Consider the following 55,985-nt stretch of genomic DNA (forward strand, 5'->3'; position numbering starts at 1 on the left):
TCACTTTTTCCTTCTTTTCAGGGCTTTCCACTCTCCCTCCTGGGTTGCCAGACTGCCAAAAAGTTCCTTCACCTTCCTCTTCCTCTCTGCATCCCTGTAACAGACAAGACAACCTTGACATCACTGTCATCACAGCAAATTTTGATAAATGCTTCAGACAAAAAAAGGACCTAAAACATAAGACAAATCCAAACAATTCAGTAAAATGAGAGCAAGTCAGGCATTCCTATGGAGGAAAAAGCCATCCAAAAAGAGGGTTAAACCACCACTGACCATTACCACCCATGACTACTAGACAGAGAAATCATTTTCATCAAGACACTTGCACTGAAGAATGATAGAACTGTAGGTATTCTCACCTCTCCATAACCTCGGTGAGCTTCTCTGTGGCCAAGAACTTTGTGTCCTTGCGAATCTCTCGCAAAGCGCCCTTAAACTCCCTCTTGTACTTGTGCTTCAGCCTCTCCCTCTCCCGCTCCTGCTTAGAGCTGCCTCGCTTCTTCCCGTAGTCCAGTCTGAAGTAACACGCAGACACCACAGAGGAGGAAAAATCACTGATGAGCCACACATTCTAATTACATCATCTAGTAATACATGATTTATCACCTTTTTAGTATTATTAGAAATTTTATCATTAATGTAGTGTTATGTTTGGCAACCAAAGAGACAGTGATCCACGCCAATGAAACCTGTACACAAGTTTAAAAGCACAAAAACCAAAGCTAAAATAATGCTACGTGTGTATAGTGTGAACGATCCGTACTTACACTTCAACAATTTTGGGTGTGAACAATTTTAAAGGTATGGGTTTCCTCTTGGAAAATACCAGTGGAGGCTGAAGGACTGAAGGCACTGACACAGCTTCCAGCACTTCTCTGTGGAGGTCCTTTGGGCAGAATAAAACATTGTTGCATTTCAGTGATATCAGTGGCCACTGGGGGTAAAGGGGTCGTGGCTGCTCATTACACAAAATGACCCCCTACTATGGGACAAGCATCTCACTTCTATGTGTTAACTGTTTAATGAAGGTCCTCCATCAATCCTATAGAGGCCGCTCGATTATATCATGGCAAATTTCTTTGGACTGCTGGTCCTTGTAGAGGTCACACACTAGATGCTAGTGGCAGGTGACATTTATCTGAAGGCATGAGAGGGGGAAGAAGGAGAAGAGAGAGAGAGAGGAGAGGAGAAAAAAAAAAAAAAAAAAAAACCACTTGGTACACCCAAGTGAATAGTAGAATCATGATGCTGAAAGGCCTGGCCTTTATACGCCTCATGTCTACAGAATAACCATGGCCACACCCCAAATGACTGTTTCAGAATGTTTTTGTCTCTACTGCATATCTGTCAAAATAACTGCAGGGGCTGTATGGATATGTGCTCCACTGTTTCTGAATTACAGTTATTTTATATATTGGAAAATAAATGAAAACATACACCTATTACAGCAGCAGTAATCATTTCTAGGGCAGATTTAAAAGGTGGCTGCTTTTACTTATTTTTTTTTTTAACCCTTTCTTAACTCTTCTGGTGTTTCTTTGGCTCTTTCCTGCATTACATTTACATTTCTTAATTTAGTTGACCCTTTGTTAAGCATTGCTCCACTTGATGATTCACACTGTTCCACTGATGTATGGATGAGTGACCCATTGTAAGTAGTATCTAGCAGTGTAAGTCATCTTGGTGAATAAGGTGTGTGGGCTGATAACACTACATACAGTTCACTGGAAGTTGCTTTGGAAAAAAGCATCTGCTAAATAAATAAATAAATAATGTAAATGTAATTGCTATGCATATTAACCATGCAGATGACAACATTCTCTGAAGTACTTACACATTGTATATGAACTTAAAATACAAATAAAACAGCTACAAAAATAAAGAACAGAAAAGGTACAAACAGTCATTCGACAATATATCTTCATATATTTGGCCATCTAATGTTTAATTATGTTTTAGGTAAACCTTTGCTTTCAGCAGGGTGAGGATAAGTCCTTCAAGAGCAGACAGGGACTTTGAGGACACAAAACTTTTAGCTGAGGACAATATTCATCCGAGTCATCACCCAGGACTGAAAGGAATCCATGACAAAATTAACTTCTTTCAAATTAAAGGTTTATAAACTCTTCCTACAGATATTAAAAATAACATTTCAAAAATTTTTCTACACATTGGTTAGTTTCCTTTATCACAACCAGACTCAGGATTATAAAAGCTTGCAAACCTCAATGTCAAGTTTTAAGTGATATTTCCATACTTACAAGTGAAAAGCCACATGCTTCAAATTGAGTATGTGTGAATTAAACATATAATTTTCTACCGAGAAATAATGAAAAAGCACACGAGAGACCAATTTCTGCAACACAAATAATATTTTAAAAGCCATCATGGTTAAGGACAGTAATCTTGGCTCTTTTCCATTTGAAAAACCAGCTGAACTGTTAAAGGACAATAATGAAGAGGCCTGGAATTACAGGGTGATTATGCTACTCAACAAAAGCGGCCCAAACAGGGCAAGTAGAGCAACGTCAGACACTGAAGAACCTGTTCCCCTGTAGGAGGAGGACTCAGCAGGTGAAAATGTCTTAGGCTTGAAAGGTATCAAGAGTGAGTTTAGGATTTATGGACCAAAAAAAATAAAAAAAAATAATAAAAAAACACATTCATAAAGGACTTGTTCTGTTTTTAAAAAATAGTCTTAACAAAGCACTTTATGTCCCTTTACCCAGAGACGTCTCTCAAGACTCCTCTGGCCCTGGGAGTAGTTAGGATTTTTTTATTTTAAACACAATGATTAGAGAGATAAACAACTAATTTACTTTGAAAAATTAATACAAGTCTATTTAAGTGAAATTAATGCAATTATTTTTTTCCTTCTAAAAAGAAAGTAAGGGTAATCAGTCACCTGTATGAATCTGGGATGGCCTTCTATGGGAAGATGTTTAGCGAGCAGAATTCTAATTGACTGGAAGATATGACTAAAAGAAGGCAGGGATTTATACAGCAAAGTGCACCTCTTGACCAGGTCCAGACAGGTAGTCAGTGATGACAGCCTGAGAAACAGAAAAGAATCCATGAGCGTGACACAATGGCCAACATTAATTACAGACCATCTTTGTTTCTGCATGGTAAATGGACACACTAACCCGAAGACACGCATGAAGCCCTTCAAGTACCTTTACTTTTACAGATGAGTGCCAACACCTTGGCCTGTGTTCCTCATTGGAGAAGACCCCATACACAGCCATTATTGAAAAGCTACTACACATTCTCTCAGGACCTACACATCTGTGGCAATTAACAGTGCCTAAAGACTCTTCACACACACACGCTCCCCAGCATTCATCTTTGTTAGCCTAGGAAAAATCTACACAATTACAAGCATGCTGTGCACTCCCTTGTGAAAACTATAGTTCACTTTCCACCATTGTGCTCATACAGAATGTGACTCATCACAGTGTTTCTAAATTCTAATCTTGGTAAACTACAGTTGCAGGCCAGTTCTCTTTCCAATGACATTCTCTGATAATTATGTTTAATTAAACCACCAAATGAACACTAGACTGCACTGAATGCCTTCAATCACAACTTCTTCATAAAAGACTCATTGCGGATAACTGTGAAGATGTGCCAAATCAAGACATGTATTCCATTAACAGCGCAGTATGGACTATTTTATTCATAGTCCAGCTGGAATAAAACCAATCCTACAAGGAGCCAGAAGTGAAACACCCATGCCTTTTGGATGGGTTTCAGAGCATCCCATCATCAGTAAGAGAATTTTTCAATCTCAGTACAGGATAATTAACACAAACTGTTCTGTTTCAACCCAACATTCCACCCTGGATTCAGAACCGCTAAGTCACACAGTCAAAGTACATTTTCAAAAAGGAAAAAACAAGTACAGATTTTTACCACTGACAAGAATTAATAGTAGGTGGACTACTGTTCAACGGTAGATGCTTCATAATGGGCCATCAGTCTTTTACCCATAACTTTTATGTCTGGAAACCCCTTTGGGGAAGTATTTTAAGGGTCTGACAAGAGCCTGATGGCCCAGCCCAGCAGGGATCTGCCAGTCATAAGCAAAACGCTGTGAACTACAAAACATGAACTTATCTTTTCATTCAAAAAGAAAGACTGTAACAAAAAAACAGTTACATCACAGACTGCCTTCTACCTTCAGGGCCCACTGATGCCCCGTACCTGTAGTGGTCTTTTTCCAGCTCATCCTTCAGCTTCAGGCCCTGGACTCCAGACAGAGGCAGTCTCTTCCTGCTCCATGACTCTGTGTGTGCCATATTTTGGACTACCAGCAGATTACAGTTCTTACCAGACAGCCTGAAGGGAGGAACCAGGCAGTAACCTGAAACATAAGTGGCATGGCACAGCACTTGTAAGGACCAGAGCCTTCAAAGGCAGCAGGGACCCAAACCTGAGCCAGGACTCCACTGCTCAGCATTACAGAATTCCAGTTAAATGAAAGGGGAGTAAGTCCAACTTAGGGAGGTATTAAAATAAAAATGAAAAAATTACTGTTCTGCTCATGTCACAAAATAGCTTCAAAGAATATCTTTTATGTAAGTAGCCAGTCCAAAAATAATGGCTACCCATGTTATTAAACGAGCACTTGCAGATCATAATGCTGAATAATCCTGATAAGCAAGAATATGCAAGAGGAGTTCCTCCAAGGTTTCTGCCTCTGCTGAAACTACATTCTGCACACTGTAGAGTGGCAGCATACTGAAAGCATTTCCCAAGCCCCTGCTACTGCTCCATTTCAGTTTTTACACTCACTGTATACTGGCAGCACTGGGAGCAATGACACTAGCAGCACATGCTGTTGGCTATTAATTGGTTTTCATTATAACTACTGCTGCTCAGAATGAAGTTTTATTATTGAACAACATCAGAATGATTGAAAAGCCAGATATCACCACTATTAAACAACTCAGACACTCATTTTTCCTTATTCCACAGCGGTTTCATAAATGAGGTGTCTGGAAGTTATATCTGTGTGCCATAAAAAGTTCAGTATATGTGAGAAATGCAAACATAGCTTTTGAGTGCCAATAAATAGAGCATTACATTGTTTGTATAATTAAAACATTTTCCTGCACAGCTGACATTTTTATCCAAAGTGACTTATTATTAACCGCACAAATTTCTCTTGAAATTGTAGACTTTATGCCCATAGCCATAACCACAACACTGTCCATTGTCATAATGGCTCAGAACAGTCATGTGGACTGAAAAATTGGATGGAAAACTCATGGTAAAGTACCTATCGATCGCTTGTTCGGAACAGCCAGGTGAAGGATGCCCAGGAGGAAGTTGATGAGCTCGGGCACGAATCGTTGCGAGAGGGTCACATATTCCACGGTCAGGCAGCACAGAGCTAATCCTGAGGTCACTTCCTCCAAGGAACTCACATGAGACTGGGGTAAACAATCAAAAGCCTCCCATCACTATAAATTCAAACGCTTAAACATTATTAGTGTTTAACCTTTGGTTTTTAAGGGGGGGGATTTTTACTTTTGCTTAGATTAGGGGTAATGGACATTCACACCTGCACACTGAAGTGAAGGCATCCTTTTCTTTCAGCTTTCGTCACAAAAGCACAACCATTTCATAAAATATTGCCTGTTTCAGTAACAAAAGAAAGTCAAACATTTCTGACATCTACTTTTCACATTGGCACAACTGAAACTACCATTTCATGAGGATACAGATTCATACTCTGTGGCCCAAAAGAATACCACAGTCTAGAGACTTTTGAACATTTTTGCTTTTGGGTGATTCTGTCATATATTCATAAATCCTAATTATTACTGTTAGTCATGCAATAACATGCCTAAACAACTTCAGGTGGTTTCTTAGTTACAACTTACTAGACTGTTGCCATTGTAGGTGTTATATAAATTTACTATCGTTTCTTTTCAGTTCTCTCTGACAACAGAATATATGGGGGGGGAAAAAATATTGCCAGCCTGTTTTTTTTTTTCTTTTCTTTTCTTTTCTTTTTTTTTTTTAAAGCTTGTTGCGACATCAACCGAGAGTTGTGCAAGTCTTGGAGTTGTGCCAAAACCTCAGACATGGTAAAAACCCGAAAGCTTTAAAAGTAAAATCTGCCCCTCCCTAGCCGAAACCTAATCTAACACCCCCAGATACTCTTTTTTATCCTGAGTTGAAACCCTGGAAGGAATTCAGAGTTGGCGGAGCTCATAGTCACTGTCAGGATGCAAGGCAATTAAATCCCATGGAAACTCAACAAAGCTAAGCAAGCTTTAAGCCTCTGGTAGAAGCCCGAACCAAGCCCTTTCCTGCAGAAGTAAACTGTTTCCACTGCAAAAAGTGATATTTTTCCAGTCACAGGAAACACTTTATGGTGCAATATCTTCAGAACATGGAGCAAACACTGACCTTTGTGAGCAACTGACTGATGTACACCATGGCTGGGGTGGTGACAGGGTGCCGGAAATCCGAAGTGGGAAACAACAGAGCCGTGATCTTCAAGTAAATGAGCTGTAAGACAGGACAAGACAAGACATACAACTTTGATCATCAAGTGGTTTGCCTTCAAAAGAGAGAAGATGGCTGTGACTGGCTTTGATTTTATGACCATATGCAACATTAATCCCCCTTACAGTGTCACAGAACACAGTGGGAGGACCACAAAAAAAGAACCTCACCATATCAAGGCCTGGGAGTGCTGTTCGACCCTTGACCTCTAGAGTTTCTGCCATATCATGGGCACTGTCACTCAGCAAGGTCTGCATGGCTTTACATGCAGCATTTGGGAACAGCTGGCAGAGGGCATATAACTGCCTGAGAAATAGGAAACAGGTGGTAACCAATGGCAATGCAGGAAACCATCTGTTGAAATAGTACTGTACACTACTTTACATAACAAATGCTAATTTTCCCTTTTTTCCCCAAGATCTATTTTACACCTATGTACCAAAGGTAAATCCTGTACTTCTTGCACTTTGTAATATTCCAGATTATGCGCAAAAAAAAAAAAAAAAAAAAAAATCCAAGACATCAAAATTTAGTTATACAGCCAAAAATTATTACAAACTTAATTCAACAACATAAGTCATAATATAACAACAGTGCAAGAGGTAGTTACCTAATCATTGTGAGAAATATATAACTCTGAGCTATGTGTTTGTTATAGGTTACAACAATAATAATATTTATATAGCTGATACTTTTGTCTAAGGCAAAATAAAGTGTTAGATAACACAGCAAACAAATTTTTACTTTTTTTGTTCCTGGGTAGTAAGTGTTATTTCCTTATTGCTTATGCCTAAAAAGTATAGAAAATGCCTATTATTCCCTTCGAACTTTGCTTTTGTGACCAGGAACTGATACTTTGAAATTTACCTATTTAAATGGGAAAATGGGAGAACTTGCACATTTTCATTCACATAAAGTCAGAGAAAACATGTAAATCAAAATTAACATATATTTATACTAAAGATATACAAAAATGACCACAAAAGATTTAGAAGTTAGCAGTTTTTTGAGATTTACGATTATACTGTAAATCACTTTCATGAATCAGCCCCCAAATACAGTCTTCCATCATGTTCTCATTATATGGTCCGTGGTAGTGGCCTTCAAAGTCCACTACATCCTGGTGGAAACGCCTTGCTCCTCCAAATACGCTCCAATGTTCTCCTTGAATTTATCAAGATGAGTATCAAGGATATGGACTTTGAGGGACATTTGCAGACCATTTTGCCTTAGTTCTTCACCAAAGTCTCAATCTGCTCCGTATAGTTTTCAGCCTTTTTGTATAATATTTTTCTATAGCTTCAGTATAAATACATGTTAATTTTGATTCATGTTGTTTTTTTCTGACTTGGTGTGAATGAAAATGTGCAAATTTTTTCTCCCATTGGAAATAGTTACATTTCAAAATATCAATGTCCTGGTCAAAACAGCAAAATCTGAAGGGTATAATAGCCAATTTCTATACTTTTAGGCATAAGCAATTAGAAAATAACATTTACCACAAAGGAACAAAAACTGTCTTATAGTGTAATCAACTTCACAATCATTTACCCATTTATACAGCATGATACTCTTTTTCAATATTAATTCAGGGTAAGTACTTTGATCAATGTAACTACTGCAGGAGTGGGATTTAAACCAGGGACCTTCAGATAATAAACACTGTGCTACCCATCACCCCTCAAATAATTCAAAAATTAAATTTCAGATTAAAAAAAATCTTTTCTGGGTTTAAACCATGTCATCTTGGGTTTAACAACAACTTTCATTGAATTTTTCCCATTAAGAATCCCACTGTGAGTATCTTAAAAACAGGAAAAAACATATTTTAAAGCATCTTAGACAACTTAATATTGCATGGCTTTAATTATCCTGTTTAATTTTTTAGTGCAATCAATGAGGCTGTTTTAGAAATTCAGAAAATACAAAGGATACAACGCCACAGATCATTTCTCTTTAATAAAAGGTAGCAAAACCTTTGGGACAGCTGGTAGCGTAGTGGTTAGAGCCGTTACCTTTGGACCCAAAGGTTGCAGGTTCGATCCTCGCCTCTAGCTGTAGTACCCTTGAGCAAAGTACTTACCCTAAATTGCTCCAGTAAAATAACCCAGCTGTACAAATGGGTAAATAATTGAAGATAGACTAGCATTGTAAGTCACTGTGAGGAAAACAGCATCAGCTAAATGTAAAACACTGCTTCTGTAACTGATATAAGTAATTAACAATGCCTGGTTCAAATGACACCTCAGCCCATGTGTTTTGCAGACAGATACTGGTGTGCTGGCAGAAATCACACTGCAGAGGCACGGAGACAGACGGGATACTCACGGCACCAATTTGTTTACTGTGCTGAGTTCTGGAGGACATCTAGTGGCCAGCTCTCCCACATACTCCAGAAGAAAGTCAAAGAGTTTCTGAAGAATAAAAGACATCAAGCTGATGGCCCAACAAAAGGAAGGACAGCTACAAGGTGTTCAGTCCTTCACAGAAGGAAACTACAGAGGACAAACCTGCAGTTTGAGCTTGTTGCCCATGCCTAGACTAGGGTGGTTACACTTCTGAATCCTATCCACAATTAGGCACTGCTCCTCAGTAGTATGTCCATGGAGAAGGGACTTCAACTCACTGTAGCTCTCGGGTGCTGAAAGAATAACGAAATAAAAAATACTACTTTTTTTTATTTAAATCTATATAACTGAGTGGGCTGCAAAAATGCATGCATTTTTTTCTAGTAAAAAAGTATGTAAATGGAAATTACAGTAGCTCCCCCGTGCATGATATGGAAAAAACAGACTCCGCTTATGAACACAAATGGAATTCGATGGCTATATGAAATGTATTTTGTTAGTTTTACCACTAAGTCACAAAGAACAGGCAAAGATACAGGCAAAAAAATTTTAAAAATGCTCCAAAACCTTTCATCATTTTTTTTCTATTTAAGTTTGAGATACATTAAAATTAAAACTAATATTTTTAAAAAAAGAAAACGAGCTGTAAAAACTGGGGAAGCAAGCTGAACTAAGGCAGTCCCATGTTCTTACTCTGAGTAAATATTTCTAACACTTTGCAGCTCACCATATGAATATGGGTCACATTCATTCTGCTAAAGACAGACATTTTAAAAAGCAAACAAGTGAAGAACACAAAACTGAAAAATGCTTTAACTGGTAAAACCATAAAAAAAAAAAATCTTCAAAAATTTGTAACTAGACCATTTGCATCTTCAGAAGTCTGTTTTGATTTAATGGCATCAGTACAAAAATGTCATTTTAGGAGTACATGACAACTCATCTATTACGCTTACTGAGCTGTGATGTCTGCTGCACTCCGCACCTCTTAACATTTACACAAAGCCAAATACTCTGTCTGAAAATTATTTATATATTTACTTACACACCTGAAAATCATCACCATTTCAAACAAGTAGTAGTTCCACAAATACAAGTGAAAGAACTAAACACGAGTGCTGCCTGAAACAATTTGCCCAAGGCATCCGTATAGCTTTCATTTGTTGGGCGGGAAGGAAGTCACTAAGGGCTTCTGGGTGCTCCCCTACCACACACAGGTATTTATGCCAAAAAAAGACCAAATGTCCAATGTATGATCAGAGCTTATTAGCCAATCAAGTTCAGGACAGAAACAAACGGTCCAATAACGTGCATACAGAAGCACACTCTGCTTATGCCATTCATAAATTCCCTACATAAATAAAGAAAACTTAAAACACTAAAGACACGGTAATGTTCCACCCCAGGTACTAAAACAAGGAGGTACACAGTAGGAGACAGGGGAGTCAGGGATAGGGTGTTCTGGCCTGGGTGCCAGAAAGATAAGGAAGCTACCAGACTAACCCAGACAGAGCTTTTACTACAGAGGAACTTTCCAGAGTTTCCCTGCACCTACCAACAAAGGTGTATGGGAGCTCTGCTCTGGCAGCCTCCTGCAGCGCTAGCTTCTCCTCCTCACTCAAGGAGCTGCAGGGTTTTGTGGGGGCCTCCTCTCCTGCTGGCCCCTCCTCATCTCCTCCCTCTTGCTCGCTGTCCTTATCCGATTCGAGGTCAGAGTGACCAGACTCTCCATCAATGTCCTCCTCCTCTTCCGCCTCCTCCCCACTGTTGTCATCACCATCATCATCCTCTTCTTCTTTGTCATCACCCTCATCATCTCCTTCTGCATCTTCCTCTTCTTTCTCCACCTCATCTTCCAAATTCCACTTTCCATCCTAAGGTAAAAGGCAGGGGGGTATCCACACAGTGATAACGCTTGTTACGGAACATCCTACGTGGCAAGTTTAATATTCAACAAAGGATCATAGGGATATGGATCATGCCCATTGACTCACATGATAGGAAAGCATCCGTTGGTCATCTTTGTTCAGAAGGAAGCCATCATTCAGGTCGTCAGCCGAAAGGTAGGTTTGTTTTGTGGTACTATCCTCCTCAGTATCACCCTGCATTCTGCGCTGTCTATCAGCCTTGCGAACAACAAACATCACTAGATATTAACACATGGAATGCTGAGGCTTTCACATACACTGTCACAGTGACATTACTTTTCACTGTATAATGTAATATAATGCTTAATACACACAAATTTCAGGTTTCTTAATATAAACTACATTGTAAACTGAGCAACAAAAGCCATTTCTCCTAAATTTATAACATTAAATCCTCATGAATATTCCCCAGACTTTTACATGTTTTGCCTAAGTGAATTCTACTTCTCTTTTCACACAGGCTAGGCTATAAAAACATGGGACACACAATACTGTGTGTCTGCTTTGAGGGTCTCAGTATGTATATGCAAAGGGAAACTGATGAGCAGTAATATGTTACATGTCTGTCTGAAATTCGCCCCATGGAGTACACCGCAACTACAAAAAACGTCTCATTGATCTTCAAGTGCTTATACTTTGATTCATTTTAGTGCCACGGAAATAAAAGAGCCAGATTTGTTTAAAACTCTCTCAAGACTTTTATGACTTAGTTTGTTTTATTTTCTTGTGTTTAGTTTTTACATACATTGATGTGGTGATGCTGTTTGATCCCCCCCTCCCCATTCACCAACGTAGAGTATCGATTACATTTACATTTATTCATTTAGCAGATGTTTTCCCCCAAAGCGACCAGCAAATCAGAGTAAACTAAGTGCATTTTACCAACAAAAAGATACACATGCAGACACACAAAGATGCTCTGTATCAATAAAAATGGTCTCTCATACATTTCTCATAATGACAAAGCGCAAATCAAATAGTTCTGCCCACACAATGTGCCTTCCAGATACCAAGCAGAGTGAGGAAACCCTGGCCAAACCTCCAACTTCTGCAGCCTGTCACGCTCCTCCCTGGCCAGCTCCTCCTGTGTCTTCATTCTCTCTGAGGGCTGGGCCTTCATTTCAAATGCCAGCTCCCGAACGGTCATGTCATACTCATCTGGCTGAGGGATGGAATGGATGAAGGAAAACTTGGGAATGTCGTCTTTCACAAAGCACCCACTACGTGCTGGACTGTTGAAGCTTACAATACACAGAGTGGATCCACACATTACTTGATGGGACCCAATTCTAGAGGAATTTCATTAGTTTTGTGTGTTCTACAACCATATAAGCCTTTACTTAAGAGTCTGTGCATCTTCCTGTCTCCTACCTTCGGCTTTTCTTCCAACTCCTTCCTCTCAGCTTTTGGGGTCTTATGAGCCAGAAGGCCCTGGATGGACTTCCAGTCCTGGTCCAATTTCTCTGTCAGCTCCTGGGATTCTTCTTTCTGGGTCTGTCTCTCTCTCTGAAAGGCACATTAACCAACAAAGGTTTCACCTCATCGTAATTACCTTGTTCAATGGGTTCCAACAGAAAAAATGCTTACTGCTGTTACACACTTCACACACAACATTTAATTCTTAACAGGAGTTAATAGTTTTGCTGAGGCAGACAACCTTAGTGAAGATCAAATTTGCATTCTGGTTTCTTACCTTCTCTTGTTTGGACTTCAAAATGAGCTCTTCAATTAGTTCTTGACGGGATTTAGGTTTCTGACTTCCTTCATCCCCACTTTCTCCAGGAGCTTTCTTTCTCAACAAGCCACCTCCGCCACCGAAGTGTGAGGCAGTGAGTTCCGCTTTAAATATTGAGAAGATTCATTATTTTGACCAGAACGTATACATTAAAAAAAAAAGAAATCACACAAAGATGTGTGTTATTTGAAGATTGACCAGAAACACTATAGACTGATAATAATGTACACTAACATTACTGGAGTATAGGGTACCTATAATATCACTGAATCTTTTTTTTCATTAAAAAAAAGTATATGAATATTTAGGTAAGTTTGCTTTCAATTCAACCCTTTTTGCTAACTAATCAGTTAGACCTTACTGGGTTCCCTTTACTTTTGTCCTCTTCATATGCAAAAAAATAAATATTTGAACACTGGGACAGAAAGCCAGTATATCAAATATTCAAAATAATTTAGTGCATGAACCATTATCTTGAGTTTACTCAACTATTATCTTAAGTGTACCATACACAGTTTAACTATTTTCATGGTGTCAGACATACCAGAAAGCAGGCCCCTCTCTTCAGAATCACTATCGCTGTCCACCACATCATTGAGCTTCTCGATGTCTGCCAAGGACTGGCCGAAGTGGGTCAGCTCTTCATCTTCGTTCAGATTGTATATGCTCCTCTTGCCCTGAGTTCGCTGCAAAAAAACCAAGTCCCATCAGAGAGGCTGAACTTCTGAGAGCAGAAGGATCAGTGACAGTTCACAGATTTACATGGATGCACACAATATGATACCTGTCTCTCCAGGGCAAACCTCTTCAGGATCTTGTCTTCTGGATCCATTTGGCTATCATATTCACCAATGCGACGGTCAACGAACTTATTTGACTTGTCTTTCAGTTTGTATTCCTTCAGCAGGGTTTCTTTACGCTGGTAAGAGGGGGGGAATCTAAATTATACAGAGCAAAATACCCAAAAAATAAAGCAGCAAAAATGCATCTAGTTCCATTTCCTACCCATGATGCAATATGAACTTAAAGCAAACATACCTTTTTTATTGCCTTTGATCTTGATACACCTGGAAGTCCAACATCATGTTTGGTCTTTTGTCCGAGAACATCAAACTTCTTCCGATTTATCTTCACTTCAAAGGGGTTGTTCTTGATTTCAGTTGAGGCTTTTACCTTACGAACCCTATCTGCAACACTCTTTTTCTTCTGTGGCTTCCCCATTTTGAGGACCTCTGCAATAGTTTGCAGGTTAGAGAGAGCACAAACGTGGTCTTATTTTTAACAGAGCTGTACACTGCTTTGCAGAACATTCTCTTCTAAATGAATACATGTAAATAAACATTTTTTTTTTTTTTTTTTTTTTTTTAAAATGCTAAAACTCATCAAAAACAAGAGGGGTTCAGATGGTCTGTTTTGGCTCATAAGTGGTTAAGCTTAAATTAAGTTTGTGAAGTAAATGAATGATCTGACCAGATCATCTGCACATGAGGGTAGAAAGTTAAGAACCCAGACTAAACTTTTTCTCAGAACCCTGATCATCTTAACGTGCAACTGGGGAAACAGGTGATCATCATGTTGGTGAGAGCCATCATGGCCTTGTAAACTAAAAAAAAACGCAGATCTTAATCCCACTTGACTTGATGCCGCAGACGCTCGAGCAGCAAGTATTTTCCACGAACTGATGCAGTAAAAACACCATGATGCATTAATCATGTTTAAATCAGAGTAAGCAGCAAACGTTAAGTGGGTTGAAGAGCTGTCAACTAAATAACTTTTTATAATGATCGGATAATGTAATGATCTATTAGAATACAGAAATAAACACTTATTGGCGAGTTACTAACTCCTGAGACAGACTAACGGTTACAATAATGTCACTGCACAGGTCAACGAAAGAACCAAGAAACTGTTTTTGTTCCTTCGTTGATCTGTGCGGTGACATGATCATGATGATGATGGTGATAATAATGATTTTATAACCTGTGTAACTCGCCAAAAAAATGAGTCATCGTCGGCATATATACAATAACAAGAAAGTAAATAAATATATATAAAGACCATGATCATGATCATGTATCTAGTAAGTTTAGTAATAAAATTCATCAGAATTATTAACTGAAGTGAACGTCTTCGCTCGGGACAGAAAAGGAGCCTTGAGAAGCGCGAGCAATGAATATCATGAATAACTAGGTACTGTGTGTGTTACAAATGTGACCAACATCTCGAGCGAGGAAGCCGAAGTGCGGGCTGCTGCCGAACTCACGCGTACGGACAGATGTTCCAGGAACCGTCAGCTTTTTTTTTTCTCGCTGCAGACTCTATATGTGGATAAAGCGTGATTCTCATAAGTCAGACTGAAAAACACGTTTTCTACCAGAAAACAGCCAACAGAGACACGCGAGAGGTAAAAGGTCGGAGTTCAACAAGCAGCGGCACTCGCGAACTCCGCGGCAGGTGACACCAGGGTGTTTGTCGCCCCCTAGAGACGGTCCTCCAGCGCGGTCGCTCCGCTTGTCGGTCCTTCCTCCACTGCTCAGCAGCGTCCTCGCGGGAGTGCTGCAGTGAAGGCGACATTCACACAAGTGTGTGTGTGTGTGTGTGTGTGTGTATATATACTTTCACTGCGGGCGCTTTTTGATGCAACTTCCAGTGCTTAACTCCACTGTAGCGTCCCAACACGTACTGTAGCTACTGGAGACAGGGTTCTGGGAAAATTCACTTGGCTGAACACGTACATAAAAATGTGCTAAAAAGGATTAAAAACCCTACGCTGAACATAAAACACAAAACACAACACTTACATTCATCAAAAATATGGGTTGCGGTATTGCGGGTCTGATGGCCAACAACGATGAGACGGCCTACAGGGAGGAGGTGAGGCTCCTGGCAGAGTGGTGCCAGGACAAAAACCTGTCTCTCAATGTCAGTAAAACTAAGGAGCTGGTGATCGACTTCAGGAAACAGAATACGGTTCATGCACCCATTTACATCGGAGGGGACATTGTAGAAAGGGTCAACAGCTTCAAATTCCTATGGGTCACCCTCACTGCCAAACTCACATGGACTGAGCACACAGCATCAACCATCAAAAAGGCCCATCAGCATCTCCATTTCCTCAGGCGTCTGAAGAAAGCCAGGATGTCCACTACAGTCCTCACCACTTTCTACAGGTGTGCTGTGGAGTCCGTCCTCACAGGATGTACTACACCCTGGTGCGGTAGCTGCTCCATACAGGACAAGAAAGCCCTAGAGAGGGTGGTCAAAACAGCTCAGGAAATCATCGGCACACAGCTACCAGCAATCCAGGACACCTACATCACACTCTGCCTCAGAAAGATGATGCGCATCGTGAAAGATCATAGTTACCCCGCACGGGCACTTTTCTCTTTTCTGCCGTCTGGAAGGCGGCTCAGGTCTATTCGAACCCGCACTGCTAGGTACAGGAACAGCTTTCACCCCAGTGCTGTAAGAGTATACAACAATCACCAATGTGCCACCTTTACTAACTAGAGTTGGACTGCTCCTTCCAAGCACATTGGTAAATTACACTGTCACTTTAAGCATTCTCATGTTCTGAGTTCTCTGGCTGACTACTGTTATTTATTGTTATTAGCATCACTCATTGTCATTGTTTTGTGTAGTATTTCTATTGTTTTTGTTCATAATCTGTGGAGAAGGATTCAAGAATTTCATGATATTTGTACACAGTACTTGTACCTATGACACACACACACACACACACACACACACACACACACACACACACACACACACACACACACACACACACACACACACACACACATTTTCAGAACCGCTTGTCCCTTACGGGGTCACGGGGAACCGGAGCCTACCCGGCAACACAGGGCGTAAGGCCGGAGGGGGAAGGGGACACACCCAGGACGGGACGCCAGTCCGCCGCAAGGCACCCCAAGCGGGACTTGAACCCCAGACCCACTGGACAGCAGGACTGCGGTCCAACCCACTGCGCCACTGCGCCACCGCACCCCCCGTACCTATGACAATAAACTTGAAACTTGAACTCAAAACTTTTGTAAGTGCAAAAGGACGTTTGTTACTTACCCAAGGATGGAGGATCTGCCACAAACCTGTGGGGTTACAGCCAAAAGAGGCCCTTCCACCTCTCTTTGGCTTCTAAGCCCATTGAGTGACATCTTTCTCCATCCTAAACGTTAGGTCGTCCCAAATTTTATGATACACACCCTGGATGCCCAAGTCTACCCCTGTCCGGACCAGCTGGGTTCTTGCGTTTCAAAGCATTTACCTGGCTACACCGATCACCAGCTACGTCTGGGCGGCTGCTGCCTTCTGGGCGCCAGGGTTCCATCCTCTCAAGACTTTGTCGTATGTCAAAACCATCTGCAGATCGATCTTCCTGCACAGGCGAGTCACCAAACACCAGACCTCCTGCACCTGTCCGCAGTCCCAAAAGCATGTTTCACTCTCACCACACTAGTCACGGGCAGAGTGGGTGGTTGGTCAATTTGTGCCTGTAGTGGACTACCTTGACCGGCAGCTTACTTTGTAGACGATACCAGTTCAAATCTTGCAGATGGTGGTCAAGCTCCTTTGGCTAAATCCTGGCCCACATGCCTTCCTTGAGTGCCAGAAGAACTCGAGTTCCCCTCGTCTCGACCATGGCGTTAAACAAGGCCCTGTGCTTAAGGAGGGTCTCTGCCTCGACCCTGGCCACCGTGGTCTTACTCCACTTTACAGCATGGCTGCAACGAGCAGGCCGCCTCGGCATTCGGCCCAGTGCTGGACCAGGATTTCGCCAACTGGCGCATCTGAAGGGCTAAACAAAGACGCACGAAGTACTAGTGGGGATGTTCAATCGGAGTTGCCAGTCAGTTACATAACTGGAAGAGGAAGAGACAATCCAGTTTAAGAGGAGTGTCGGGCACATTCATCCCTCCCTCCCTCTTCACGTACTTGTGCCTGACCCACAGACGAGACTGAAAACGTCTTTCGTAAGATCTCTCCACATCATGTGGTGCAAGGGGTACACCTGCGCGAGGTAGAACAATGTAGAACAGATGTCCACCTTCAGTGCCAACGTTTTCCTTATCAAGGAGAGGGACCTGGTCCTCCACAAACCCATTTTCCATCTGGTTTTGGTCAAGCGTTCTTCCCAATTGGACCTGGTAGCACCTTCCAAAAGAAAGTTGACCCCCAACACCTTGAGAAGACCATCACATCGGGAAAAATCACCGATGCAGTCCTCTCTGTTTTTTCAGCTGTCAAAGAACTTGATAAGAGACTTCTCGCACAGTAACACAGAGTGTAATAAAAGGCACAACAATGAAACCTGTGAGCTGAACGCTAGAGAGTCCCCCCCCCCCCCAAAGTCACTCTGAGCCCCCTTACTCTACACAATGGTTAGGGGGTCACCCCTTAAATACCCCATAATTTTCCAGTGGCAAACTGAGCATCAGTAACATGACGGCCAGTCAGAAAGGAACATGACGTACAGGAATAGACACAGACCATTTACATTAATTTACACCACCCCTGAGCCATTACAATGCAGCTGGGTATGTTTAATGGATCAGTATCTTACTATTGCAGTGTGGCTCAAACCAACAACCTACCCCTTTTTAATTGCTTATTTTTTCAGTTTTTTGCTTACAATATTGATTTACTCTTTACAACAAAGCCCACGTACCCATGTTAATGTGACTGCTACATACCAACAGAGACAGCATTTTCTAAACAGAAATTTGGTATTAATTTTATTATAAATGTAGCCAACACCTGCTGCATTAGTTTGTGACCAAAGCCGTTACTGAAGTGAACAGGCCAACGGACTATTTGCTGCCTCAATGTTTCATAACCAGTTTTGTGTTTGGCACTTTTAGTACAGTCTCGATTTATGATTTTTGCTCTTTATCAGTTTAGGAAATATCCTCAGAAAGTGGTCCTTTCGACAATTATTCACATATTACACTCTAAATACCAAAAGAGGCCTTGTATCTACACACACTACTGCAAAATGAATTCATGTTTCATTTCTATTAGTGAACATTTGCCTCACAACAAAAGCAAAGAACTATACCTGAAATTACACCTTATAAATGAAAACAAATAATTTAGAAATAGGTTTTAAAGGAAGATCTTTATTTATGGAACAAATAGAACAGTACTATAAAAGAAGTGTAATTAAAAAGACAGTTGACTGTCCTGAACATATGTATTGAATACAATCAAAACACAAGAGGTGTAATGGAGTTGTTTGTGATACAGAACTCAACATCTAAACGATAACGCAAAAGTACATATGAATTAGTAGTACTGTTATTAAAATGTCAAAGCAGTTTAGCAAAGAGTGTTACAGTCTTAATGTACAGGGGACAAACTATACAAGCTCAAAGCCTTTTATGACATGCAGTCCTGATTTTTTTTTTCTTATTTATCCTCTCAAAATATATACCATATAGTGGTTTATACTAAGCTCCACATGGATCAAGTGCAATTGACATTGGTTAAGCGTCAATGCCTGCCCAGGTTTTAGACCTCAGTGTACTTCTGCATCTAGGCCCAACTACCTCCTCCAACATCTTAGTGTCCAAGTGTGATGTCAAAGTGGGATAAGCATGGGACACAGTTCAGGGTCAACTAGAAAATTAAGCATTTGTGTGATGTATGGGTGCAGCAGTTCAGTTTGTGAGCTGTGAATCTACACCCTTCTGAGCCTCAGGTTTTCTCCAGAACACCACATTTTGTGGAGGCTGCACAGCAGGTAAGAAAGCACTAAAGTGAAAGGGGAAAAGAGTGGTACTTTCACAATTTGATAATTTTACAGGGCAGCCAAGAAATGTCCCCATATGCATATCCTCATTCTTTTTATACTGAATAGGGCTACAGGAAAGGACTGAAACTTCCCATCATCCCAATGACACTGAAAAAGTTTTAAAATTAGCACAAGAACTTAGAATTTAGACTGTATGATGGCTGTGTTTGTGAATTACATGCCATCCCCTTCTATGTATATAGCAACTTAAGGAGTTACCAATATTTCATTTAGAAAAATCTGCCAAACCTTTTTAAGTTTCTCTAGCTTTAGAGAGAAATCCATAGAGAATGAATGTATAACATTTGCCTGCACAAGGGCAAAATGACTAACGGCTGATGAGTGGAGAGATTTAAACAGACCGACAGACGAAGGCACCACCTTGTTCACAAACCCACTATCGGTTTTCTGAGGCAAGTACTCGGTACGCAGATTTATATTAAGTTATGCATCATATTTCTTTTTTTTTCCCAAAAAGCACTATTCAGGCTTAAAATGATCTGCATGTGTTTTTGTAATGCTGGCTCAGGATGCAATGTAGACAACAAAAACAGCTTCACCAATATTAAATCTTTAAAGTTTTAGAAAAGAGACAAAACAAAGTATGATTTCTTGAAGTGTTAAGATTATGTATTTCTCCGTTATGAGTTCTACGGAAAAAAAACTGACTAAAAATGCAGACTAAAAGTTGAAGATGGGAGTACACCTTCAACACTGCTTCCCCATTTTCATGACACTTTTGTTGCACAGTAACTGTTCTGCTTCAATTCATATTTGTATGCATGTATAAATGTATTGACCATACTGCTTTTCCTTAGACCATCTACATAGCCTATATTTCAATATAGAAGGAATACCTTCACTGGACCCCAAATTCACCTGCACTGCCAATGTAGAAGGGTCTAATATTAGCAATCAAATATTAGCACCATACATTTTCTTCATTTTATCACCATCTCACTTTTTTGCATTTCTTAGACACTTTTTTGTACAATCCCAATACATTCTAGTAGTAGTTAATCAGATTTAGTCAACTATTGCTCATGTCAAGTATGGAACTAAAATGGACTATGTGCTTGACCAGATATAATGTAGTAACTCTTCACTTAAAGAAATGCTTTTCAAACCAAGGACGATTTGACCCTTTTCTCCAAATTGGCACGCACTAGAGGTGAATACTTGAAAAGCCCAAACAAAACAAACAAACAATATGAACCAAACAAAAGACAGGCATGCTGCCCAAAAAACAGATCTGCAGGATGTTTAGGGTTCCTTCTTTTTGTTCTTTTTCAAGAAAGAAGGAGTGCGGAACTTCTTCTTTTTCTTGGAAGGAGACTTGCTTGGGGACTCGTCGCTACCTTGCTCTGCGGCTGCAGCTGGGTCCTCAGGGGCATCAGGGGCAGCTGGGGGCTCTTGGCCCTCGGATTGAGGCGGCTGCTCCGTCTGGTCATCGGGTGGGAAGGTGGGTGCTTCAGAGGGCTCATCAGGGGTAAGGTCAGGGAGGGTTTGTCTCAAAGTGGCTGCGTCGCTCTCATCTTTGCAAGTCTGCTCCTGCTGGGACTCTATGGGAGGTGGGTGTTGGGGGCATTGAAGGGGACACAGTTTTAGCATTTGTAATGAATTCAGTGACAAAAAGAGCAACAAGGACAGACTGCTTTAGACCAATAAATAACTATTAGTTGCTTTTATACATTGTCACACTTGAAACCCTGCAAAAGTACACACTTACTGGCATCTCCTCTTCACAGAGCTTATTTCCTCTACTTACTATGATTGCAGGAGCTAGTCTAACCGACCTAACACTATACTGCACTTAGTATGGAGTTTACTTCCCTAATTTACTGCTTTTCAGTAAAAGGATGACTGACAGATAATATGTAACCTGTTCCCTCGTGGATAACATTTACATTCCATAAGCCTTTTGGTTTTATATACATGTGATTCACTGCCCCGTGTAACAGTAGTGAGATAGCCAGTCTCGAGTGACAGTACTGCATTAGTTTCAAGAAACAATCCTTGATTGATGCCATTTATTTAATTCTGGCTTCTGCAAGCGTAAAAATGCTTACAGGTTAACTTACAGTTGTGCAACAAAACAGTACTGACATTTTTTTTTTTTTTTAAATTAACAGTAGCCAAAAAGCTGAACTTCCTTTATAAAGCACGAGCTACAAAGCATTTTTTTTTTTTAACATCAAACTGTAATGTTAAGCAAAGAGCAAGCTCTATATTCTGAAGCATACAAAGCAATAACAAAAATGTATCAATCTTAAGTGTTTCCTGACTTACCTGCGAAAAGCATCGAAAAATATGAGTTTAGGGTATTTAAAGGCTAAGCTTCTGTAATAACTGTAGACTTTTTTTCTGGCAATTAACTCAACAGAAAGGAAAAGATAAGTCACTTATAAGATATCATTTTTGTTGCTAGGTCTATCTCAGAGCATTCCAGTTCTCCTCCACAGTTTGTTATATTTCAAGTTTGACTGATGAGAAACATGTTTATGAAGGTCTTACGCCTTGTCCTCCTACAAATTTCACCTTCCTCCTCAATTTTTCCATTGCTCTTGTCAGTTCTTCTGCAAGAACAGAGCTGACATCATTTCAAGAACATGTGACTTGAAGGACTAATCAGCAAGATCTCTGAAATAGTACCTGTCACCAAAAGGAAATCAGAAGGTAGGTGGAACACAGTGAAAGAGTAGACCTTTAGCACATGAGTTAGGCCACAGGAATGCGAGATGGTGAGGCCATGCATGGGGGGTTAGGAACAGGACACAAGCATGGGGTGTGGAACAATACTTACTATGGCAACAGGTACTCTTTTGCATTTCCATCTCCTGATTGTAACGCAGCCACAAAGAAGAAAAAGCACAAGTAGGAAAAAATGTCTATGCAGGTCAATCACAGCCACAGTGTTAAATCAAAAAGAGAAAAATACCAAGAAAAAGAATGGATATATATATATATATATATATATATATATATATACACACACCATTCTTACAAGAACCCAAGAAATGAGAATGAAGAGGTGAATGGGAAGGATATAAGACAAGGGACATGCCCTTACAGGACACTCAGATTAGATTACACCTCCTGTTTACACCTCCGTATTTTCGCATGGCTGGTCCAGAACATCTTTATATAGGGTGTTGCCATCAGGCTGTAGACACAGACAATTCTTACAGGGACTTTGCTGCTGTACAGTGTAAGGTATTTAACAATTAGTTCAATAAAATACCTATACATGTATATAAAAATTGTTTGTTACCATTGACAACAATGTCAGCTAAGCAAAAATAAAAAAAATTACAAAATTGTTCCATAAATATTCAGCTGTACAATGTAAAATCCTAAGCCAAAAAAAAGCACTTTGGATAAACTTAACCTACTATGTGAGGCAGTCTAGCTCTTGTAGTGCATAGACATTGAAGTGACAAACTGACTTCCCTTGTATGACACATTCCTTTTAGGAGAATACAAACCTAAAAAAAGGTAAAGTACACGCTGGACAGGGTGTCAGCCCATCACTGGGCAAAAGCATACAAACACATTCACACACAACAAGCAAAATCAGTCACTAAGTCACCTGAAGCACTTTGACTGAAAGGCAACCAGAGCTCCTGGACGAAGCCCATTCAAAGATGAGAAGAACATGCAAACTCAATCTGAACATGTGCCTAAACCCACGGCCCAGGTCCTGTGAAGCACCAGTGCTACCTGTTGCCCCACTGTACCACTTCTACAAAAATTACATTATGCAAATTACCTCATTACATTTACATTTATTCACCTAGCAGACACTTTTCTCCAAAGCGACTTACAATGGACACCATGTAGTGTTACTAGCCCACACACCTATTCACTAAAGCGACACGTTTTCTCGCACCACCCAGGCGCTGTGAGGCAGCAGCGCTACTCACTGTGCCACCGTGCTGCCCGTTCACAGATGATGTGCTCATAATATTTTCGTTCATTAGGTAGTGTTCTAATAAAAATTATTCAGACGAATAGATATATACACACCTCTAAAGATATACGTTACAACTCCAGTTTACAATAAAAATCAGCATTAAAAATTACAACAATAAAAGAATCCATCCATTATTTGTACCTGCTGGTGTAATGCATGGCTGCAGTGGTCCAGTACCTATCCTGGAAAGATAAGGCTAAACAGCATACACCCTGGGAAGGACTCCAATCCTTGGCAGGGTAATCACACGCAGATTCATTTACTTGTATATAAATAAACTAAAGGCAATTTAGACTCGACTCAGGATTTCACCTGAAACATATTTCTGGACTGTGGGAGGAAACTGATTGCAGGAAGAAATCCAGAGAAAACCCATGTGAACATGGGAGGAACATGCAAATTCTGAAAAGACAGAGCCAGGAATTGAGGCACCATCGTTACCTGCTGAGCCACCATGTCAAAGAACAAAAACAGTAAGATAAATGAGGGGAAGAAGGGAAAGGACAGAAACGGAATATAAAAAAAGAACAGACATTCTGTATACAAGCAACATGTGGGTTGATTTGCTGTCCAGTGTATTACTAATATTCTGGACATAGATTGGAATTAGATTTTCTCTGCATTTTAAAAGATAAAGCAGGCAGCATTTTACCTACATAAAAATGACAGGGGATTAAAGACTCAGTTTTATAAGAACTCAGCACACCTTCAGGAACAAGTTTGGTGTCCTTATGCAAGAGAAGCCTGTATTTTGAAGGATTTATCCATGAACAGTCTCTCTGTACACCAGAGACTTCGCCAAAAAAAACCTTTCTAAACCAGCCATAGAAAATATAACAGCATTTTTGGCCCCATACAAGTGTGTTCTGAAACCTAAATGTTACAGGTGTAATCCAAATGTAATAAAGACCAAAAGGTAAGAAATACAGCATTTTTTCCTTTAATTTTCATGTAATATTCAATTGTCTAATTTCTAATGAACAGGTTTTTCTGCCAATGAGTATATTAATTTAAACAACCTTTCAGTTGTCATTATAGTTAAATCAAACTGTTGCCATACTTTGCACCCCCATTGACTGCAGAGCTAAAAATGCTTTCATATTATAGCCAGTTAGGTAAACATGTTATCTTTTGGTCTTTTATTACACACAAAAAACAAACCTATGGTTGTTAAAGAACAAATATCAAAACGGAAACAAGATAACGCATTCCTCATTTGAGCCTTGGAGAAGAACTATATAAAAAGTGATGGCAGCCATGCTTGTAGTGAACAAAGCAGGTAGACTGAGGACATACCTTCTTCTGGTCGGATAGGGGTGCTAGGAGGGGTGCGGGTTGGACTTGCACCCTTCAGCTCTTCCTCAGTCTCCTGAAGATGATCTGTAGGTACAGACAGACTTGTTAATTACACTTGTGAGCTTTTTTTAACGTGTTCACTTTGTGACACATAAAATACGTTTATGGCTTAAATTGTTAACAAACGTGCAAAACATTTCAACAGCACACAACATGAAGAAATTCACTATTGGATATATCCTTACACAAATGTGAAACTAAGCAATATTCACCTGTTCAAATAAAATTAAGGATCAGAATGAATCACTTGATTTTATAGGCTGCAAATTAAAAAGAAAGAAAAACTACAGAAAGACATAAACTGCATTAAGACAGACGGAAGCATAAGAGACAGAAGATAACCCAGCTGTTGATTAATGGGACCCAAAAAAAAAAAAACCAACATGTTAAACCCACAAGCCAAGTTCACCATCACCCACAAATGTCCATTCAGTCCCAAAAAGATGTTGATTGAAATTGAAGACAGGGAGCATGTTAGTAACATTTCACAAATGGACACCAGAAGACTGTTCATATTAAGAAGGTTTTCTCTTCACAGATGATGTGCTTGTAATATTTTCGTTCTGCCTCCAAGAAAAGTTCCGCTGAAAATGCAACATTCTGTATTAAGAGTAAAACCGGATCACCAGGAGCAGTGGATTATTGCAGCGGACAGACACAGTTGGTAGGACAAGCGGTGGGAGGGAACAGAGGAGTGCAACTCAGCCAGGAGGGCTCCAGAGCGCAGGATGGATCAAAGCTCTGCAGTACCTGGAGCCTTGGTCATACGCTCTGAGGTGGTGCTAAGAGCACGCAGGACAGCACAGTGAAATTCCTTGTGTGGGGAGTCCAACGAGTCCTCCTCACTAAGGTCGGCATTTCTGACAGCTGCATCACCCTGGTACAACACCGTTCTTGCTCCCTGGCTTGGGTCCAAAGAGGAAGCAGGGGCAGAAGTGGGCAGGACAGAGGCTGGAGACTCCTCTTCATCATGACTGGGGGCCAGTGTGGGGGTCTTTAGGGGACTAAAGGATGAGTTCTCCCCAGGTAGTAAAAGCTCTGGTGAGCAGGATGCTTCTACCTGTACTGGATGCAACACAATGTTTTCCCTCCAATTCTACTGTAGTTCAAGATCTTCAGTGGCAGTGAGGTGCGCTGTGCTGTTAAGCGCATAGGTGACACTCCAAAACAAAAATCACTCCCCAATCTCTTGAAATATAAACCTCAGGGTTGATTTTTTTTTCTAAATGACAACATGAAGAAGAATGAATGAATGCAAATTATTTATTCTTAATTCCTTGAACGAGCAATTACAAAAATCAAAGTACCCACATTTTTGCACCAAGGTGGTGAGGGGAAGGGGAAAAAAAACAATACACATACACCAATTAAAAATAAAACTTAGTCCCAGGTGGTGCTGGCAGTATGTAAGGCAGTCAAAACCAAAAAAGCAGGGGGGGACTGCTTCTATTTCCACCAATAATTACCCTGTTAAGGATACAAATTCTCAGTATTAATTCTCATAATACAAAAGGACAGTGTAGCCTTTGTCATCATTCTGTCTCTATATCAAAAGGGATTGTCCCAAGGTCTTTTTTACCTTCGGTGCCTTTCTGTTTCATTTCCACCTCTTTACGGTATTCCTCCAGCTCCTGGTCGGTCAGCTTGTTAAAGGGGTTTGGTCCAGATTTGCTGACGATAACACGTGGCTGGTACTCCTTCTCAATGATGGCCTTTGAGGCAGTCACTAGCTCCCCCTGAAAGCAAACACACACACACACGCTGTGTCTTGATACTTAGAGGTTTTCATAATGTACAAATTAAAAGTAATTTTGAACTAAAAATCTTGTGGCTATTTCTGTTTGAAAAAAGATGACCTTCAGCAGACCTTCACAAGATGCTATGAAGCAGAAGATGGTATTTTGTGTGATGCCAAAACATTCCCAACTAAACCACTTATCCCCATGTGCCTTCAGTAACCCAAGTCTCCAGGGCTGCCCATCTTTCCTATTTCCAACTCTGACATTTTAGCCACTACCAGAAAGTTACCTAGGATTCTCAGTTAAAAGGACATTAGACAACATGAAAGTGTAAAACCCACCCAGGTACACTGAAAACATACAAAAGTATTTAAAGAGGATAAAACTTCAAATTGTGGGAATTTCTGAAATTCAGGAAGGCTGAAGGAACTTCATCTGAGAAGTTAAGCCCATCAACAGTGAAGATAGCAAACTTGATAAATGTTCATCTGCAAGACAACACATTTTGTGGGCTACATACTCACAGAAAGCAGCACATTTGCCCTGAAGTGATGCACACAAAATCAAAGGTGGAAGGATGATTTATGGGAACACATTCCAGTCATGGACACAGTGAAAGGTGACCACCAGTAAATATTCTGGTTGTGCAAAACAAAGCAACTCGTTTTGACACAGAATTCACCAAATGCTTATAAATAGTCCTAATGTTGATCACAAATGATTATACATTGTACTGATGACTACAGCCATTGTGGTTACACTAAAATTTAAACCTTTAAAAGCACATTCTCATTAAGAAGCCATGCAAGGATATTTGCAAAAAATGTTCACTTTCTTGTGATGTGTATTCTCACACGCCTACAGGCCCAGTTTGCTCCTTTTTAATTGTATTATGTACAAAATAAACTGTAGAGCAAACCTTCCATGTGTTTAAGGTGAGTGGAGGAGGGGAAAAAAAAATAGGTACACTCCAAATTAGTACAAACCACTGCAGAGTTCCAAACTTGAATTAGAAAAAAACAGAATTACAGTGGTTTGGTGACATCCAAACTTAGCAGTAATGTTCACTACAAGAATGAATGCCTTTGTTGCTGTAATCAAGCTCAGGTAATTCTTAAAAAAAAAAGCTAAGTACACCAAACAAAAGAGCAATACACTGGCTCTTCAACTTGCATACACAATCCAGAACAGAAGTTTGATCATAACTTTCAAATTCTCTTTTACCACTAAATCATAATCAATAACACTTACATGATACAGATGTCCCTCAATTTATTTACAGGACATAAAGTTATAATGAATAAATAAATACTAACTCATCCATCTACCAGCAAATGGCTGGTTGCTTAAGGCAAGTATGTTTTATTTTTACAAAATGAAGCAATGAAAAAAATAAGTTTAAAAATATACAGGTGGTCCCCGACTTACGATGGGGTTACGCTCTGTGAAACCCATGATAAGTGGAAAATATAAGTCGAAAATGCATTTAATACACCTAACCTGCCGAACATCATAGCCTAGCATACGAGCAATGGCCATTATGGGCTTGCCGCCTTCATGCTGGGCAATTATCTTGAGTTTCTCCTCAAGAGTAATTGCCCTTCTCTTCTTCTTTCCACCAGTAGCAGGAGACACGGGTGTTTCTGTGACATTATGGATGCACAAAACACAACCGCGTGGCAGACCGGCAGATGCGGATAGCTGCCACTGCCCAGCACCGCGAGAGAGCATCGTATTGCATATCGCTTGCCCAGGGGAAAGGAGGAAAGAGAAAGAAAAAAAATTCAAAATCCTAAGTACGGTCTCTACTGAATGTCTATCGCCAGCTCACCATTGTAAGTTAAAAAAAAATTGCAAGTCAAACCATCGTAAATCAGGGACCACCTATACCGGAAAATGTATCTAACTGTAATAATTCTTTCTTTGATTGTTTTAACACAAGGAGCCAGTGTACCCCAGAAATAAAGTTATCAACACAGCATGGGCTTGCCAATTAACCACTTACCTCCCAGAGCATCACCCTCTGTGACCAAAAAAAGAATATCAGTTACATGTGAGGGGCTGACTGACAGTTTGTCAAATGTACTTCTATAGGCTTACTTGGACAAATGAGCGGTCCACCACAGGGGCACACAAGACCTGGGACTGAGGCCCAGCAGTCTTGATGTCCTGAATGTTCTGCTCACGGATCTGGATTAGTGAGGAGAGAAGAGAGGACGTGGGTACTGAATGTGAAAGGTCAAAGCAATCATATGCCTCTAATGCCGCTGTCCAAATCTCCAGAGGATTGAAAAAGTAGCATGTAGTCCCTTTCAGTTTAATGCTGTGAAAGCACACCCAGGAGATGAGCACTATAACTTCACATAAGTACAAAAATATGTAACTTATGAATTGTGTTGCTGATTAAATTAGTCTGTAAATGAACTGGAAATAAAGAAAGAAAATGTTAGTATAGATAGCATTAAAGGGTGCACTCCGGTAAAAAGGTCACCATGGTAGTAGTCAGTGACATTTCCAAACCTTGTTTCTCATCTCCTGGACCTCTTTGGGGTTCGTGTTGAGTGGAACAAACTGATTTGCCACTGCAGCCTGCCGAAGTCCATCCTCTTTTGTCCACTGTAATCACCATGACAACAATTAAACACATTGCAACACACACAAGAGAAAATGAAAATAAAAATTACCAAGACAAACAGGCTTAATACTATAAAAGATCATGCATTTCAAAAAATAGTACTAAAAAGAATAAACATGTTTCTAGTTAGGGAGCATATGAACCAATGACAATGCAACTTTAGGCTAGATGGATTTGTGATAAAAATGTCCTCTATGCTATGTGTGGGGGGGTGGGGGGGAATTTTTTTCAAAAACTCATGAAACTCCAAACTTTAATCTTTATAAAATGAATATATTAGTTTTTAAATAATAGGCCTTATCTGGAATATTTCCATATTTGGTTGTTGGTTTGAATCTCACCTACTGCTGTAGTGCCCTTCAGAACAGTACTTTCCCTAGAATTGCGCCAGAAAAATTACCCAGCTGTATAAATGAGTAAACAATTGCATATAGCTTAGCCTTATAAGCGGCTTTGGAGAAAGTGTTAGGTAAGTGAATAAAAGTAATACTTTGCAAGACTTATTTTATGGTCAGTGAATTTTCCTTAAATTAAACTTAGATTTGTCATCCTGTTATTGACAGAAGGTGTAAACATTGTGGAAGTGACCTGAATACAGGTAGTTCCACAGTCCTACTGTTTCAGTGTATTTTGCTACTGGAGGTTCACGACATGCATAAATAAAAGACACTTCTGCTTTGCAACATGGCCAAATTTCTGAAAATAAATTAATTATTAAAAATAAGTAACTGAAAATGTTTTGCATTTTCAAAAAACTAACAAACGTTCCCAACACAAGGAACCAGTGTACTGAAATTACAAAAGCACAGAGAGGGGAGGGGGGAAGAAAAAAAAAAAAAAAAAAAAAAAAAAAAGGGGTGAGTGAGCAATAGCTGCGATAATATCATCACTGATGCTTGCCCTGACAGACATTAAACACACAAGCGATGTGAAAACACACAAGCGGAGTGATGGTGTGGACATGTAAACGCTTTGTGAATGAGCCAATCACAGCAAAGCATGAGTGAGCATCACCAAAGTTGTTTCTCAGGCTACAGACAACACAGGCTAAAGGACACACACACACAGACACACTCACAACTACCAAAAGTTCATGCTCCATTCTCTAAATCTTGAGATCTTCCAAAAGCAGTTTATCCCAACAGATAGACTGTTATAGCTAAAAAAAAAAAAAGCTCTTCTACTTTTTTATTCCAACCAAGACAATAATAAAATGAGGAATGTACATTCTATCTTGACACACTACTCTGACTCAGACACACAAACGTTTGCAATATCCTTTGTGATATTACATATAAACTTCACGACAACAGGAAAACTGATGGCTTTCTACAATTTTGCTCAGCCGGCAAAAGAAACAATTTTAGCTTTCGTGATTGTCATGCCTGGACAGCAAGTGCATCTGTTAAGCCGTACTGCTTCTCCTTCCACGATGCACTTCCTGGGAGGCAAATAGGGGTGAAACAGGGCCTAGTCAAAACAGCATGAGCTATGAGTTCTCTTTTTGTCTTTAAAATGTAAACAGCCATGTACTGAAGAGCAAAACCAAAGGCAGATGAGGGTAGACTTGGAGATGAGGAGCTAAGAGTGTTCATGAGATGAACATGTAAACATGAAATACTTACTGATTACGTTTAGTCTCGCACAACACAAAACGCCCACTTTCCCACTAGAGATAATTATTGAAGAGTTAAAAGGTGTAAGAACTGAACAAACTGCTCATGCTTGGGCACCCTACAATACATCTTTTCTTTGTTTCTGGTTAAATGAAACTTATAGGCAAAATAACGCAAATGGCCACAGAGCAGTCAGAAAAAAGAAGCCAAAGAGATAAACAAGCAAGCTAAGTGTCCCACAACTCAGTTTCATACCAAAAGAAGTGTATCTTGAGCCTCTTTTTCCTCCCACATTCCCTTGGTTACAACAAAGTGAAACCTTCAGAGGTGAATGATTGGCGGAATGGCTGCAAGAAGGTGTTGTCATTTGACAGAGGATTAAAAAAAAAAGCTATAAATAAAACATGCTGGCCAGGGACCTGCTTTTTTTAAAGAATCCTTATCTAGTATTTTTGCGGCTGTAACCAACTACCGTAAAGCTAAACCTTCTTTTTCAGTGTTACTAATACCTTTAAAATGTATTTCAGGAAGTTGATTCAAGATGTTTTTGAGACAATTACTTTGCACTAAAAACTAAAACCTGCCACTGCTTTAGAAATAACTCCTTAAAACAAAAATGAAGGATCTTGCTAATACAAGCTTTGCAGATAATAATACAAACTAGTTTGTTTGTAACAGCGCTTCTGACAACAACAATTAAAAGCTTTCAAAATTGATCAGTTAAAGGGAAAACAGTGGTTCAGGAACGTCACTGGGACTATACGAAATGCATGTTTTACAACGAAATTCTGGACAACTATATAGAATATTTTGCTACATAAATTAAGAGTCTGGCTTGAATTTCAGTACTAACGTGCCTGATCTCAAAATTATTAATAACTAAATTTAAAAAAAAAAAAGGAAGATAGCAGAATTGTACATATATACATGCATTCTTTGGGAACTAGATCTCCTCTTCAGATCCATATACAGTGGAATCTTGGAACTCAAACACTTCTGAACTCGAACGGGTTGTTCGAGAAAAAAATGTCTCAGAACTCGAACGAAATTTCTGAACTCGAATCAATGAACCTTTCAGGCTAAAACCTGTCGGAGACGTGACGCGTTTTTTTCCCCCTCGTAAAACTAAGGGTGCGTATGACGCGCATGACTCGGTGTGAGTCAGTCTTGCCTGAAAACTCGGAGTTTATTTCATGTATTTACAGGTTTTACACTTATTTATGGTTTTAGCATCAGGTATGTATATACCATAAAATCCCTATTTAACGCCCCTGGGGGGCGTTACATTTTCCAAAAGGGGGGCGTTCATTACAGGTCATATGGTAGTGAAATCGATCATTTCTCACCCTAAAAAGTTCATGCAAATACCACAAGTACATCGGGTGTTACCCCCTAGCATCCTGAGTGAAGATGTGCTTGAGAATGTTGCTGGGGGTAGTACTGGCCTTGCTGGGTGTGAAACTTCGGACTCTGAATCTGATCACTCCCATGTGACAGACGTCGAGGAGGCGTCGGATTACGATAGTCCCGGACATTAATAAATCAGTGGATTATCTTTCCCATTTACACTGTGTAAATGTGTTGATACAGTTTAACAGTTGTCAATGTCAGCGTTTTTCACGAAACTTTGACGTGTTCACATAGTTTTTAATGTGTTTGTGGATTATTTCATGTTATGGACTATGGAAGAGAATGGGATTTAAAACTTGGTACCAGTAAGTCCCCCCCCCCCCATTCTTTTCTTACTCAGAAATATACCAGGTATTTTCAAAAATGGGTGGGGGCGTTAATTAGGGTGGGGGCGTTGAATAGGGATTTTACAGTAGGTTTAAATAGGCAATCATTTGGGGGTCTGGAACGGATTAATCCAATTTACATTATTTCTTATAGGGAAAACTGATTCAGAACTCAAACTTTTCAGAACTCGAATGCCCTTCTGGAAGGAATTAAGTTCGAGTTCCAAGGTTCCACTGTATACAATTTTTATTTCAATATCACTAAGGGTAGTTTTTCAGATATGACTAGGTCTGTTCTTACACTGAATAGGATTACCATTAACTATTTATTATTTTAATGTTCTAATAAAACAAATACTGCTCTAAGTATGTGGTGCATTATTATTTGGTATTAAGGGAGAGTATGTAAAACATAAGGTACCAGGGATAAGGGCTTCACTGATAAAATCATCCTACATACTGCACTTGTTTCATGAACCAAATAAACCTCAAGCGCATTAGTGTTATAAGTAGCTTGAACACAAGTAGACATTTATAAAGCAATAGTGGTTAGCAGCATTATCACAACCCCGTGCCGCACAAAGTTCAGGTTTCTCCCATCATGCCATCCTGCCGGCCCTCACCCACAATGCATTTGAACACATGCAACACTGCATGCACTGGGCAGCTGGGAGGGCATCCTGAGCCTTTAGGGAACCAAGGGAGATGACAGAGTGCTACATGATAAGGTACTTATCGTACACAACATACGAGGCAAAGCAAACTGCTTAAGAGCTTACCGAAAAGTTTTCCTTAAAAAAAAAAAAATCTGACTTTCTATGCTTTAATCTTCTCAAATACATATATGCAAATTAATCTGAGTTTTGATTTACAAAGCAAAGCTGTCTCAGGCAGTTTCAGATGCACTCACTCCTAACTGTCTGGTGACAAAATAGTTTGTAACAGGACACACTTCATTATGTGCTCTAAACTGCTAAGGAAATGCCGAAGCAGGGACGTGTTAATAAGGGACATAAAACATAGGAGAGCATGATTAAAAAAAACCCCGGCTAGCTCAGGGTCAGTGAGGTGGGATTCTGTCCCTAGAGCCTTCAGGTGGCTCCCACCTGCCCACAGTAGCTGTACGTCTAACTATGAACAATAAGGTAGGCACAGACCAAGCAGTTGGTAATACAGCTTGGCACGCAGACACCGGACGAGAGAGACTGCAGCAAGGGTTTGACGTGATCGTGTGTAATGTTCGTCCACACCTTAGCCTTGGATTTGGGGCTGCCGCCATCAGGCCCCTCCTCGGCAGCCTCGTCGGGCTTGCCCGAGCTGAGCCACCGTGTCTTCTCGCGCTGCTGCCTCTGAAAGCTGTGCCTGAGAGGGGAGCGCGCGCCTGAGTCACTGTCCTCCGCATGGGAGTAGCCCGTGGCAGACGGGGGGATCTCTACATCACTGTACTTTTTAGCTTTCTCCCGCAGTGCGGGGCACCGATATGGGTATCCAGTTCTGTAACCCTGTAGACACAAAAATATGATACTAAATTTAAAAGTCGTGAAAGGCACAACCATGTCAAAGACAACCCATAGAATATGTATGCTTTTGTTCCAATCCATTTTTTTCAGCACTTTTTGTTAATAATACCTGTACAGACATAATATGAAATTAGTTTGTTTGAATTTTCATGTGAATCTTTATGTACTAAGGGAAAACCTAAAACCTGCAGCATCCAATTATGTACAACATATGGGTTAACAACCAACATTTACATTTATTCATTTAGCTGACACTTTTCTCCAAAGCAACTTACAATATTAAGAAATTTACAACTATTGTAAAACAGCTGGGATATTATACTAAAGCAATTTAGGGTAAGTACCTTTCTTAAGGGTACACAGCTGGAGGTGAGGCTCAAACTTGCAACCTTTGGGTCTAAAGTCAGCAGCACTAACCACTAAGCTACCAGCTGCCTCAAATATACCACAAAGACATGCATGCATTGGTAAAATGGTAGCCATAAGAGGATTTCTCCTTACGGAAAAAAAGAGAAGCGGTACATGCAGCAAATGGCAAAGATGCTACAATCCTACCAGGTTATCAAGCATCCTCATGAGTGCTTCAAATTCCTGCTCCCCAACTTGCCACTTGGTGTGGGCTCCAGTGCCATCGGCGGTGGTCTCAGGGCAGCGGGGCCTGGCTTTATACTTGGCTGGGTCCAGCATAACCAAATTATCTGGGCCTCCCGCACTGGCCAGAGTGCGAACCTAAAGTTGAAAGGAAGAAATCCTTGTCTTGACGATCTTCAGCCCATTCCCCCCTACCGTTTTACACATCCCCCTAGTTGTGGACCAGATTGCCAAAAGGTAAGTGACAGAGCAGTAAAGCAGTAACAAAAGCGAAGCCATAATAAAGTTTAAGCATAAAAAACCCAAAGGCCTTACACACTCAAATGTTGCAAAAGTATTAAATTAAATAAAGCTTCACGGTTATCTAGAAATTATACTGATACAAAAAAAAAAAACCCAAACAGGCTGCATTTGAATCCTACCTGAATCTCACAGGCTGTGACCAGGTTATGAATGTAGTAAAAGGCTTCCTCAACTGTCTCCCCAACAGACACCAGGCCATGGTTCCTCAAAATCAGAACCTATTTAAAGACAAGTTTTCCCGTCAGTTTAGCAACCTTGTGTTCCATAACAATTCATAAAAGAGGAAGTTTCCGTCCTCAGTTCATACCTTGCTTTTGGGCCCCAGATTTTTCTGAATCAGCACGCCCTCCTCCTCATCGACAAGAATGCCATGGTAGTCGTGATAAGCTACCTCTCCAAGGGAAAGTGCTTCGGGGGAGATGGGTAACAAGCCACACTTCATAGCTGATACCTGAAGTAAAAGCAAACAATAGGGAAAGTCAAATCAAAGTATCACAAAGTGTACCCATGGTGCAGAAAAGCCATGAGAAAGCATAAGGTCTTCACCACCCGGAACTTCAACACTTTTGTACTGGTCCTAAAAATCTAAATTAAATCATGCTGAAAATTCTGAACATTAAACATATTAAAATTCCCTATCTGGAAATGAAATAGCCTACATTTATCTAAATTAAAACAGCAAAGGCTCAAGGACAACACAGCCCCAGGAAAAGCTTTGATGACACTCCAATGCTGGTATGGAAACAGGAAGGAAGGGACTTACTGCTGCTCCTGCGGGTGTGTGGATGTGCACGATGCATTTGACATCTGGCCGAGCAGCATAAATGGCAGAGTGGAGGGTGAATCCAGCCTGGTTGACTCCCAGGTTTGTGCTGCCTCTGTCAATGATTTCCCCTTGGAGGTTGATCTTTACCTGAAATTTTACAGAGGATTCACTGCTACTCCTGTTACCTGACAGTTTATGTTACATCTAATCTGCATTTTTTTTTTTTTTTTTTTGGGGGGGGGGGGGGGGACTATCCCAGTTTGAAAGACCTTATTAATGGAAACTTTTATATATCTTCAATATTTTGAAGGATAATCGCTACATATTAATACCTATGCAAGGCTTTTACAGATTATATAAACTGCTCATCTAAAAATATCAGTGAATCATTCTAAGTGTATCAGTTCTACCTAGTCGCTTAGTGATGACTGCATTTTGAGTCTTGCTTACGACCAATTTGAACACTTATCGAAAGCAGTTGCATTCAAAAATTTCTTCATGGAAAAATAAGAACAAAAATAAAGAGTGACGCTGCAGTTCCCCATTAATTTGGGAGAAAACACTTTCAGTTGATATATAATGGGGATCACTACACTTTCAATGAATCGTAAATGCATGCTCAAAACACACTATATTTTAATTTAGAATCCGGTGAAATATTTGAAACACCCGAACTGCTAGTTAAGTTTTTAGCTATTGTTAATGATGAAATAATAATAGTGTGTTAATGACAGAGAGTGTTCCACTGATGTATGGATGAGTGACCCCTTGTAAGTAGTGTATCTAGCAGTGTAAGTTACCTTGGTGAATAAGGTGTGTGGGCTGATAACACTACATAGAGTTCACTGGAAGTCGCTTTGGAGAAAAGCATCTGCTAAATAAAGGTAAATATAAATATAGTGGCCAACTGCATTTTTATATATGACCCATAAAAATAGTAGGAAAATATTTACCACATTTGTAAGTTTGAATGGCGTGAACCATTAATTGGCTTTCTAGATAATTTGTAAGTGTGGCACAATCAACATCACTTGCTTTCGATACAACTCAGACTAATTTTGAACAATTTTACATCATTCCACATCCTAATATATTAATTTACAAAGAGACCTATTCATTCACATATACAGGTAGCTCAGAATAGGACTTACCAGGCTGGAAGCTGTAACTTCACTGTACAGAAGCCCAAAAGGTACAATCAGGAATCGTTCCTGCTCAGAATTCAGTCTGACCTGCAAGACAAACCAAGCAGATAAAATGTGTGTCCAGAGTCATCCAACTGTGAAAAAGAGCCAAGGGCAAACAACAGGGATTACCGAAACTGTCACACAATAGAGGGAAAATGGGCAACCATAAAACATCCTGTAATTTACACTAAATCGCTCTTTGTGCTGAATTCTGGCAAACCATAAAAGTAGCAAAAATTAGAGTGAATGATTTGGGATTCCTGCTGTCAAACTACTGTATTGCCAGTAGATCTGAAAGTCCTTTCATTGGATTGACAGACTTGTTAAATACTCCAACATGCCACCCAGTGTGGGGGGAGGGAAGAAAAAAAAAAAAAAAAAAAAAAACCCTTTTCATCCCATATTTCCTGCCATCGGCTTCACTGCAAAGCTGCTGCAAAACAGCACATCCAATACACTGTATTTACCGCTGATCTTAGGAAACTAACTAATAGTCACGGGATATTAAAATCAACGTACGGTCAGGTGGTTGTAAATGAGCTGTGCCCAGCCAAAGAGGTCGGCCAGCCTGTAGAAGGCAGCCAACTTGCAGCGCAGCAACTTCTCGCCTTTCTCGTAGGCTACGGAGTCCGAGCCGCGAAGGTCGTTCACTGGGGTCACCATGCCCAGGCCTAGGAAGCAACATCATAGCACCGCTGAGATGAGAGGTTTGGCATACTTTAACCAGGCTGTTCACAGCCTCAGCAGCCTGCCTCTTCAGTATCAAATCGTTTCACTTCAGAAGCAAGGCAAGAGGCAAACACGCATTTTATGGTAAACGCCAACATGGAAATGCCTTTTCAGTAAGTTAAGAAATTACTTACTGTATTTTATAACTTCTACAGCATTTGTATTACTAAAATGTCCTTTTTTTCCTCCTCCTCCTTAGTTATTTCCATTGTTACTCTGATACAAAGTGAACCATCACTCAGGATGACAGCCAATGTGCACATTAATATTTGAATCTGGTTAATGTAGCTGGTAGGAATCATGGAGAGCAAATGTATGCCAACTTAAAGATGGCATTGAAGGAGTATGGTCACCGGCACAGCTGGAGAAAATCAAGAAAAATCATGATTGCCGACTCCTGTAGAACCACACTCCCTTCACTGAGCTCAGACTAGAAAGGCTCATTTTCAGAAATGCAGTTTGTTTACCACTGACAATGCGTACATTAAATCAATCATGCTTTGGTGCAAAGAGACCCAGGTTGACAAGACATTATGTAAAAAGGGTTAATTTGTACATGTAACTGTGCAGGACTAAAAACTTACATTCAACACTAGGTAATATTTCCATGCATCTTACTGTACTTGTGGTCTTATTGATATAAGACTGCAGAACAGAGTTTTTTGGAAAATAAGAATTATTCTGTTTTACTACATTTACATTTATTCATTTAGCAGACACTTCTCCAAAGCGACATACATCTCACAGAAAAACACAAGGAATGTATTACATCAACAGAAAGACTTACTAGTTTAACATATGTTCTAGAATTATTTAATTATGGTGATACTTAAGTGGTGGTTTTTAATGCTACCAATCATGTCATTACATAACAGTTTTAGGCCACCTCACCTTCATGTGACCAATGTGACAGAACTTGCCAGAATCATATATGATGTCCCAAAAGCAATCAGGTGCTAAGTATTACATATTCATACTTACTCATGTTAAGGGCTGCCATGCCACCCTGTGGTGCTGCTGGGTACATGGTGGGGATGGTGGTAGTCATGAAGTCTGCAATCTGCTGCAGGGCAAGCAAGCTGGTGGGATTCTTTCCCTTCTTCAGCTGGTCCTGGATCAGTGTCTCAAGCTCTTCACAAAAGGCCTGCAACACCACAGAACAAATCAAGGTAAGAAGGTCTGGACTTGGCTAGGATGTTGGCCCAGAAGACCTCATCAGAAAACAATTTGTTAAAACTGAAAATGACTGAATTACCTAACACACAAATATGGAAGGAAAAACAGAAACAACACAAAAAAACTAGCATCTTCATGATCAACTGATCTCATTTCCTTATCACCACAAGAACTCAAGTGAAGCAAATATGGCAGAGATTTGGCGAACAGCTCTCCCTTCTTGAGTTCAAGGACTCGGCTCTCGAAACAGTTCATACCACTGTCATGAAGCTCCCTTAATTTTATTTTCTTTTTGTTGCTGGCAGCGATGTTTGCTAATGCTGCTCTTATTGCCAAAAGCTGTACCCATTTCTCCACTGCAGCACTTTGCCAGGGACAGAGACGTTGTTGATCTGTGCTGTGATATCATGCACTAATGGAGTGAAAGAACCAGTGTTCACATAAAGGTTCATTTACTGCACACCCCATTGTCTTGTCTGTCTCGCTAATTGTATCAAGTGTCCACTGTTGTCTTCCATTTCACCAATGGATTCTTAAACTGAAAAACTTACTAACAGTGAAAAAAGGGGGAAAAAAGGAAAGGAGTATAAAGGGCATAACACTTTTTATTAAGTAAAAGCAACAGTCCCCCTACAGGGGGTCTGACATGCTGCATGAGAACTTTGTAATGTTTTTTGGCAGAAAATACGTGTATACTGGATCCTCAGATTACGAACACAACTGGATCTGGAAGTTATTTCAGGACTTAATTCAAGTCACTTTGATTTAATAATAAAAAAAAAAAAAAAAAAAATTTTACCAGGTACAATAATGGACAAAGTGTAAATAAAAACAAATAAACGTGGCAAAGTAATATCTTCAAAATTTCATACTGCGCCAGTTGATGGAAGGCGCTGGTGTGCCGACTCACCGGACTCTGCAGAATCATTGAGACTCTCTTGCGCTGCTCCATCATGTTGAAGTCCTGCCGCAGGTCAGGGGCCATGTTCCTCTCACGCTGGTACTCGGCACTGCTCTCGTCCACACGGTCGAAATAGCGCTCCTTGTGGGGGGCCGTGGTGGGGGGTGGGGAAGTCACCACCCCAGCGCCTGAGTCACCGTTCATCTCCACTGCTGTTAGAGGGAGACAGATGAGGGGAAACAAAAGGCATCAGTATAGCTTGTGGCCTCTTAAAACGCTGCAGCACTCAGTCCGAGGCTGCCAGTGCCCCTGGATTCTGTGGGGAAAACAGTACCCGGTGCCAAGTATCACGCCAATATTAAAACCATGTCATGTGACCACCCCTCAGTAAGGTCTCCTTTTGATTTCTGAGAGAAATCTCTCTCCTTTTCACATCAGTACCAAACTACAATGTCCTCACAGCATTTACCTTTTTATGCTCTTCATTTTCTGAAATAAAGGAGTAATTAACCAGATGTTATGAGGTCAAATTAGTCCTCGACATCCACTCCTCCGGAAAAGGGCATCCCAAGCAAAATCTCGGTGACAACCCAGAGCACTTCTGACTCAGATCACAGATTTTACATTTCGGAGGTTTACGACATCTAGATTCTAGAATTAAGCACATGGTGGAAAACTAAGTGATCGAGGCTTTCAAGGAGGAAATTCTGGGCTTTCTATTTTAAACAAAATTTCCAGTCAAATGTAGAAGGCCAGTAACTGCACAATTTAAAGAGAAAATGCAACCCCAGTGTCTCCCTTAACCACGGAACCAACTTGGCAGAACAAAGATGCCTCTGAGGACACTATTACGGCTTGCTACAGAATACCAGTCCCACAGAGGCACTGTGGGAGACAGAGCTGGAACAAGTGCTTTCAGCCATTAGTCTTCAACAGAGCATCTCTCCCAGAACTGCCAATGCTGCTGCTGCTGCTGCCATAACAACCGCACATCTCACTCAAAACTCTCCGGAGCCCGCAGAGAGCCCCGATTTTTTCAAAACACAAGACAGCTTGGGATAATGGAGTTGTGAGGGGCATAAAAAACGTACCGAAATCAAGCGAGCCTAATTCGCATTTACACCAACAAGAACCGAGTACTTTTGATTTCATTCACTGCTCTCACAGCTACACAAAGCCAAGTCAACTACTTGAAATGGCCACCATTTATTTGTACATTTACTTGTCAGGAAACTCATACAGTGGAAGCATTTCTGACAAGCGAGTAATGAGAAATCACATCAATGACAGAACACAATCATAAAACCGATGCAATAAGTTCATATGCCAAATTCTCATTAGAGACTGAAAATGAACCTTTCAGCTGTAATTAATTCAGCTGTATAAAGCAGTGCCAGTTTAAATGCACCATCACGCACTGCTGCTCTCTCTCAGGAGAGTCACTTACAAAACCCGGCACCTTTGTCTCTCTGCTGCTCTGCTCGTCAGTTTGTACGAGTCCAGGCATCAAGCAGATGTCTCTCAAAGTCCTGAATGTTCCCACTTGCTTCGATCTCACCCAACAGACAATATTCAGCAACTTCTGTCAACAGCATAAGCTATTATTTATTCTTTTAGCCGTCTCCATTTGAAAGCAGTTTACAATGTCAAGTTTGTACACTAAGCTACTTACAAAATTTTACTGATTTATACAGTTGGGTATTTTGTACTGGACCAACAGCCCCTAGATCATGATGTGGTTACAGGTACTGCAGCCCAGTGCTACCCGCTGCCCCAGGAAACGGGCGGCACGGTGGCACAGTGAGTAACGCTGCTGTCTCACAGCGCCTGGGTGGTGCGAGAGAACGTCAGTTCGATTCCCCGCTCAGTCCGTGTGGAGTTTGCATATTTTCCCCATGTCTGTGTGGGTTTCCTCCAGGTGCTCTGGTTTCCTCCCACAGTCCAAAGACATGCTGTTCAGGTTCACCCATAGTATGTGAGTGACACAGAGAGAGTGTGTTCCACTGATTTATGGATGAGTGACCCAGTGCAAGTAGTGTATCTAGCAGTGTAAGCTACCTTGGTGAATAAGGTGTGTGGGCTAGTAACACTACATAGTATCCATATCCATTTTAAGTCGCTTGCCTGCTAAGTGAATAAATGTACATGTAAATATCATGGTCCTGGAAGGCAAAGGTATTTACAAGTTTTCACTTTACATGAACTCACCAGCTCTTCAAGACTTACTATTTTGCTAACTCCCTATAGTGAAGCTGTAACAAAGAAAACAGGCTCACTCCAGTGACCTCCACCTCACCACATTTTCATGATGCTGGAGTGGAACTACTGCTAGAATGTACAAAAAAATAAAGACACAGATTGCTATGTACAATAAAAATCGGACTCTTCCCAGGGAAAATCCATGCATAAATGGGAAAACGAGAGGGCTCAGTACTGCAGCTCAAGCCAAAAAGCAACACTGAAAGCAGAAACACAAAGCTGACCACCACCCTGATCCCAGCACAACGGGAGTCCAGGAAATAACTGAACCATTGTGTAATCATATCTTGCTTTAGGGAGCTGCGCTGCAGCACTGCACAAAGCTTTCAAGTGAGACGAGAAGAAAAACACCCCTCGGAGCTATGCATCGATGTATGAAAGGTTTTCAAAAGCGGATTGAAAAGTTCTCTACAGAAAAATGTTTTCTACACACCTATTTCCTTCACTGCATTTAGAAGCTCAAATGTAATGCCAAAAACAAAACATTACTTACTAGATTGCACGTTATGTTAAAGTGAAGCTATGCAGCTGTCTCTCTACAAAGAACTAGATGTCAGAACAAATTGGGCAAAGTAAACATTCCAGCAAGTTAAAATGGAAGGCTTAAAACAATGTCAATCCGTGCTTTAATATCACATAAGTCTCAGGTTTACAAAGGCCCCAGATGCCCAAACACGTTGCCCACACCTTAGACATGTGTCTTTCACAAACCTGTTCTTTATGCACCACTGGAAATACAGTCGCCTACAGTTTATGTTGGGTACCATGCAAGTGCCTCATACGGGCCTGTTGATGATCTTCAAACTGAAGAAGATGAAGAGGCCCATTCGAGGGACCTGCATGGTACCCAACATGAACTGTCCGTGTCAAACATTCTACACCAGAACTACATTCAAAGGATGTCATAAAGCAACTTTTTGGATACACAAACGGACACACTTTTTGGGTAAACAATCGTGTAGCCTCCAACATAACCTTATGAATATTCTCCAGTAGTGTTCACCAAGTGTTGGATTGTTCACCCACCAAGAGGGAACATGAGTTGGGTTCAGACCGTCATGAGACAGGTTAGTTTTACCATACTGGTGATGTGTTGCTGCAATAGTAATCACTATTACAATTAGCTAGTAACCCTTGGACCATAATAATGCAATGTAGAATCTGTCTCACAAAAATGTTTAGAAAAAAGGGGAAAAAAAATCGCCATGCACAGTATGAACTTCATAACCGCCTCCTACACAGACAATTTGAACAATGGACACAAGAGGCACCACAGATAACTATTCAAAGCAATTTACTCAATTTACTCTTCCCGTGCTACTAAAGTAGGGTAAACATTTAACACATTCTGAAGGTATTCAGCTGCGGAACATGCTACAACGATGATAATCTCAGCACTACATTACTGCATTCTGACTATTTTGTTATGTTTATTAAAAACTCGGCAGATTCTCTATCAGTAATTTGTTTGTAAAGGATGTAAAGCATGTTTGTAAAGGAAAACTGCTCTATCCATCACTATTCCGGGGCCAGCTGAGAAGCTATGTTAGTGCTGCACAAAGTCCACGAGAAGCCTGGCAGGCAGCAGCCATGCATTTCCTCCCACCAGTGCAACTCCTCAAAGCTCCAGAGGCCTCCCCACACCCACCTGTCACTCACTAATAAGTACAATGCAGCTTTTTAACAACAGATCCACTGGGTAATTTCCTCACCATCTACAAGGTATGGCCAGGGCTTACTCAAGAATACACAGACTTATACTTCCTGGCCTTTAATTTGTAATACTTGCCTTGCATTAGCTTTAGTGTTGCTTGAATATACAAACTAAGAGACTGGAACAGCTACGTACGTGGAACTCCGTCACGCTGCATCCGGTGCAACATTTCCAAAAGTTTTAAAACATATAATTTTACAACTGTTAGAACGGAAGGAGCTGTTCCACTCCTTGCATAACTGAGAAATAGCAGTTGGGTTGTGTCATAAGTGACTCAAGATGTTCCTTTTCTTCAACACTGTAGTTCTGCAAGAATACCATGGTTGCCACTGTATAGGACGGTGTGCTGCACTCCCAGTGAAATACGAGCAGGAGCACCACCCACACACGAGCTGACCTGCAAATCACACATCGGGAAATGTGTAATCCCTCTCATGCCTTTATAAAACATTTGCCTGCTCGACCCCCAGCAGTCCCTGCTCAGTTTGCTGCACATTGTATATGCAACAATGTTGAAGCAAGAATGATCCCCCCACCATATATTCACTTATTAGGAACCATTACTAGTATTTTTCCAGTCCTCCAAAGACAGGACAAGTGTGACAAGGATGTCATTACAATGGAACACAAAGGCAAATGATGTCTGCAAGTATTAAAGCAAATAAAAAATATGCAAAAAACATGTTCGAGTTATACTCTGAGTATGTGAAAGACGTTTCACACGTACCAGAAATTTGCTTTGTTATTTCGCACATTTAGATGGAAAAAATAGAGAATAACTGTATGACCCGAGTGTTCCGGTTATTCCCACCATATTCAAGCACTTTCACTGTATTGTAACAGCTGTACTGTTGTAATATATTTAGAACTGAAAAGTTCAATGTACATCGAGCAGTATCCCAACAACAATGTACAGATATTCAGTCAAATAGCTCAGTATGTTATAGTCACTATGGAAACTAAGCACATCTCCATGGTAACTGAGGGGAACCCTATTACATTGCATAACCATGAACTGTCTGTTGCTGACTGCATGCATGAATGAGGATAAAATTTAGTTTTACGAGGCCTGCAACAGTCTTTTTAGCTGGGTATTTTATTCACAGCCACATACCAGCCTGCGTTTTACACAAAAGGGATGTGTCAATGCTAAGATGTGCTCTAAGAACATCACCTACTGTGAAGACCACTTCAAAGAGTGGCCAGGAATACATTTCACAGTGCTGCGCTATTTTAAGCAACAGGCTTTTATGGTTGCACCCATCAATTTTCATTTATTCCCAATACACTGAGAACTCAATAGAAAGAAACATCTACATTAGATGGAGAACACACAGATTCATAATTATTCTTGATGTTTAACAAAAACTACCTTTGCATTGATAGACGACATCCTGATATTCATGCAGTGTACACAGAATACACCCATATAAAACCAATAAATAAATTTGTATTACAAAGCTTCACATTTTTCCCCAAAAACATGCATCGCATGCTGGAACTATTCTTAATTAAGGGTAGAATATTTGAAATAAGCTTGTTTATATGTATTTGATGCTGCCTTGCCTTGTCAGATTGCATCAAATTTTTCTTTAATCATTTAGAGGAAAGTGATGCAAGTGTACAGGTTAATGTTAAGCAAGATAAGCTTTTTGCATCAATGCATCCCACAAAACAAATTGGATGAAATACTTCAAGTGGTGGCAAATGCCGTCACGTAGCTGAGGTTTAAGAAATAGCGTAAAAGTTTAAAACAGACTGACAGCTAAAACATTTCCACCCATTTTGTTAATATCACAGTAGGAAAGAGGAAATGGAAGCAAAATTTAGCAGAGAACTTCATTAATTGTAATGGGTAAAATATTAATTCAGAGAAAATGACAGCACAGTAATTGCTCTGTTCTCTGTTCTGGCCGTTTCCTCACTAAAAATAAGTGACATTCAGAAGACCAACGAGACAAGACAAGACAACTAGACTCTAGATTTCTCTTGGCTGAAAGAGTGCAGCTGCACTTTCCTGGGCACATCTTGAGAATGGTGTCCTCTTGGTGAACCCTATACCCGCACAAGCAAATAAAGAGCTGAAACAAAAACTGTTTCAGGACCTCTCAATTCAAAGGAAACTCAGAATTTGAGCACTAAATGAAAAAGAAAAAAAAAATTAAAAATACCCTTTAGGTAATGCTTCCCCACTTTTCAAAAGTTAAATGAAAAGAAATAAAACAAGCTTGTAAACATTTAAAAATGCTACTACTACACCTTTGTGATATTCACTCAACATCCCAATATCCAGACAGCACTCTGGTTATCCAAGCATTCTGGTCCATCAATGCCATACGGAGCGTTTTAAACTGCACACATGAACAGATGCTGTTTGCCATACTGAGGATGAATGGAATGAACCCCATATTAGTCATTTGTTTTACATCAACATTCAACTGTGTAATTGTGCATTCTTCATTATTTCTGTTAACATTTGGTTGATACTGCTTGTTTGACTGCATCACTAATTCTCCTATAAGTCAAGAAAACAAGACAAAAAGCAGACTGTTCTGGTAAAACCTCAAATGAAGCATTTTAGGAAAGCACACTCCATGGACTGGTATTTTGTAATCTGAAGTGTGTTCATTATTCAGGATCCCACCTTAAGAACAGATTTTTGGGGATTAATCACATTTGGACATTGGGTGTAACAAATAAGTATAGTTACTGTGGCAACCAGTGTTAGACAAGACAGGGAGATGGAAACACTGGAGTTAAACTGCTGTTATACACAGTAGGATGGCAGACATCACGCTGCTTTTGAAGGACAGTTACCTGATAACACAACACTGTTGCCATCTTAGTCATATTTTAGGAATAAACAAGTATTTGCATCAGACAGTTTTTCCTCTTTGTACTGCATCAAGCATGACATCAGAATGAATTCTGTGTTCATAATAACGATGTGCAATAGGCCGAGTATTGGCAGTACTGCTCCGATCTCCAGTTACATTTTATTTCACAACCCTCGTACTCATTAATTCCATTATTTTAAGCCCCTTATGCTTGATTTGTTTCATTTGAACTATGTGTAACTTCTAGCACTTCTTATGCTTACAGGGGGACAGAAATTGCATGCAAGGCTGAGCAACACATGTAGAGCAAATCATGCTTGAGTGGCCCTGGTCAACATCTTGAACTAAGAATAGATTCAAGCAGTAATATGAATGTGGAAATGAACATAACGTGTCCATTACGGAAGATATCTTTTAAAGCAAACACCATAAGACTTTTCCTCCAAAAAAGATGATGTATTCTCCCCATTTCATTGTGTAAATATTTGCTTAAAGCACTTATCTGTTAGATCCAGAAAGGGATGTTTTTAACAGATACCTTAAACACAAACCTTTTTATTTAAAAACTGTTTAACCAGTTATTGTTATGAGCAAGTTACATGTCTGCTTCATTCAGAGGGTTTGTAGGTGGTGACAGAACTGGAAGGGCTGCCTTTATCTGTGCGCCACATCACATATCAAGCGTCTGGTGATCACTGTCAGGAGATGCCATACCGTTAACAACACTTTGCCAAGATGAAACCAGGTGAAGTAGACATCCCACAAAACTCAACTTCAGCAGAAGTTTCTGTTCTGATGAGCAAATAACTTGGTCAGACACCAGAGCATAACAGGACACCAGTACTGGGAGGATTTGTCTGAGGCACCACATCTAGAACTTGCAGAAGTCAGAGAAGCACATGTCCATTGCACCAGAGCTTCACCAACACTATGGAGAGGCAGGAATGAAAACCAACCACGGCAAAACATATAAGAAAACATAAGGATTTTTCTTAAAATATCCATGTACTGACTGCCATTATTGGGATACAGAATAGATTTGAACAATGAAAGATTACCATGAATTACTCACAACAAGATAACAGCCCGTGGGTATAAAAACACTCACTGGGGAGAAAAAAACATATCTGGATATAGATGCCTCAGAGCACTTTGTTCCATCAATAACATCTCTGGCTGTTAAATGTGCTGTTGATTACCTTAAAAAAACCACATATTTAGAAATATTTTTTAAAAAGGCTTAACTGAAATGGGAACATGAAACTGTCTTAATTTGGACTAAACAGACCATCCATAAGTTTTGCGGTGTACTTAAACGCAGCGCATATAATTTATGACTCAGTGTGATTACATTTACTACGCTGCTCTAAAATGAATCTGCATTTGCATTATTTTGACAGCATTGTCACTATAATGACAAATTTCTCCTAGGTTATGTACAGTATATTAAGCGTGTATAGGTTTGAAGTAATTGTTTCCTGATGTTTAAATGTACTGTATGAAGAGTAGAAACCCACTTGGAAATACTGGCCTTTCTTGACTTTCACAGCCTACACAGATACCAGCAGCAGGAAAGAAGAATGAGCTGGTGAAACACTCCATATCTGGGGAAGACAACCAAGTGGGCGTGGGGCGAGGAACAGTTCGTAAGAGCTGTGTTAAACTGGAGAGAGAGAGAAGGAGGGTCTCTAAGGCAGCACATACCAGCTGGACTGCATGAGGGTCAGCGCCTAGGAGTGTGACTCTCATTCCTGAAGAATAACGGAATGTGGGGGGGGGCTCTGGCACCGCACTCCCTGCGTCCTGGTAATCCTCACAGAATCACAGGAGAAGCGCAGTGAGTGCATGTGATAAAGGAGTTTGGGGTGGGGGGGGGGGGGCAGGCAGTGTTACCATACTGTTACAGCAACAGCAGCTTGCGGTCAGTCAGAACTGGAGCGCTGACCTGAAACCAGCACAAATCCGGCACATGCATTTACTCTCCACATCCTCTGTGTCCTTAGTGCTCCCGATTAATCTCTTACATCTTCCAGCACCACATCATTTTTTCTCAACAGGATTAAAACACGGTGAAAACAAGTAATCCATTTGTACGTTACCTGCAAGGAGGTAAGATTCTGTGCCTTGGCAAAACAATTTAATCCAACTGATTCCCTCCCCAAAAAAATCATTTAAACTACATAAACCTTAGTGTTAAGATAAAAACATGTAATCTGTATGTTACCAAAACATACATAAAGCCCTCAATGGCTGTAGGATAGAATATCTTTGCGATATCCTCTAATCACCAGTTTCCAAGTTAACCACTTGGAGTACAAGAAAAAGTTGCAGCAAAATTTTCACATATCCCAACAAGGTAATGTTCTGAATTCCAACATTATCAACCGAAATTTAAACAAAAGAATATAGCTCGAACCCTCGCCTATTCCTGTTTCCTGTAAACATTTCTATTGGCCTTTTTCCATTTGTTCGCACAGCAAGCAGGAAGGACAGCAGGAGGCTCGAGAAAGAGTAAAAATGAAAAATACGCCCAAATCACTGGATGACATCACTTGTCACACAGAATCGGCTGTCAATTAATAAACCAAAAAGCTGAGCTGGAACAAAAGCAATACAGGCTGAGATGACGGAGATGACGACCCCCTGCCCAACACCCTCAACCCACATTTATATACAGGAATAGTAAGAACGGCAGAACAAGAAAATATTAATTTAATCACTCTAATCACCTTCTCTAGTCACCGGCAGCTGAGAACACACTACAATGAAAGTAGATTCTGAAAAGTTGCCCTGCACAAGACACTGACACTTACCGATTCAGACAGTTTCTGGCTCTGTGCTCTACACGACAGGGTGCCTTGGCAGCGCCTGTAACTTTACAATGACAGCCAAAAAAATTTTATTTATTTATATAAATATATTCATGGGCAGGAAACTCAAGGACTGAGCTCAGTAGTTCTCCAAACCGATGCGCCTGAAAACATTTGCCAAGTCTGATTTGAGACAGACGATTTGACTTAATTTGTGGCCAGGAAAGAATTGAATGCTTATGAAGAGTACACCATGAAATAGAGAAACACGCATGTACGGCATGCTCAATACGTGGAAAGATTTTGTGTTAGCCTGGCTCATGTTCCCTCATGTTATGCGGTGCATCTTCAGTCACAAGAATGAGTGCATCTTGCATAACAAACATTTCACACGCTCTGCAAGCCGGCCGACACGAATCCCGAACAGTTTCCTTCGACGAAACCCGATTCCTTCCTTCTCACTGACTGCAATTTGAACATAAAACCAATACTCTACTTTTTACAGGCAAGGTTATCATTATTTGTATTATTAGACATCAGCAAAAAAAAAAAAAAGATTCTTCTTGAAATGAGTGCACTGACTAATGCAATCTTCAGAACGTTCATGAGTTCTAAGTCTTTACTATATATTAATTAGCATTGATCACATATGCACTGTAGTGTAAAGCATCTATTTCTATTTATATTTGTGTTTCTCCACGCAAACATGAGAAAATGGTACTTTTAAATGGAGACCCCCAACACAACAGAATATATGGCCTACAGTTTATGATTTCAGTATACATTAGCTCTTTGTAGTCACAGTCTCCTGAGCAGAGAGTTAAAACGAGAAGTTTAAAAAACAGAGCAGCACATTGGAAAAAATGTGTTTTTTTTTTTTTTTATGAATACCAGGGGAGCCACTGAAGCAAAAGGCGCTCGTGAGCCTCGTCAGACTCTTATTTTGTAGACAACGACGTGCAACACACTTGCATTTCAACACTCGCACCGACATCACTTCACATTTTCATATTATGTTTGTGAGAAAAGAAAGGAAAAAAAAAAAAAAAAAAAAAAAACGTTGGTTTTACTTGGGGTGCCTCTCTATAAATTAGAATTCTGCTTCATTACTCAGCGCGCAGTCCATGCACACACCCGCATTATTAATTAAGCATTTTACAACATTGGGTTTAAAAATGGCAAATGAAGAATGTGCAAAATAACGAGGTGTGAAATAAATTTTGAAAAAGTGTTTGCGGTAACTTGGAGGGGAAAGAATTAGAAAAAAACAGACCTTTTTTACGTGCATGATTCAAACAGCAAGGCATAATCATGGAACGCAGAGTCAGCAGAGTGTGTGTAATGATATGTAAGTTTGTATGTGAAACACGTAAAAAGGGTGACTGTATATGTAAAGTTCACTCGCTCACGCGCGCACACACGGTGACGGTAACGTAAGGCTCAGTTCCCTCAGTCCCCCCCCCGACACTCGATTCGTCTCGTTTCAAAGTGCCGCACAGCTGTGTGGCCTCCGCGCGCGAGCTGCTGTAATACCCAGAGCCCGCGAGCGTTGTCTGGAGCCGCGAAACGGCGCGCGCTCCCCGGCAGATTATATTCGATCTTCGATCGCCTAAGTGAGGAATAAAAATAAACAGAGCGCAAGTACACGCCCCTCTCCGCGGGACACACGAAAACACATTTAAATCACAATTGAATGTGCAATGGCCACCACAATCGAGTGCTGCTGTGGGAATTCTGTGAGCAATTACGGCTTACCCGAAACGAAATCGCTCCCAAACTGGCGAACAGCACTTCTTCCAACAGCGCGCCGGGCGTTATTTTCACAATGTGTGTGTGTGTGTGTATTTTTATTTTTTTTACGTGCACAACCCCGCTGCTTTCCGAAGCTCTACCCCCCACCACTGGGGCTTTGGCTCCGCCCTCTGCATGGGGTGCGGCTACAGGCCAGGCTCGCGATGAAGAAGGAAGCGCATCATTGGTGGGCTGCTGAGCCATCACCCCGCATGAAAGCAAAGTAAGTGCTGATTGGACAGGCTATTGTAGGGGCCCTGCGTTCAGTTGGTATCATGGGTTAGAGCCTTCACCTCAGCGGAGGACTGTAATGCTGCTGTTATCGTGCTTAGGGCGAGTTATCAACGGGCGGGGCACTTGAAGATCAGTCCTTAAAATGCTGGTTAAACATAGCTGTTGGACGGCTAAAGCCACTATGCGGTAAAAAGTATAAGCATTTTTGGAAGTAGGGCTCAAGAATAAAGAATAAAATAAACACGTTTTCACAAGACAAGGCAGCCCAGGCAGCTGAGCTGTTGCTGCTCTCTTTTTTTTTTACACGAACGCAGGGAATCTTTCTTTCAACATGAGTAGGACTGGAGAGCATATTAAGCTTTAGCCTTTGATATTTCTACCAACACGCTAAACCCCAATAACAAATCTACCCTAGTAACATTTTGAAATTCAGTATTTTAGTTCAGGGAAGATGGCTGAATTTAAGGATTTCTATTTTTTTATGTAACTTAAATAAATAATGAATGGGTTTAAAAGTAGATTACGGGTAAAGAAATCCAATGTGAAGAAGCATTTGAACACGAAAATAATTTTACCACATATACCTTTTCTTCTTAGTCCTCAAGGACAGACAAATTCATTTAGTTAATTTAATTAGAATTAGGTATAGCGATACCAAATTTTACTTTAGTTTGATCAGTAATAATTGTGTGTTTAGTGTATTTTTGGTATATTAGATCGACATTGGCTTTGAACGATGTGAATACTGGAACATTGCGTTTCTATTCCACTCCGGCACAGTAGGGGGCGACAACGAAACTCTTGAGCTTTATAGCAATCCGTCAAAAAACAAGGAACGAATCCTCTGAAGCTCTATTGGATGGGACTGAATCCACTGTTGAAAAGAGCAGCAGAACAGCCTGCTCTCTTGTGTTTCCTGGGTGAACCGGAAGTGGCGTCGCCATAGTTCGGTGAGTCGGAAAGGAAAAGCGAGGGTAGTCGAGAGCTGTTCCGTAGTCTAAAGAGTAAGTTTACGATTTTCTTTAAAGAAAACAGTTTTCTTTGTTATTTTTCCTCATATTAAATGTGTACCTTTCGGTGGATTTCCTTTACACGGCATGTTAATATAACTGTCGCTTATCATCGCTAATTTGACATTCGTCAAGCCGGCTGTGTGTCGTCTTACAATTATAATTTATTATTGTTGTCATTCATTATCATTAGTTATAGACTTTAATATTTTTACTTTGCTTCGGAATAAGTCGATGTTGCTGTGTTTCCAGCTTTTTTCATGATCTCTACTAGTTTGCCCTAACATCTGATCGGTTCTCATTCATCAAATTTTTTTTTTTTTTTTTTTTTTTTTTTTTTTTTTTTTTTTTTTTGGTACTGTCTTGTATTTTACTGTCAAGTCAAGAGTAACTACAATGTTATGCTTTTTCCGTTTGTTTAATAAATAGTATTTTTAAATTTATCCAAGTGAAATGATTTTGCAAACGCAGCACTGCTCTTTTGGGGGAAACGGAAAGCACAGAAGCTATTTATACAGACTTCCTTTCTATAATTAATTCCTCAACGTCTACTTGTAAGGTGAATTCTTGTAAAACAAACTCTTATTACTATTCATCATGTAAATGGGAAATGTTTACCTGACCCCCAAAAGGTTCTCCTGTTTTTTTTAAATTTAAAAAACCAGGTATGCAAAAGTTGGTGGCTTTTTAAAAATGAACAATTCAAAATTACCCATTTTCCTACCAGTAACTACTTGTCCAGTGCAGGGTTGCTGTGGTCCAGAGTGATTTCAGAAAAATAGGGAATTAGGCAGATGAGACCCTGGACATGATTCTAGTCCATCACAGGGCAGTTGCACACATACAGTATGGGAAGTTTAGTCTTATTTACCTGAAACAAGTAATTTGTAATGATATTGCCTTTGAAGAGTTATACCTGTTTGATCACTTCAAGTCTGAAACTAAAATACCTATTCTCATTGTGTGCAATACAATGAAATTTTGTATGGCAACTCTCAGAACAGCAGTAGCATAAAGATCACTTTTTAAAGAAGAATTAGAATAAAACTTTGAAGTTCTCAGTCCTAACCCGGTTTTGGCGGGGGGGTGGATTTGGGGGTGGCAACGGAGGCAGGAGCTGGCTTTTGTAATCAGTTCTCTAGTTCAGCAGGGAGGGTGTTATGGAGGCCACAGCTTTGAGAACGAAGCTGTTCCTCAGTCTATTGGTGCGGGATTATACTGTCCTGAACCGTTTGCCATATGGCAGCGGTTCAAACAGGTAGTGACTGGGGTGTGTGGTGGTCTTGATGATACTGCCAGTCTTCTTCCTCACTCAGCTAGCATAGGTAGTGTCCAACTTGGGGAAACTTCATCCCTACAATGCGCTGGGCTGCCTTCACTGTGCAGCTGGCATACCACAAAATGGCACCGTTAGTCAGGATCCTCTCAGTGGTGGTCCTGTAAAAATTTAGCAGGAGTTTCTGTAGGAGCTGGGCCTGTTTCAGCTTCCTGACAAAGAAGCCTTTTTTTTGGGCCTTTTCGACCAGGTGTGAGGTGTTGCAGGTCCACGTCTGCTGCTTTGATACATAGCCTCCAAGGAACTTCAGGCTTTTCACGGCTTCTCCATGTATGTGGAGGGGGAGGTGGTCTATCTCCTTTCTTCTCCAGAAGTCCAGAACCATCTCCTTTCCTTTAGAGGTGTTAAGGACCAGGTTGTTGTCACCACTCCTCCAGATGTTTCACCTCGAGCCTGTAGGCTGTCTCCTCATTGTCTTAAATCAGCCCAACTATTGTGGTGTCGTCTGTGAATTTAATTATGGCGTTGGAGGTGTGCGTAAGGCTTTCATTGGCCTAACCTGACCAGTCAATAAATTTACAAACCTTTGTATTATAAAACTTATTGATTGTGAATTGGATTTGGAACCAAAACATGTTATGATCTGCCTACCATTCATAGATGTGTTTGTAAGCTGTGGGGCCAGTGTACTGTGCAAGATGAAGAAGAAAAACTTAGCATGGTACTTGCAGAAGTATCATAATTAAATGTGGTTGTCTTTGAAATAATAATGAAATGTTGTTTGCCATGCTTCAGGTTTCTTCTTTATCAGCTGAGGACCAACCATGGTTTGCATTCCCTGCATCGTCATTCCCGTCCTTCTCTGGGTTTACAAGAGATTCCTTGAACCCATTATTTATCCATTCATCTCTCCAGTCATTAGCCGGTTCTGGCCAAAGAAAGCTGTAGAAGGAAAAGACAAGGACAGGGGTGGTTCAAAAAGTAATGAAAAGACCAATGGAACGTGCAAGGTAAAACCAACAAAAGTGTTAAATACTTAATAAAGACTTGCTGAATTCTTACTGAAATATTTCAACTCCATTACCATATGCACTTTTCTCTTGTATCCATGAATTTATTCTAAGAAACTCTGTTGTAAATCAGTAATTGCTTTTATCAATTTATGATCACCTTCCACATTCTTGCCATTTTTTTAAAAATTTAATTTTGTTTTCCAGACCAATTGTTGCAGTGATGTCAAAGCTTCTACTGCCAATGGACAAACTGCAGTTTCAGATAAAAAGACTGATTAGTATTACCAATCACAGCATGGGAAGAATGGATTTACTAATATTTTTAGGAATTTGAATTGTATAGTAAAATTATTTTAATGTACATTAATACAGAGCAGACTTCAGTTTTATTGAATGATTTCTTACCTAGCTTTATACATATGCTGTATGGTTTAAATTATATGCTCATTAAAGAAAATCAGTTTTTTTGCCATTTAGCATATCGGGTGTGATTTGTATTGAATGCTAGTGTCAGCTTTATTAGATAATGCATTTGGGTATAGGTAGTTGTGCATTTGAGTATAGTTAAATTTCATAATGTATCTTGCTAGTTTTCAAAATCCTTCCTCTGTTTCACCATGACTTTTGGTATTTATCAATGCAACTGATGTAGCCTTTAGCTTTATATGTATGTCATTTCCTTTGTCAATATGAATAAAGTATTAGAATTCTGTTTAATGTGAAATTTCTTGGTCAGCCAAATGTTTCCAGATCATATATTTAAATTTACAGCAGGTAGGAACTGAATTGCAGTGATTAATTTAAAAAAAAAAAAAAAATGCACAGTTGAAATTACAAGTTATGTAAATGTCAACAGGGAACATTGTGGTTAGTTATCACAAGGCAGTTTAAGCTTTTGGGTTGGAGTCTACAACCTTTGTGAACTCCAATTCTAATAGTTTAAATTCTAACACATAGAAACTTCAGATACCAAGAACACAGATACAGCTTAGACTGTGCTCATCCAGGGCTTGTATAGCACACATCAGCACACCTAGTACTCAGTATTTCTGAATTTCCTTCTATAGCGTAGGCCCCTATCTCGCAACCAAATGAAGATATTCTCTGAAAGCGTTGCTTGGAAAGTCTTCTCCAGCATAATAGCTTCTACGGTGAACTTGGGTTGCTGTCATGGACGCACCAACTGCCCTCAAAGCACACATCCTGAACACGAGGAGGCCTGCGAGGCCAGTTGGTAGCATAGCAATTAGAGCTGCCGCCTTTGGACACAAAATGGTTGCAGGTTTGTATCCCCCCCTCCGGCAGTACTCTTGAGTAAGGCACTTGCTCTAAATTGCTCTGGTAAAATTGCCCACCCTTGTAAAGTGGTGAATAATTGTAGGTTGCTTAACAGTGTAAGTCACTCTAGGGGGGGATAGCATCAGCTAAATAAATGTAAATGGGTGAACTTTAGAGGAGAAGAGAATATG

The 55,985-nt window shown here is 40.3% G+C and overlaps 3 protein-coding genes across 9 annotated transcripts in view; 1 reads left to right on the top strand and 2 right to left on the bottom strand.

The window, feature by feature from the left end:
• Positions 1-14,925, bottom strand: part of nop14 (NOP14 nucleolar protein homolog (yeast)) — a 15,273-nt gene extending 348 nt beyond the window's left edge. The window contains exons 1-19 of the mRNA XM_018755876.2: positions 14,797-14,925; positions 13,572-13,765; positions 13,318-13,452; positions 13,078-13,219; positions 12,492-12,637; positions 12,170-12,304; positions 11,838-11,960; positions 10,865-10,996; positions 10,426-10,744; positions 9,033-9,163; positions 8,851-8,936; positions 6,693-6,828; positions 6,424-6,525; positions 5,285-5,438; positions 4,207-4,366; positions 2,906-3,053; positions 768-886; positions 360-515; positions 1-94 (exon numbers count right to left, since the gene is read on the bottom strand). The exon at positions 1-94 is cut by the window's left edge and continues 348 nt beyond it. Of these exons, the coding sequence (XP_018611392.2) occupies positions 1-94; positions 360-515; positions 768-886; positions 2,906-3,053; positions 4,207-4,366; positions 5,285-5,438; positions 6,424-6,525; positions 6,693-6,828; positions 8,851-8,936; positions 9,033-9,163; positions 10,426-10,744; positions 10,865-10,996; positions 11,838-11,960; positions 12,170-12,304; positions 12,492-12,637; positions 13,078-13,219; positions 13,318-13,452; positions 13,572-13,754 (2,601 nt within the window). The 5' untranslated portion in view covers positions 13,755-13,765; positions 14,797-14,925. The remainder of the gene's footprint in view (positions 95-359; positions 516-767; positions 887-2,905; positions 3,054-4,206; positions 4,367-5,284; positions 5,439-6,423; positions 6,526-6,692; positions 6,829-8,850; positions 8,937-9,032; positions 9,164-10,425; positions 10,745-10,864; positions 10,997-11,837; positions 11,961-12,169; positions 12,305-12,491; positions 12,638-13,077; positions 13,220-13,317; positions 13,453-13,571; positions 13,766-14,796) is intronic.
• A 3,725-nt stretch (positions 14,926-18,650) lies between these two features.
• On the bottom strand, positions 18,651-51,035 carry LOC108935091 (alpha-adducin). 7 transcript variants are annotated; one of them, XM_029252751.1, is made up of 17 exons: positions 50,948-51,035; positions 39,582-39,784; positions 38,477-38,639; positions 37,286-37,437; positions 36,731-36,811; positions 35,577-35,726; positions 35,121-35,264; positions 34,933-35,031; positions 34,475-34,648; positions 33,557-33,901; positions 28,933-29,028; positions 28,513-28,602; positions 26,253-26,409; positions 25,424-25,738; positions 24,614-24,697; positions 22,148-22,181; positions 20,486-20,906 (listed from the first exon to the last, which is right to left on the bottom strand). In XM_029252751.1, coding segments are annotated over exons 2-17 (2,280 nt in total). In that variant the 5' UTR covers positions 39,777-39,784; positions 50,948-51,035; the 3' UTR covers positions 20,486-20,905. The 7 variants fall into 7 exon arrangements, with proteins under 7 accessions (XP_029108583.1, XP_029108582.1, XP_018608892.2 ...); XM_029252750.1 differs by lacking the exon at positions 22,148-22,181 and having other exon boundaries at positions 18,651-20,906; positions 33,650-33,901; XM_029252749.1 differs by lacking the exon at positions 22,148-22,181 and having other exon boundaries at positions 18,651-20,906.
• A 1,113-nt stretch (positions 51,036-52,148) lies between these two features.
• c21h18orf32 (chromosome 21 C18orf32 homolog) lies at positions 52,149-55,164 on the top strand. The gene is made up of 3 exons (XM_018751565.2): positions 52,149-52,221; positions 54,299-54,513; positions 54,721-55,164. Exons 2-3 carry the CDS (start codon positions 54,328-54,330, stop codon positions 54,793-54,795), a joined length of 261 nt encoding a protein of 86 aa, XP_018607081.2. The 5' UTR covers positions 52,149-52,221; positions 54,299-54,327; the 3' UTR covers positions 54,796-55,164.
• Positions 55,165-55,985: the final 821 nt, after the last annotated feature.

The sequence above is a fragment of the Scleropages formosus genome, chromosome 6 (assembly GCF_900964775.1).
Source record: "Scleropages formosus chromosome 6, fSclFor1.1, whole genome shotgun sequence".
NCBI lineage: Eukaryota > Metazoa > Chordata > Actinopteri > Osteoglossiformes > Osteoglossidae > Scleropages > Scleropages formosus.

Bases quoted from the DNA above. Each gene is read 5' to 3' on its own strand.
- c21h18orf32 (XM_018751565.2), top strand. From the start codon at position 54,328: ATGGTTTGCATTCCCTGCATCGTCATTCCCGTCCTTCTCTGGGTTTAC. The intron at 54,514-54,720 runs GTAAAACCAACA...TTTGTTTTCCAG, and splicing joins AGACCAATGGAACGTGCAAG to ACCAATTGTTGCAGTGATGT.
- LOC108935091 (XM_029252749.1), bottom strand. From the start codon at position 39,776: ATGAACGGTGACTCAGGCGCTGGGGTGGTGACTTCCCCACCCCCCACC. The intron at 35,727-36,730 runs GTAAGTCCTATT...GTAAAATTTCAG, and splicing joins AAGTTACAGCTTCCAGCCTG to GTAAAGATCAACCTCCAAGG. The intron at 28,603-28,932 runs GTTTGGAAATGT...TCACTAATCCAG, and splicing joins TCCAGGAGATGAGAAACAAG to ATCCGTGAGCAGAACATTCA.